The sequence below is a fragment of the Pelophylax lessonae genome (assembly GCF_965119305.1).
Source record: "Pelophylax lessonae genome assembly, chromosome: 7".
NCBI classification, from domain to species: domain Eukaryota; kingdom Metazoa; phylum Chordata; class Amphibia; order Anura; family Ranidae; genus Pelophylax; species Pelophylax lessonae.
The window spans coordinates 109,009,249-109,081,337 of NC_138774.1; the positions used below are offsets into that span (position 1 = coordinate 109,009,249).

At 45.1% G+C, this 72,089-nt stretch overlaps 1 protein-coding gene across 1 annotated transcript; it reads left to right on the top strand.

Moving 5' to 3' along the window:
* The first annotated feature begins 1,129 nt into the window (after nt 1–1,129).
* On the top strand, nt 1,130–33,092 carry LOC309560102 (transcription initiation factor TFIID subunit 9-like). The gene is made up of 7 exons (XM_082263633.1): nt 1,130–1,308; nt 12,479–12,560; nt 13,358–13,494; nt 16,077–16,211; nt 16,871–16,952; nt 22,440–22,553; nt 32,812–33,092. Exons 1-7 carry the CDS (start codon nt 1,258–1,260, stop codon nt 32,976–32,978), a joined length of 768 nt encoding a protein of 255 aa, XP_082119759.1. The 5' UTR covers nt 1,130–1,257; the 3' UTR covers nt 32,979–33,092.
* Nucleotides 33,093–72,089: the final 38,997 nt, after the last annotated feature.

Sequence of the window (72,089 nt, forward strand, 5' to 3'; positions counted from 1 at the left end):
CAGAGTGCCCCTTAACATAAAATATGCTCATCAGCATGTCCCTTAGCATAAAATAAGGGGCACGCTGATGGCCACATTTTATGTCAAGGGAGCACTCTGTTGGGCACATTTTTTTTCTTTTTTTTTTAAGGGGCACTTTATAGGGCACTCTAATGAGCATGGCAAGTGGCAACATATGGCAAAATATGCCAGTCTGCACACTAATGCTTGTGCAGCTACCGTATTCTCCCCCAAATGTGCTCCACATACCTGAACTGCAGCCAGGTTGGAGCCATAAGCCGCAAACAGGGGGGCGGGGTGTGCACATAGTGTCACGCTCGCTGGACCTAGTGTGGAGGAGCCGCAGTCAGGAGCAGGGGGCGGGACGTGCGCGTGACGTCACACCCCCTACTCGCGGCCGGACAGGACACCGGCGGCGTGTGAGCAGGGAGCCGCAATGAGGAAGGGGACTGAAGGACTCCTAGGTAGCGGGCTCGCGGTCCGGGCGGAAGCATCGCGCGGGCCGCCATTTAGTTACCGCTGCTGACATTGTTCGGCACAAATTTATTCGGCCTTTTTACTTATTCGGCCGAACACCGAAAGTGCTATTTTTTCTATTTTCGGCCGAATAATGTTCGGCCGCCGAACATTCGGTGCATCCCTAGTATCGGCAACAAAAAAACGATATTGATTGATCACTACAATGCGGGTGTTCTATCAGAATGCCGCCACCCATCAGATTGTGCAACGGAAGTGATCTTCAGACCAAAAAACACCATGTGTTCCATGGCCCTACGCATTCCAAACATTAAATGATCTCACGTGTAGCGGTAATGTGATAGAACACCCATGCTACGTCTTCAATTGCTGAGTATTTTCCCATGATTTTTCCCGGGACACGGACAGACCCTGTTCTATCAGATTACAGATGGATGTTCTATCAGATTAGCGCTACCCGTCATGGAACGCATAGCGCATGCGCAATAAGTGGGTTTTCGTTACAATCTGATGGGTAGCGGTGATCATCTGACAGAACAGCGGCATTCTTATAGAACACGGGGGGAGTCACTGAGAAGTCTCCCCGCTCTCCTGTACAGCGCCTATTTCTCGACCGCTTCTCGCAGATAACACGCTCGATCCAGCAGGTGGCGCTATGCGCAGGGACGAGGCGGGCACTCTGCCTCAACAAACATGGCTGCTCTAACCCAGCAGAGCTCGGGCGCTTCCGCCTGCTTTCAGTTTCAACCGGAAGTGGTTTAGTGTGGGTAGTAAGAGACTATGGAGCAAGCGAAGATGGCTTCTCCTAAAAGTGCGCCGAAGGATGCTCAGGTAATGGTTGTGTGTAGAGCGGGAGGTTGTATACGGGGGAAGCTGGGCTGAGTGAAAGTGAAACGAATCCGGTGTCCTTCATCATCATGGCTGTCCGCAGTGTTCCATTGAGTGAGGATGGTCATAGTGGAGCTGTGATGTTCAGGGTTACTTGTACATAATGGGAATTCTGCAAGGCTCCATTCACTACAATGGGCTGCCCTATGAGCAACAAAGTAGTTCATGGTGTGTTGTGTTCTGGTTTGCGTGTTTTGTGCAGTAAAATGAATATTTCCTAACCGCGTCCATCAACAAATAGGCCTCATGCACACTTGGCGTAAAAAATGCCACTTTTAGGTTTGACATTTGTTTCCGCCTCTAAATGCCCCTGTATGTTAGTCTATGTGGCCGCGTACACGCAGGTGATTATAGGCAGGAAAAACCCATCACCTGTGTTCAGGAGAGGAGCGTTCTGCCAGAACAAAAAGCCCAACGCACCTAAGTGGTACACGATCGAGCGTTTATTTCAAGGGCAAAAAATATATAAAAAAGAATGAACTCTCAAACATTTGATGCGCCTGAAAATAGCAGCTTTTCGCCTGCCAGTAGAAAAGGCAATTAGAAGAGCTGCGCTAATGCCGAGTGTGCATGAGGATTTACTGGGACCGCAAGTGCGATGTGTGTGCGTTTTCAGGAACCCCCAGATGTGAATGTGGGCTAACACCCAGTTGATCCATAAGGGATACGTTTTGACTTCAATGGGAACACCTAAAAACAAACATTTTTTTTTATGTGATTTCTTGCCTCTCCTCTTCCTGGTAACTGGCTTTCTATTAGGGTTAAAGCGGAGTTCCGGGCACAAAAAAGATTTTTTTTTTGTGCCCCTCCGCTAGGTATGCCTCACCTGAAAAGGAATTGGATAGTTATTTTATTTTTTTTTTTGTTTACTCACCTTTTTTATTGAAGATCGTAAATACTCACCTATGACAGCTTCCTCCTCCAGCTCCGAGGCTCACCCCGTCACTTCCTGCCTCGCGATGATTCCTGGGAGCTAAACGTCATCGCTCCCAGGAATCAATGCGCCGCACCGGCCCCGCTCGTCATTTCCGGGCGACGCCGCATTCCCCTGCTAAACAGCTTCTGGGCATGCCCAGAAGCTGTTTAGGAATGCGGCGCCACACCGGAAGTGACGAGAGGGGCCGGTGCAGTGCATTCTGGGACACGAAGACGCGGAAGAAGACAGAGAAGAGGACCGCGCCGGCTTCAGCTGCCCACAACCGAGATGGAAACGCTGTGGAAGAAAATTTCTAAGTAAGTATTTCTTCTAAAAGGTAAGTGCGAACCGGGACAGATCAGAGGCTAGCCATTGTGGAATGTGTTAGCCCTGACTGTCCCGGGGGTATGTTCAGAAAAAAATCGTTTCTCTGCCCGGAACTCCGCTTTAAAGAGAAAGTAAACCCTCCTCTGCAACTTGTACCTATAGGTAAGCCTTATCTTATTGTACTGTAAATATCTCCTAAACATGTACCGTTTAGGAGATATTTACCTTAAATGCAGCCATTGACATCACTGGCGCATGCGCTCTGAAGGACCGGCCGCTGGTGCCATTCCTTCAGAGCCCTGTGCCGTGACCGTCGGCGTAATCACGGTGTAACGTTAGAAAACCATACCTCGTGAAAATTCCATACCTCGTCACTTCCGGTGCACATACGTCATGGAACAGCTGAGCAGGTTACCATTGCTCATGCTCAGAGGTCCGGAGGGTAGGGAATTTTGACAGGGTAGTGTATTGTAACGTTACATCGCATCAGCTGTTGCCGCGGTAACATTAAAACATCTCGGCTGCAACATAAAATCATCTCCGCTTTTACCCGTCACTTCCCTGATCTTGGCTACTAAATGTAAAAGCGGCGGGTGTATGAAAATATAAATCACGGAGATCTCGGCTCCGTGATTTATATTTTCATAGAGCCGCCTCCGCTTTTATATTTAGTAGCCAAGATCAGGGAAGTGACAGGGGTAGGAGCGGAGATGATTTTATGTTGCAGCCGAGATGTTTACACACAACCCCGTCAAAATTCCCTACCCTCCGGACCTCTGAGCATGCGCAATGTTAACCTGCTCAGCTGTTCCATGACGTAGGTGCACCAGAAGTGACGAGGGTAGGGAATTTTCACGGGGATGATTTTTTCACGGAACAACGGGTCCAGCCAATCAGATGGCCGGATGCCGCGAACCCGGAAGAAGGGTGACAGAACAGAGCAGTCAGCGCTTCATTCTAAGGTAAGTATATCATAATGAGCTAGTATGCGATGCATACTAGCTCATTTTGTGTTTGTCTTTCAGGTGTACTTTTTAAAATAAAAAATAAAAAATTCTGAGGTTTACAACCTCTTTAACTAAAACACTCAACTCCTGAATACCGGGACCACCAACCTGCCACAGAAAGTGCTGCAAATTCACTTAAAGCGGAGTTCCACCCTATTTTTTCACTTTACACCGTCAGATTAAAAAAACCTGAAAAAGAATTGGATAATTATATTTTTTTTTATGTTTTCACTTACCTTATTTTTAATGAAAATGAACTTGCCTTCCTTCCTCTTCCTCCTTATGCGGCCGCGGCCCCCGACGTCACTTCCTCCATTGCATTGACTCTTGGGAGATGAGCGTCGTCAATCCTAGGAGTCAATGCACCTGCACCGGTGTCCCTCGTCACTTCCGGCATGTCATTCCCTGCTAAATGAATTAGAACAGCGTCTGGGCATGCGCAGAACCAGCTGCGGGATGACGCACCTGCACCGGAAGTGACAAGCATGGCATTCTGGGACTCCGACATCCAGGAAGAGGGACGCTACGGCTTCAGCTGCCCACACCGCAGATGGCAGCGCTGGAGAAGAAATTTTCAAGGTAAGTTTTTTTTCTTATTCCATGCTTAAATGCACTAGCCCTGATTGTCCTAGGGGTATTTTTATCCCCAAAAAAAATTTTGTCTGGAACTCCGCTTTAAGGACCAGTTCACAGCATAGAAATGCGTTTCTGCTTGCGTGTTTATGACTTGTTTTTGATGCTTTCCTGTGCCTTTTGATGCATTTCTTTGCATTTTTTTCCTCCTTTTTTCCATCACCTTAAAATAAGAACGTGTGCACCGGTGCGTTTTTGATGTGTTGTGTTTTACTGCATTCTGGTACAGTTCAGTTTTTTTTCTCTGGAACTGGGATGCACTGGAACTGACCGCACTGGTGTGGACAATGCCATTTTAAACCATATAACCTACTATTCATACCTTTTTAATGCATAAAAAAACACACTGGACTGCATGTGGTGTGAAGGGGCCCTGAAAATGCTCAGGGAGGCTTAAAGAAGAAACGGTATATACATTTCTGGTGACCCGAGGGTTTCTATGCCACTGCTTTCATTCTCCTCAGCCACAGCAAGTATTTGACTCTTTGGGTGTGCCATGCAGAGTACCCCCCCCCCCCCGGGCACACACTGTAGTTTCTCCCACCGCCTTCTATGTCCTGTAGTGACAAGCAGGTTGATGTGGTGGAATTGCACCAAACACTGAGAGCTGGAGCCAGCAAGCAGCTGGATGGATCCCGCCAAAATAGTTAGGATCCTTCCAGAGTCTATAGTGGCTCGGTGTCATCAGCTGATAGCACACAGTCACAGAAGAGCACTCCTGTGACTCAGAAGAGAAGTGGCCATTGGTATATATCAGGATAAAATAAAAAAAGAACATCTCTGCAACACATCCACATTTCCCCATGTTTTGTCCTTTTAAAGAGGAAGTAAACCCTCCTCTGCAGCTTGTACCTATAGGTAAGCCTATGATAAGACTTACCTATAGGTACTGTAAATATCTCCTAAACTTGCACCATTTAGGAGATATTTACTTTGCATGCAGCCAGTGACATCACTGGCGCATACGCTCTGAAGGAACGGCCGCTCGTGCCGTTCCTTCAGAGGCCCGTGCCGTGAGTGTCGGCTCCCGTGCGCATGCGCAGGAGTGACGTCATCGCGGCTCCAGCCAATCAGATGGCCGGATGCTGCCAACCCGGAAAAAGGGCGACAGAACATGTCACCCATGAGAGAGGTAAGCAGTTGGCACTATGGGGCTTCGTTCTAAGGTAAGTATTTCATAATGAGCTAGTGTGCAATGCATACTAGCTCATTATGTGTTTGTCTTTCAGGTGTTCGTTTAAAAAAAAAAAAAAATCTGAGGTTTACAACCTCTTTAAAGACCTCTCCAAGGCTGTTTTGTGGGCTGATAACAAACAACATATTGTGGTCTAACATGATGGAATGGTGTCAGCCCTGCCCAGTTTTCTTCTAACAAACAAAACAAAATGCTTTTTGTTCTCATCTCCACAGCATAGAGCGTAATTGTTCTGTAGTCCAAGATAAACTAAACAACACTTTCAATTGTATCCAATTAGGCAGGCCTTTGTACTACATAGTTGAAGGTAAATCTGAAGAAAATTGTACAGAAAGTCAGTTTCTCTTACGTCCTCCGACAGTCACCGCCCACTCACAAGTCTTCACCAATGGGTATTGACCTTTGCTCCGCGGGAGTAGCTTGGCACAAGATTTGTTAATAACAAAAGCTTTTAGCATAGACACACCCCTAGGGGCTGTCCCCTTAGTCAATACCTCCCTGCACCAGCATTCCCAACTCAGTTTGATCTTGCCTAGCTTAGGAGTAGCAGGCTTTCCTGTGCTGGGGCTTCAGTCTCAGCCTTCTACCCTTTCTTTGATTTTATTTCAAGTATTTTTCTTTTCTTTACTAGCTGTTATTTTGTCAGCTTTAGTTTAGGGATCTTCGGATGAAGATGATGATGCGGAGCTGGGTCTCGGACTGGCCGCCCTGGATCCTAGGGCTGAGGGCCAGATGGATCCCCAGCCTGCCATCGAGCGTTCAGCTACGGTTCGCCCTGGCGCCATGAACGACCCATCCCTGTTCGCTGCAGGGATGCTGCCTGTGAGGTGGCTACATCACTGGACGCCATTCTGCGGTCTCGTGCTGCAGTCCACAGCGTCCTGGCTGCGGCACTCCCTGTCACCCTGATAGCGGTTTGTCGCTGGAGACGGCTCCCCACGCCATCCGGTACGGTAAGCACCTTCTGTGTGGGGGCCATCTGTGTGGGTTTCAGTCTGTGCCTGTGTGTACCCCCCATGTCTGGGTAAATTGCAGGCTCCCTGTCAGTCTCCCTGTATGAGTTTGCATGCCTTGTGGGCTGCGAGGGGGGGGGCCTCCCGCTCTGCTGTGTGTTCTATCTGGGGCAGATTGGGTGCAGACATGCTTGTGCGGCGGCCGCTGTTGCGGTCCGCCATTTTTTTGCAGAAATGCTCTGGACGGCCCTGTCTCTGTACAGCGCTGTGTTTTGGCACCAGTCATCGCCATTTTGGCGGGCCGCGCTCGATCGAGCACATGTCGGCGCCATTTTCTTGTAGCCTCTATCCCTCAGCCGAGCGGCCATTTTTGCGGAGCCTTCATAGGCTATATAAGTCAGCCGGTTATTGCATCACTTCCTCTTTCTCTGGAACAGCGATCGGTGGCAGCAGCCTGTTTGTGCTCTCTCCAGGTTTTTCCTTCATTGTCCTGTCATTCCTTGCTCAGTGTCCTCTATCCCTGTGGGATCGGTGCATACAGTAGTGTGCGGTGGGCTGCGCTCGCCGCGGTTTTAAAGGGCCAGTACCTTTTTTCCTCTCATTGCTGTGGGCATGGATTCTCAGGATAGCAAGTTTCCCCCCGCCCTGGTGGGGGACCAGGGGGCTGCTGCCCCCCCCCCCCCCGAGGGGGCTGATCTGGCCACGGTAGTGGCGTCATTGGTTTCTCAGGTGCATATGCTGATGGCTGAACGATCCGCAAAAAGGGCCAGGTTATCCATTTCCTCTGATTCAGATTGCGATGTGGCTGCTGTGGCTGGCATGCCCTTCAAAGGGTCTCGCTCATCTTTGGACCTTATGGGGTCTGAGGGGGAGGCGGAGGTGGAAGGGGTTGATGTTTCTCCCCCTGGCTCGCCTGAAGAGCTTGCACTCATGGATGAGCTGATTGCCTCCATTAAAGATACGTTGCACCTGGAGGATGAGCCAACTCCTCCTGCTAGGGTGTCCTCTTTTGGGACGCAAAGGACCCGCAAATCAGCGCAGGTTTTTCCCTGCCCTGCAGAATTTCATCATACTGTTAATGAGCAGTGGCGCAATTTAAAGAAGCCCTTTACTGTGCCGAATAAGTTTAAACTGCTTTATCCTTTTGCGCCTTCCACCGACGAGCGTTGGTGCGTGGCACCTCAGGTGGATCACGCGGTAGCCGTTTTAAACAAAGCTACTGCGGTTCCTTCTGAGGATACCCCGGTTTTCCGGGACCCCACGGACAGGAGGCTGGAGTCTCTTGCCCGTCATGCCTATATGGTTGCTGGTTCTATGCTAAAACCTATTTTTGCTTCGGTTATGGCGGCCCAAGCGGTTGCCGATTGGACGAAGGTGCTCAGGCGCACCCTGGTGGCTGATTCGGCTCCGCCTACCACATTGGCTATGGTGGATCAAATCCATCAAGGAGTCATGTACTTGTGTGATGCGGACTTGAATTTAGCTCCTTTGGCTGCACGCCTGTCCAGCGTGGCGGTGCTGAACCGTCGTCTGATATGGCTGAAAAGTTGGTCGGTCGACCAATCTTCTCGCAAGACGTTGGCAGATTTTCCCTATGTGGGATCTCGCCTTTTTGGCGAGGCTTTGGATACTCTGATTAAAGGAGTTACGGGGGGCAAGAGTACTCTCTTACCACAGAATCCCAAACACAAATCTTTCCGTGGCAAACGGAACTCCTCGTTCAGGCCCTCTCAGGGGTCCTTTCGTGCCTTTCGGTCGCAATCCAAGGGAAAACCCTTCAAAGGCCAAGGCTCCCAGAAGAAGCCATGGGCGGGTAAGCCGAAATCCGGCCAGTCCGGTTCGGCAACCCACGCCAATTCCGCCTGAAGGGGCGCCCTCACCCGTTTCTTTGGTGGAGGGGCGTCTGCACGGTTTCCTCCAACCTTGGCTGCTCCACATTCTGGACAGGTGGGTTCAGGAAATCGTTCGATCTGGTTACAAGATCGAATTTATCTCTCGGCCGGCGGGCAGATTTTTTCCCTCAAATCTACAGCTGTCTCCGGGGCGCTTGCAGGATCTGCACCTGGCGGTGCGGGCCCAAGGAGTGGTGGTTCCAGTGCCTCATCGGGACAGATATCGGGGGTTTTACTCCAATCTGTTCACTGTGCCCAGAAAGGAGGGCAAGGTGCGTCCGATTCTGGACTTGAAAGCTCTGAACCGCTTTGTGCGGGTTCGCAAGTTCCGCATGGAATCCCTGCGCTCAGTGGTGGCTGCCCTGAGTCCGGGGGAGTTCATGGCCTCCATCGATCTGAAGGATGCGTACCTACACATCCCCATCTTCGAGGGTCATCAGAGATACCTTCGATTCGCCATTGCTGAGGATCACTACCAATTCGTGGCGTTGCCTTTCGGTCTCGCTTCGGCTCCGCGGGTTTTTACCAAGGTGCTGGCGCCGGTCCTGGCCCTGTTACGGGCACAGGGCATTGCCGTCTTGGGGTATCTAGACGATCTCCTGATAATGTCAAATGCCAGCCAGAGCCTGGTGACCAACCTGTCCACCACGGTGCAGACGCTGCAAGAGTTTGGTTGGACCATAAACTTTCCGAAGTCGACTCTGTGTCCTTCGGTTCGCCTTCCCTATCTGGGGATGATTCTGGACTCTGTTCAGGCGAGGGTTTTCCTACCGGAGGACAAGCTCTGGACGCTTCAGGACGAGGTCAGGTCCCTCGGGGACAGCCAAAGCTCGTCCCTCCGGACATGCATGAGATGTCTGGGGTTGATGGTCTCAGCCTTCGAGGCGATTCCCTTTGCCCAGTTTCACACGCGTGGTCTCCAGGCGGAGATTCTTGCCAAGTGGGACGGGCGTCCACAGTCCTTGGATCTGCGGATCTCGTTGAGTCACCGCACCAAAAGGAGTCTTCTGTGGTGGCTCCAGTCCCCGACAGTGTCGGGGGGCAAGTCTTTCCGTCCATTGTTGTGGACGGTGATCACCACGGATGCCAGCCTGTCGGGCTGGGGTGGTGTTCTGGGCGTTCTGTCCGCCCAGGGAACTTGGTCGGAGGAGGAGTCGTCCCTTCCGATCAACATTCTGGAATTGCGAGCGATAAAGCTTTGCCTTCTGCAATGGTCGGAAGGGCTTCAGGGCCATCCGGTTCGGGTTCAGACGGACAATGCCACCGCGGTGGCCTACATCAACCATCAAGGGGGCACCAGGAGTGCCCGAGCAGCTCGGGAAGTGGCCGACATTCTGTCTTGGGCCGAGACGCACGTCCCGGCGATAACGGCAGTTCACATTCCGGGGGTGGAGAACTGGCAGGCGGATTATCTGAGTCGCCAGACCCTGGACCAGGGAGAATGGTCCCTTCACCCGGATGTCTTCCAGATGTTGTGCGCGAAGTGGGGTTCCCCAGATGTGGACCTGTTCGCGTCTCGTCTAAACAACAAGGTGGAAAGGTTCGTGGCAAGGACGCGCGATCCTCGGGCGGACGCGTTGGTGGCGCCCTGGCATCAGTATCGTCTGATGTATGCCTTTCCACCGATTCAGCTGCTGTCCACGCTCCTTCGCAGGTTCGCCTCGGAACCGCATACGGTGATTCTGGTGGCACCGGACTGGCCTCGCCGGTCTTGGTACGCAGACCTCGTCAATCTGGCAGTCGACGCTCTGTTGCGCCTGCCGCTTCGGAAAGACCTTCTGTCTCAAGGGCCGATATTCCATCCTGCTTTACAGTCGCTGGCTTTAACGGCCTGGCTGTTGAAAGCCGGGTCCTGAAGGATAGGGGTCTCTCCCCTGAGGTCATTCCCACTTTGATCAAGGCTAGAAAAGCCTCTTCAGGAAAAATGTAATACCGTACTTGGAAAGCATACTTTGCCTGGTGTGAGTCCAGGGGGTATTCCCCTCGCTCGTACTCGGTGTCGAGAGTGTTGGCTTTCCTCCAAACTGGAGTGGACCAGCGTTTGGCGCAGGCCACGAATAAGGGCCAGATTTCTGCGCTGGCCTTTCTTTTTCAGCGCCCTGTGGCGTCAAATTCATTGGTCCGCACCTTTGTTCAGGGGGTGCGACATGTGGCCCCTCCTAGGAGGGAGCCTTTGCCTCCATGGGACTTGAACCTAGTTCTGTCCGTGTTGCAACATTCTCCCTTTGAAAACATCAGGGAGATCTCGTTGCCTCTGTTGTCCAAAAAAGTGGCTTTTTTGGTGGCGATCACTTCGGCTCGCAGGGTGTCGGAGCTGGCGGCTTTGTCCTGCAGCTCTCCCTACTTGGTGATTCACAAGGATAAGGTGGTCTTGCGACCTAACCCGTCCTTTCTGCCGAAAGTGATCTCGGATTTTCACCTTAATGAAGAAATTGTCCTGCCTTCGCTCTGCGCGAAGCCGAAACATCCTAAGGAGGTTGCCTTACATTCCTTGGATGTTTTCCGGGCGATCAGGGTTTACCTGTCGTCCACTAAGCCTTTTCGCAAGTCGGATTCCCTCTTTGTCCTTCCTGAGGGACCTCGGAAGGGCATGGCGGCGTCGGCTGCGGCTATCGCCAAATGGATTAGACAAACCATTTTGCAGGCCTATGCCTTGAAGGGGAGGGTTCCTCCCTTCCCTGTAAAAGCACACTCTACCAGGTCTTTGAGTACATCTTGGGCTTTCCGGCATCAGGCTTTTGTGGCCCAGGTGTGTAAGGCGGCCACTTGGTCGTCCGTTCACACCTTCTCGAAGTTTTATAAGGTGGATGTTCAGGCATCGGCCGATGCCTCCTTTGGCCGTAAAGTTCTCAGTGCGGCGGTGCCTTAGGGACCCTTGTTTTTTGGGTCCTTGGCTGTTGGGGTGTTTTACCCCTGGGTTACTTGTTTTTCCTGGGTTGTTGCTCCTGTTGAGCACGTTTTTCCTGTTGCCCAGTTGGTTCTCTTACTGTGTGTAAGGTTCCTTTCTCTGATGTGGGTACTGCGTTGCTGGATATGCGGCTGCGTCTCCCACCCCTCAGGTCTACACTGCTTTGGGACATCCCATTGGTGAAGACTTGAGTGGGCGGCGACTGTCGGAGGACGTAAGAGAAAACTGAATTTTTGTAAAATCTTACCGTAAAATTCCTTTCTCTGAGTCCTCCGACAGTCGCCGCCCAAAAGTCTTCACCAATGGGTATTGACCTTTGCTCCGCAGGAGTAGCTAGGCACAAGATTTGTTAATAACAAAAGCTTTTAGCATAGACACACCCCTAGGGGCTGTCCCCTTAGTCAATACCTCCCTGCACCAGCATTCCCAACTCAGTTTGGTAGCATAGCAGTAAGAGTACACAAAAACCCCAAAAGAGGGGCGGGGGGGCGGCGACTGTCGGAGGACTCAGAGAAAGGAATTTTACGGTAAGATTTTACAAAAATTCAGTTTTCTCTTACGTCCTCCGACAGTCGCCGCCCACTCACAAGTCTTCACCAATGGGATGTCCCAAAGCAGTGTAGACCTGAGGGGTGGGAGACGCAGCCGCATACTTAGGACCGTATGTGTGAAAGGGGCCTAAGTAATATCCTCTAATTTGGGTTATTTTTTACCAAAGATATGTAGCAGTATAAATTTATAAACAAAAATTACTTTTTTTTTTTTTTTTTTAAGATGTTTGCTGTTTTTTCACTTATATATCGCAAAAAAATAAAAAACCCGGTGGTGATGAAATACCACCAAAAGAAAAAAAAATACCAAAAGAAAGCTCTATTTTAAAAAAATTATAAAAATGTTGTTTGGGTACAGTGTTGCATGACTGAGTAATTGTCATTCAATGTGTAAGAGCACTGAAAGCTGAAAATTGGTTTGGGCAGGAAGGGGGTTAAAGTGCCCTGTATTGAAGTGGTTAGAAAGATTTCAGTTTGTTTTTCAATTGAGTTGTACAGTTCATAGGTCTCATTAAAGGTGGAAAAAGTTCTGAAATTATTTATCTTTGTCTCATTTTCTTTACATCACAGAAGCCTGACATTTTAACAGGGGTGTGTAGACTTTTTAAATCTACTGTATGCTTTTGTCTCTGAGCGACGTTGGATGAATTGATGGAAGTCAGACCCCTATGATGTGTTAACATATATTGAACAGATTGTAATAGTCTAATATTAAATCATTCTTTTTACAGGTCATGGCCCAGATATTAAAGGATATGGGGATTACGGAATATGAGCCCAGAGTTATCAACCAGATGTTGGAATTCACATACAGTAAGTAAAAATGGCTGAATGAATGTGAATTCCAGAACTTATTGGAAGGTTTTTGGCCTCTCCTAAACTGCTTCTAGTGTGTATTAGTGTGTAATGCAGAAATAAGTGAGCAAAGCTCCATTTGCACAGGTGTTCAGCCGCACTGCAAATCCCAACGCCAAGATTTGAATGATTCCTGTGGTTGCGATTGACAGCTGTGTGTGGATAGCAGCGGCCACTGAGTCAGTGGCCACAGATATTCATGACTGTTTACAGCAGACAGCAATTACCTGCAGTGATCGCATCAGGACAGACTTTGTGCTATCTGCACACAGCTGTCAATCCCAGCAACAGGAATGAACAGATTATTGCTACATGAATTTGTATCGTGAATAAATGCAGCTTAAGAAGTCAAATTTTTTTGTATTGAGGTTGTATTATGGAGGATAGGTCAATTTGTTGAAGAGTGAGCAGAATAGCATTGACTTGGCATACATAAGGTGTTCGGCTCCATCCCACTTCCTATAACTTAACTTAACTGAACATGTAGAAGGCATAAGAAGTTGGTGATTTTTATTTTTTTATTTTTAAGTAATATATAGGAAAAGGATTCCTAGCACCTATAGAATTCTGTTATTAATAATGTAACCTATCCCTGTATGCGCCTTGAAAGTTACTGATTAATCTTATAGGGATCTGTTCAGCCCTCATGCCCTGTTGCTGCTGAGAGGTCCATATTAATACCTGTGATTCTTGGCAATCCCATAAAAATACCGCTTTGTTTGAATCTAATGAAAAAATATCACTTTTCCTTCAAGGATATGTAACCACAATACTGGAAGATGCAAAAATTTACTCAAGTCATGCTAAGAAGAACAATATTGATGCAGATGATGTCAGACTGGCCATTCAGTGTCGGACAGACCAATCTTTTACCTCCCCACCTCCAAGAGATGTAAGTACAACATATAAAAGCTTCTCTCTGTACAGTCAAGTATGTGTCTTACAATCCCTCTCATACAGTTTACAGTACACTCAATAGCGCATGAGGCCATCATTTCTCTCCTTTCAGAAGTGCATCACACATGCCCCCTTCTCATATTCTACATTGCATTATAACTTTCTTCCTCACACTATACAATGCATATGATAGCTCTTCTCATACTGTACAGTGTACAGCCCCGCTCCTCACACTAGAAAGTACATGTCCTAGATCAAGGATTCCCAAACTACGGCCCTCCAGTTGTTCAGGAACTTCAATTCCCATCATGCCTAGTCATGTATGTGAATGTCAATGCCTCATGGGATGTGTAGTTCTGCAACAGCTGGAGGCCGTAGTTTGGGAATCCCTGTCCTAGATCGTCTCCTCACACACTTCATAGCCCTATTTCTCCTCCCTATACTCTGTAGCGCAGAGGTAGGCAACCTTTGAAAGTTTGAGATCTACCTGAACGAGCTTAAAGATCACTGGGGTTCGGCGCCTCTTTTTTTTTTTTTTTTTTCTTTTTTAATTTAACCTGCATGGCCTAACTATATAGTAAGGGAATTGTAGAAAAATACAGGATGATGTCACTGTAAAAATATAAACGTAGCATATCTTAAAAGTGGAAAGTGTCCATAACTAGAATAGTGGACAGTGTCTGTAGGGTAGTGGATGGTGTGTGGACTGTGTCAGTAGGGCAGTGGACAGTGTTAGTAGTTTTTTATTGTTTGTATTATTTTTTATTTGTATATCATTTATTTATTTTTTTACAGCCCTATTGGGGGGCTTTGGTGAAATATCAGGCTTCTCAACAGACCCTGATGTCTCACTTTTGAGATGGAGAAAGGAGATTGGGGACACAGTCCTCAACCTCCATCTCTGCAGCTTTAGCTTCACAGAATGAACAGGAAGAGCTCTGCACAGTCTTCCTGTTCATTCACAAACTGAAGCATAGTACTAAGTTTACTATTGGCGCTTTTCCACTGCATGGAACTGAACGGTTCGGCTCGCTTTTGAGCTTCTCCACTGCATGGTACCGCATGGTACGGTGTTGGACCGGTTCGGTACAATACGGCGGCGCTTTTCCACTACATGGAACCGAACGGTATGGCTCACTTAAACAGTACCACCTCAGTTGTGGTTCCAAGAGGGCCGTACCGGTACCATATCCCACAATCCTTTGCATGCAGCCTTGACTGTTTTTCACTACTAGCCACTGATTGGTCAGAGAATTGTTGTTATCCCACCCACTTTACTTTAGTGGAAAAGCAAACCGTATCGAACCGTTCCAACACCGTACCATGCGGTACCATGCAGTGGAAAACCAAACGGGGCCAAGCAGGGCTGAGTGGAGCCGAGCCGGTACTTGCAGTGGAAAAGTGCCAAAAATTCAGTTATGAACACAGTGAGTAATTGGTAACGATAACTCCATATGTTCATTTAGAAAAGGAAGGGGGTCTGTAAATTACATTTACCAACCCCTTTCTACGCTCTTCATCCTCAAGATTCCTTGCAGCTGCTGGTGGAAGAGGAGAGAAGGGGATGCCGGCAGTGCTGCTTTAGGAGTTTGGGGGGTAGGGAGTGTACAGGGGGCCCAGGCAGCAGAAAGAGGGGGAACCTGGACAGGAGAAGCAAAGGCAGAGGTGTCATTTACTGAAACCAATCCCCTTTCTTCTGGCAACAGCAGGAGGAAAGGGGATTGGTTTCTGTAAATAGCCCTGCTGCTCCTGTCCACGTTGCGGGGGACAGCAATTAATGACGCAATCTATCTGTTGCCTACCCGCGATCAACAGGTTGCTGACCCCGCTGTAGTGCATGTCATTACCCATCCTGCTGTGCCTTAAACTCAACATTATATGCCAAAACTCCCCTGCACCTCCTCCCTATACGATGTAATTGCACATCTGCATTGTTGATCTCCTGCAGCTTCTTTGCAGTCACTTACTGTCTACATGCACCTGAGCACCTGCTTCACATAACTTCTCACAGCAGGTTTTCTAATAAGTGGAACATGCCTGTGCACTTCTACTCTCTGGAACAGGGGTCTCCAAACTATGGCCCTCCCAGTTGTTCAGGAACTACAATTCCAATCATGCCTAGTCATGTCTGTGAATGTCAGTTTTACAATGCCTCATGGGACGTGTAGTTCCGCAACAGCTGGAGGGCCGTAGTTTGGAGATCCCTGCTCTAGAAGGTGAACATGTTAAGGGTGGCAAAGCAGGTGAATGCTTAGGAGACAGGTACAGAGCGTTGTCACCCTTATAATAGGAAGTACCTGTGCAAGGACCTTCATGGCAGAATCAGCAGCTTAATGAAAGCTCTAGATTTAAAAAATCTTGATCATGGCTTTTTAAAATCTCTTTAACATGTTAACTTATGAGATTTTAATGCCTGGGTTTGCATATACTTTTAAGCTCTTTGGTGAAAATATTTATTTAGTTTAAATAGTGCAATCAATTATACTGCCAATTTTATTTTCTATTGCATTTTTTGATCTATAATTTGTGTGCTAATTTATACTTTTATGTACATTTTACCTACTTTTTATTTCATAGTTTTTACTAGATATTGCAAGACAGAAGAACCAGACACCACTTCCCTTAATAAAACCTTACGCAGGGCCCAGACTGCCTCCGGACAGATACTGTCTGACAGCACCAAACTATCGACTTAAAACAATACACAAAAAGGTATGTCACTTGTGCAGTTTTTAGGAAAGCTGTGTAAAAGCAGCTGGCAGTGCTGATTATTATCATTTTGCATAGTGTTGATTTGTGAGTGGAAATATTTTTTTTCCAACAACTTGTACATAGGGCTTGGTTTATACTGGGGCAGCTAAGTCGCCTGACAAGTCGCAATCCATTCAGTGCAATGGAACCGTTCTAATCAGAGTGACTCAAGTCACTCCGACTTAGAAAAAGGTTCCTGCACTACTGGGGGGCGACTTCGGAGCAGCTTGCATTGACTTCTGTTAAAGAAGTCGTTTGCAAGCTGCGCTGAAATCACGCAGTATGGGGCGGCTTCAGAGTCATGCGACTTTGAGGCCACCCAAGTGTGAACCGAGCCTGAATGTTTCCTGGGGCCCTCTGGCTAAACTTGGCAAAGGAATTGTTATTGCTTGATTAAGCATTAAGTATCTGTAATGGAAAATTGAGCAGTTGGTGGACAGAATAGCAAACCCCTGTGTTTGTGTACAAAATTTTGAACAGTATGGTACAAATAGCATGGTTGGAAAAAAAACGTTTTAATGTAACTGTATTTTTTTTGTCACATATTTTTTATGTATCCAGGATATTGTGAGTTTCTTGCTCACCTGTAATTGTAACATTATCATGTTTTCCTCTCCTAGCTCCCAACTTCGGGAGGTAGAATAACAGTGCCAAGACTTAGTGTCGGAGCTGTGACAAGCAGGCCAAGCACTCCAACGTTAGGTAAGCCTCTCATGGCCTAATTAAAGAACTCTCTACATTATTTGCTTTGAAACTAGTGGGAAAACTCCATTGCTTTTTCAGAAAAACAACCTTTTATGGCAAAAAACACTACTTTCACTTGGTTAGATTTTTGACTGGTGATTGTTTCATTGAGATCATTGGAAACACTTAAAAATGCATGGCATTGTCCTTTGTAAAGTGTGTCAGGGCACATCTTGACACATGAGCTAATTTGTATCGATGTTAATGTACAATCTAAAGTACAACAGTTTGTTGGCACAGGTTGCCATGCTTAGATGCATTTCCATTGATTTCAATGGGAAACGCATTAGCTAAAAACACAAAATTAAAAAATATGATATATATATGATATAAAATATAAGAGGCCAGTACTAATAATGATATTGCTGCCTTTGAGAGGTAAACTTTAGGAAAAGTTTAATGTACAGAGTGGCAGAATTATTTTTCTGTATATAATTTGGCCTTATCTTGTTTGAAATCTATGCTTTTATTTCAGACCTGTTTTTGATACCAAATGTATGTGTACTGCTGTTGAACACCAGTGAGCTTTACATTTGGTACAGAGGAGATAGGAGATATGTTTTTATCATATTTGCAGTAATTGAAGCAATGGGTTTGATTTACTAAAACTGGACAGTGTAAAACCTGGTGCAGCTCTGCAAACCAATCGGCTTCCAGGATTTTTTTGTCAAAGCTTAATTGAATAAGCTGAAGTTAGAAGCTGATTGTCTACCATGCACAGCTGCACCAGATTTTGCATACACCAATTTTAGTAAATCAACCCCAATGCATTTCTGCTACCTGGCTTATAGCTCCTGTTAGAATTTTGGTGGATGTGTTGAGCTGAAGATGGAGTCAGCAAAAGGATTTCTGTTGTCCTTATAGACCACGTCTCTTGCCATCTTTGAGACAGAACATGCATTCTGTTCTAGCAAGAGCTGCAAATACTGGAGGTAAACCACAATATATATATATATATATATATATATATATATATATATATATATATATATATATATATATATATATATATATATATATATATATAATCTACTTCTCTGCGCTTATAATTGTGAAATATATTCAAAGTAAAATAAAATATGAAACAATCTCCCCTAAAAAAACACACTGCTACTTTAACCCCTCTTTAATCAAATATCATAAAAGAATCGAACAATCTAGTGCTCAAATTATTAGTAGCACTGTGAAAAACAAATAACAAATATATGTGAAAAAAAAAAATTTAAAATCCACTTTGCTCAAAGTGAAAAAAATGTTTAACAAAACAAAAACATGAGTCAAGTGCATTCAGTCCCAAGAAAGTTCTTTTATATTCACAAAGTCCCCGCCTGTGTCTTCTTTCCACATAAAACATAAATCACCAAAGGTACCTTCAGTGACTACCACCCGTCATCCCAATCCAATTTAACTCACCAGATCATATTGCCTCTCATATTTCAAACAGGCAAAAGCGCTTTTGGAACAGCATTCAGGCCAATTTCTTGCTTCTCAACAAATTCCCTTCTGAACTCAGCTCTTTGTGATAAAAGGCTCATGACACGTAAGAAGAAGAAAAAAAAAATTCTTCCAAAATTCTATATTTTATTCCATATAAAATGAGGCTCACCAGACAATTTCTTGAAACTTGGCATATGACATAATTCACATGACCTCTGTATGTACATTGAATCAGTATACTCGGCACCATACTCGACCACCAGCCTGACATCCCTTCTTGTCACATCAATTCAGCTGCATCTCTTGCTGTTTCCGCCCATCCACGTTCCAACAAGTTTTGTCTTTACCGACGTCTTCCACGAGAACACCGATAAGAGAGCAATATGATCTAGGGAGTTACACTGGATTATGGTGATTGGCGGTAGTCACTGAAGGCACCACTGGCAATATGTTTAAAGTAGAAAGAAGACACGTATTTATAAAATGAATTCAAAGTTTCTTGGGACTGAATGCACTGGATGCTTTGTTTAACCACATCTGGACCACGTATTTACGTTGGTACTTTGACGTTAAATACCAGTGCTTTGGCAGCTGAAATTTCTATACGTGCCCGGTAGGCCTCTTTCACATAAGTGGTCCCAGTGGCGGATTCGCTGCGGGATTACTTTTATGGGTGGCGGGAGAGGTGCCCACCCCCCTTCCGCCGCTTCAGTGTTTTTTTTTTTTTAAAGACATGAAGGTGCTTCTTCACTTTTCATAGTGTGGGGATTTTTAACTTTTGCAGAGGGTGATATTGCAGATATACAAGTTGGAATTTCGATCCATTTTGGCTTCTCGTTTTCCCATATTTAGCCTTTCTGGTTCGCTGCACAGATTAGCACACCTCCATCGAGTCGTGGAACAAAGTGTCATTACATCAGTTCCTCTCTGAGAACAGTTTTGGGGCGTAAATCCAAAGTGGACATCTGTGCCCCATGTTTGATCTCAAAGTTCTGAATGTGTTCTTTTGAGACCAGAACTTCAGCATAGAGTCCAGGTCTGTCATTGCCTTTCTTCACCAGTGAGACTTTCTGGCTTCTGTAGACATCAGAGATGTGCACCTGCATGTCCTTTTAATCTTTCCAGTGTATCTGCATGCCCTTATCTTTTCAGTGTATCAGCATTTCCTTTATTTTTGCTGTAGGGCCTCTACCTGTTTGTAGCCCTGCTCTTCAGCCTTTCACCTGTACCTCAGAGGTTTACCAAGGTGCTGACCCAATTATTACCCCCTGTTACACTGTTAGGCTAGAGTCTCTCTTTTACATAAAAAAGTGATTCTCCACTCTTGGATTCAAACTTTTCAGTCCACGATTCGCTGACTGTCTGCTTTTGCATAAAAGTTTAGGCCATGCCCAATTTCACTCCCGACCTCTACTTCGCAAGGTTCTGTTATCATGAGACAAATCAATTTTAAATTTTAACTTTACCTTTTTCCAGTTTCCAGACGATTCCCTCCTTCTTACAACAGGGCCTGGACCAGCATTTGACTCTCAGCAGCATGGCCCAGGTTTCTGCCCCTTGCATTCTGTTTCCAAGAACCATTGGCCTCTCATTCCTAATTAATTACATGCAATCTTATCCTTCGCTCCCTCCTGATAATTGCCTTGGTATTCCATGGGATCTGATTCTCTTTGTAGTTCAGGAACCTCTGTTCAAACCTTTTTGAGACCTTTCTCTCTCTACTCACCCATTAGGTGGATTTCTCTGTATCCATCACTTCTGTGAGGCGAGGGTCTGAACTGGCAGCCTTATCCTGCAAAAAACCTTTTCTGGTTTTGCATAGGGACAAAGTGCTGTTTAGGCCCAGGACTTCCTTGCCTAAAGTAGCTGCCTTTCACCCCAACCAGTAAATCGCTTTTGATTTTTCTGGCTCCAGTTAACCAAAAAGTTTGCCCGTGTCCAATCCCATTGTAAGAAGCAGTACAAACCAAAGGTTAAGGCTACCTCTGTCCCTCAATACACTTCAAGAAAAAGTTTTTTCAGTTAATTGTGCTGCCTGCTGGCCACACAGGTGATCAAAGTGTAGATACGCTTTGATTGCCTCTTTAGCCTTGGAGGACCGAAGTTTCCGGTCCAGGGGGTAAGTAAACAATCTTTTGCTTCAAAAAAAAAAAAATCTTTTGCTTTTAAAAGTAAAGAATAGATTTGGGGTCTTTTTGACCCCAGATCTCTTCATAAAGGGGACCTGTCATCCTTCTTTCCATTACAAAGTATGTCTACATTCCTTTGTAATAGGAATAAAAGTGATTAAAAAAAAAAATAAAGGGGCAGTGTAAAAGTAAAAAAAAAAAAGTAAAAGCGCCCCCATCCCTCTGTGCGCATAAGCAAGTCGCACACGCATATGTAAACGTTCGCACCTGAGGTATTACTGCAAACGTTAGATTGAGAGCAATAATTCTAGTGCTAGACCACCTCTGTAACTCTAAACCGGTAGCCTGTAAAATATTATCTATACAGATTAAGTACCGCAGTTTGTTGCTATTCCATTAGCGTATGCAATTTTAAAGCGTGACATGTTGGGTATCTATTTACTCATTGCAACATCTTTTATTTTCTACAAAAAAAAATGTGGGTATATTAGGAGTGAGTGTCATTTGCTTCTAGTTTATATTTAACAATGCAAGCTTCTTAAAGCATTTACAGTAAAATGGGCCTGGCAAAAAGCTGTAGCTCCAAGCGCCATCTGCTGCTTGCAAGTAATGAATATTAAATACTTGTGCTTAAAAGTGTGTTTTACTTACAATTTAAAAAAAGATATATACAGTGAATACAGAAAGTATTCAGTGCTTCACTTTTTCCACATTTTGTTACAGCCTTATTCCAAAATGGATTACATTCATTATTTTTCTTAACCTTCTTCAAATTTATTAAAAATAAAAAACAAAAAAATCACATGTACATAAGTATTCACAGCATTTGCCATGACACTCAAAATTGAGCTCAGGTGCACTCTGATTCCACTGATCATCTTGAAATGTTTCTACAACTTGATTGGAGTCCCCCTGTGGTAATCTCAGTTGATTGGACATGAATTGGAAAGGCACACACCTGTCCATATAAGGTCCCATAGTTAATGGTACATGTCAGAGCACAAACCAAGCCATGAAGTCCAAGGAATGGTCTCAAAGACAGGATTGTATGGCGGCACAGATCTAGGGAAGGGTACAGAAACATTTCTGCAGCATTGAAGGTCCCAATGAGCACAGTGACCTCCATCACCCCTAAATGGGAGAAGTTTGGAACCACCAGGACTCTTGCTAGAGGTGGCCGCCCTGCCAAACTGAGCAATCGGGAGAGAAGGGCCTTAGTCAGGGAGGTGACAAAGAACCCACTCTGACAGAGCTTTTCTCTAAGGAGAGAGGAGAACCTTCCAGAAGAACAACCTGTAAATGTCCCTGAATGTTCCTGCCAGAGCCCACACTTGAACCCGACTAAATATCTCTGGAGAGATCTGGAAATGGCTGTGCACCGATGTTCCCTATCCAATCTGATGGAGCTTGAGAGGTCCTGCAAAGAAGAATGGGAGAAACTGCCCAAAAATAGATGTGTGAAGCTTGTAGCATCATACTCAAAAAGACTTGAGGCTGTATTTGGTGCCAAAGGTGTTTTAACAAAGTATTGGGCAAAGGCTGTGAATAATTATGTACATGGGATTTTAATTTTTAATTTTTTAATAAATTTGCAAAGATTTTAAACAAACTTCTTTCACATTGTCATTATGGGGTATTGTTTGTAGAACTTTGAGGAAAATAATTTAATCTATTTTGGAATAAAGCTGTAACATAACAAAATGTGGAAAAAGTGAAGCGCTGTGAATACTTTCTGGATTGACTGAATATGTGAGTAAAGAAAAAATATATAAAAACACTATACGTTCCATTTTGTGCATTGCCAGTTTAATTAACCCTCAAAATATGATTTCTCAATGAGCATTTTCTGTTTAATATTTTACATTGAATTTTGTTTCAGGGACCCCTACAGCCCAAACTGTGTCTGTTTCCAAGGTTGGGGGGACACCAGTGTCTTTGGCAGGTCAGCGGTTTACAGTTCAGATCCCCACTTCACAGACAACCGTGAAAACAGGTTAGTAAATCTCTCCCACTTCTTTTCATAGTGATCGTTAATCTATTCATGTGAAAGTGAAATTCCTGCTTTGCTTATAAAAAGGCTTTTCTCTTCCATTCATTGACGGACACAGCTCCTGATATTCATAACCGTTGGGTTATACTCCCCCCCCCCCCCCCCCCCTACAGGAGTAGGACACTAGGCAGAAAATAATTCTGGCTACACCCATGGGCAGTCCCAAGGGGTATACTACCTTTCTCTGCTATAGCCACTCAGTTTTCTGCCTAGTCAGGAGTAAGGACCTATTTGCTTGCTGGGATTTTTTGGTCTTGGCAAAATGTTTTAGATAGAAATTTTTTTTTCTTCCTGGATTTTTTCCTGTGAGATCTACAATCTAGATCCAGTGGTCACCCCATTCTGGCCAGCGAGTGTGCGCAGACCTCAGCTCCGCGTTTAGGTCATCTGCGACATAGCCCCACTGGATGTGGGCTGGAAGTTAAATTCCTCTCGAGGTCGCATACGACTGGGTCCCGGCCCGAGTTGCAGCGTTCCTCCTGGCCGATAGCCCCCCATTTAGATGGAGAGGGGTTCTGTCTGGAGCGGTGCCCACCTGGTTCCTGCTATGGTGAGTAGCCAGACTTCAAAAAAAGGCCTTGACTGATTTTCCTTTTCAAGATCGCCTGTTTTTGAAGCTACCCTGGATGACATTAAGTCTCATGGGGGGAGGAGTACTTTTCTTCTGTAGGCTACTATGGGCAAGGAACCTCGTCGTAGACGTGGGCCTTCCTTCTCAGCTCATAAAAAGTTTATTTGTCCCTCAGGGTCGACTGACAAGGGCTCAAAGCCTTTCAGGGCCTCTTCTGGAGGATCCAAGCAAACCTGGTCTACCAAGCCGAGATCCGGTTTCTCCAAACCCGTGGACAAGGCTCCCTTGCCCGTATCGGGGTTGGGGGGCACTTCTTTGCTGGTTTCCGGACCCATGGACTTCCCGGGTGCAGGACCAGTGGGTCCACAAAGTCATTCAGTTTGGCTACAAGATCGAGTTTCGCTCTCGTACCCCGGCAACGTTTATTCCTTCCAACTTGCTCCTGTCCCCAGAACGCTTACAGGGCCTGTTTGGGGTGGTACAAAACCTGTTCCTTCAAGGGGTGATTGTTCCAGTAACGAACTCGGAACGTTTTCAGGGTTTTTATTCAAACCTGTTCACAGTTCCCAGGAAGGAAGGCAAAGTGCGCCCAATCCTGGATCTCAAGGCGCTAAACTGCTTTGTGCGGGTTCAGAATGGAGTCCATTTGAGCGATGGTGGCATCCCCAGCGTCGGGGATTTACTCTCCTCTATCGATATCCAGGATGCTTTCTAATTCCAATATGTGGCAGTCACCAGTGTTGCTGCGGGAGAGGAGCATTATCGGTTTGTGGCAGCACCCTTTAATCTCGCATTTGCTCCTTGGGTCTTCACAAAAGTGTTTAGCCCCAGGGCTAGCTTTGGTACGCCAATGGGGGATCACAGTACTGGGCTACTTGGACGATTTCTTCTGCGTGCAGTCTCCCTCTGCTCCTTCCTCTGGACAAATTCCAGAAATTGCAGGCTGCAATTCGCCTCCTGCTGTCCACCAAATGTTCATCCCTCCAGACTTGCATGCGGATGCTGGGCTTGATGGTGTCTATCTTCGAGGCGGTTCTGTTTGCACAACTCCATATGAGGTCCCTGCATAGGGAAATTCTGACCAAATTGGACAAGACTCCGCAGTCTCTGGCCAATCTGATCGGGCTGAGTCAGGGCACGAAGCAGTCTCTAATATGGTGCCTTCATTCCCTGACGCTTCAGCTGGGATAATCCTTCCTCCCCTTGTATTGGACGCTGGTCACCACGGATGCCAGCCTGTCCAGTTAGGAGGCATCCTTGGCAAGCATTCGGCTCAGGGGATCTGGACTCTGGAAAATTCCAGACTCCAGATCAATGTCTTAGAACTTCGAGGGATCAGACTGTCTGGATCATTGGACGGATCGTCTTCAGGGTTGTCCAGTGCATATTTTATCGGACAATGCCACGGCCATGGCTTATGTCAATCACCAAGGGGGCACAAGAAGTGTCCTGGCGGCTCTGGAGGTAGCCGGCATTCTAAGGTGGGCAGAACGGTTCGTTCCAGCCCTCTCCGCCGTACACTTTCCCCGGGTGGAAAATTAGCATGCGGATTACCTCTGTCGGCAGACGTCGGACCACGGGGAGTGGTCCCTTCACCCGGAGGGGTTTCATCAGCTGTCTCTCTGGTGGGGCACACCTGAGGTGGATCTGTTGGCGTCTTGGGTCAACAGAAAGGTGCAGAGTGTGACGGTGGCAGGTATCAGACCCCTGGCCTTCTCATTCAACTCGTGACCAAAGACCAGGCAATCTCACACCCTCCGGTACTTGCGTAACAATGTCACTCTCAGCTGCACCCAGCACACAGATTGTCCAGCTTGCGGGACCACAATCTAGATGCCAGCAGGCTGAGAGCGATTGTCACCAGGCTAATTTAACCATTAACCCTTTCTCTGCCACCACCTCTACGTTATAAGCCCAGAGGACGCTCGTAATTTTAGAAATGCCAATTATGACTTTAGAATAATCATCTGTAACACGCGCTGTCACCACAGACAGGAGTGTCCAGAAGATTTATTCTATACAGCAGCGCTCTTCAGGAGACCGGTTCGTTGTTATCTTGCGTTTTAGAGCTTAGAGACAAAATGAACACTTTTTCAAAATAAGGTTTAATTATAAAAAGGTTTAAATTGGTGCAAATAAAAATATTTTCAGAAAAATGGGTTACAAAGAAATAGGGACACAATTCAGCAATTTAGAAGAATTAAGATAAGGAATTAGAAATAAGAATACTTGCAGTCCATGTCTTGTATTATCAGAGTTCCAGAAGGTGAGCATGTGTGATCGGTTCTTCCCTTGAGCGATGTTACTGCTTGATGTTAAAAATGAGAACTGAGAAACTCAACAGCTTCTCTCTTTTTCTCTGACCCGCAGGGGGTGTCACCAGAGGTCCTTGACCAATAAACACAGTGGCCATGGGCGGCCCTACAGTTTAGACAATATCAAGGAACCTCCCGTGAAGACAGATTTATAATTCATAATTCATATCTTGGATCGTTGGATGTGGTTCGGGCGATCAGGGTTTGCCTGTCGACCACGAAATCCTTTTGGAAGTCTATTTCCCTGTTTGTCCTTCCTGAGGGACCTCTGAAGGGTTCGCCTGAGGGACCTCTGAAGGGTTCGCCTGAGGGACCTCTGAAGGGTTCGGCTGTGTCCGCTGCAGCCATTTCAAAATGGATCAGACTATTGTTCAGGCCTATTCACTCAAGGGTCAGGTGCCTCCTTTCCCTGTGAGGGCATATTCTACTAGAGCCGTGAGTACCTCTTGGGCTTTTTGCCATCGGGCTTCTGTGGCTCAGGTATGTAAAGCAGCGACCTGGTCATCTGTGCACACTTTTACCATATTCTACAAGATTGACGTGATGCCATGTATGAATGTTTCCTTTTGGCCGCAAAGTTTTGAGCGATGTGATTTGTTGACGACGCATGTTTTCTCTTCTTGGGGTGAATTTGTTGTTCTGGGGTTAGCTCCTGTTGGTTGAGCTTTTTGTTGCCCTGTTGGCCACATTTTGTTCTGGCTTTGTTGGCACGTTACCGTTCTGTTGATTGCGTCTTTTCCCACCCCTCACACCTGCACTGCTTTGGGACATCCCAATAGTGATGAAACTTGGAAGAGGCTGCGTCTGTCAGAGGACGTGAGAGAAAATCAGAATTCTTGTAAGAACTTTACCGTAAAATTATTTTCGGAGTCCTCTGACAGACGCAGCCCCCTGCCCCTCTATTTTGGGGTTGTTTGTCTTCCTGTACTTCTTGCTACGAAACTGATTAGTAAGCTCTAAGTGTCTGAGGGTAATGTTGAGAGGGACAGCCTCCAGTTAAAGCTTTTTAATGAAGTTTCACTACCTAGCCTGCTCCTGCAGAGGGCGCCATTACCCAATAGTGATGAAACTTGGAAGAGGCTGCGTCTGTCAGAGGACTCAGAAAATAATTTTACGGTAAGTTCTTACAAAAATTCTATTTTTTTTACCTATTGTAAAACCCATTTCTCTGTTCATTGATGGACACAGCACCTCTCTCACCTCTCTATGGAGTTATAATTGTGATACTGCTTGTAACAAAACTGAGTGACTATAGCGAAGAGAGGGAGTATACCCCCTGGAACTGCCCATGGGTGTAGCCAGAAGTTTTTTCTGCCTAGTGTTCTACTCCTGTAGGGGGCAGTATAACCCAGTGGTTATGAATATCAGGAGCTGTGGCCGTCAATGAACATCAGAGAAATGGATTTTACGGTAAGTCAAAAGAAACCTTTTTTTTTTTTTTAACCTTGAAGCCATTTTTATTTGCTTTAAATAAAAAATGCATGACTGTTGTAGCCACAATCACTGTGGCTTATTTAAAGTACATAGAAAACGGAGCAAAAGCAAATATAAAGTTAAATTAAATTCAGACAGCGCTTGCTGTGAAGATGGGGTAGAACCAAACTACATTACAAGATTATCCTAAAGAATTTAATAGACTCACAAACCAGAGTCCGAAGGCTTAGACTTCCAAGCAGCTAGATTTAATAATGACTCTGTGGGAAATTACTGAACGCCGAATTAACTTGACATAGACGCCAAAAAGAATTAGGCATGTTCAATAAGGGGTCTATTTCTGTATGTTTTCACACAAGATTCAAACTACTTTCATCAAAGGTTTGCACATTTTTCTAATTAGATTTATTTAGAAAAATGTGTGAATCCTGAGTAAAATTTGTATGAATCTTGTGTGAAAACACACACCCCAATCAGCCATAACATTATGACCACTTCTGACTGTGGAGTGGGATACAGTGCTTTGCGAAAGTATTCGGCCCCCTTGAACTTTTCGACCTTTTGCCACATTTCAGGCTTCAAACATAAAGATATAAAACTGTAATTTTTTTGAAGAATCAACAAGTGGGACACAATCATGAAGTGGAACGAAATTTATTGGATATTTCAAACTTTTTTAACAAATAAAAAACTGTAAAATTGGGCGTGCAAAATTATTCAGCCCCCTTAAGTTAATACTTTGTAGCGCCACCTTTTGCTGCGATTACAGCTGTAAGTCGCTTGGGGTATGTCTCGATCAGTTTTGCACATCGAGAGACTGAAATTTTTGCCAATTCCTCCTTGCAAAACCGCTTGAGCTCAGTGAGGTTGGATGGAGAGCGTTTGTGAACAGCAGTTTTCAGTTCTTTCCACAGATTCTCAATTGGATTCAGGTCTGGACTTTGACTTGGCCATTCTAACACCTGGATATGTTTATTTGTGAACCATTCCATTGTAGATTTTGCTTTATGTTTTGGATCATTGTCTTGTTGGAAGACAAATCTCCGTCCCAGTCTCAGGTCTTTTGCAGACTCCATCAGGTTTTCTTCCAGAATGGTCCTGTATTTGGCTCCATCCATCTTCCCATCAATTTTAACCATCTTCCCTGTCCCTGCTGAAGAAAAGCAGGCCCAAACCATGATGCTGCCACCACCGTGTTTGACAGTGGGGATGGTGTGTTCAGGGTGATGAGCTGTGTTGCTTTTATGCCAAACATAACGTTTTGCATTGTTGCCAAAAAGTTCGATTTTGGTTTTATCTGACCAGAGCACCTTCTTCCACATGTTTGGTGTGTCTCCCAGGTGGCTTGTGGCAAACTAAACTACACTTTTTATGGATATCTTTAAGAAATGGCTTTCTTCTTGCCACTCTTCCATAAAGGCCAGATTTGTGCAGTATACAACTGATTGTTGTCCTATGGACAGAGTCTCCCACCTCAGCTGTAGATCTCTGCAGTTCATCCAGAGTGATCATGGGCCTCTTGGCTGCATCTCTGATCAGTCTTCTCCTTGTATGAGCTGAAAGTTTAGAGGGAAGGCCAGGTCTTCGTAGATTTGCAGTGGTCTGATACTCCCGGTTCAATATTATCGCTTGCACAGTGCTCCTTGGGATGTTTAAAGCTTGGGAAATCTTTTTGTATCCAAATCGGGCTTTAAACTTCTCCACAACAGTATCTCGGACCTGCCTGGTGTGTTCCTTATTCTTCATGATGCTCTCTGCGCTTTAAACGGACCTCTGAGACTATCACAGTGCAGGTGCATTTATACGGAGACTTGATTACACACAGGTGGATTCTATTTATCATCATTAGTCATGTAGGTCAACATTGGATCATTCAGAGATCCTCACTGAACTACTGGAGAGAGTTTGCTGCACTGAAAGTAAAGGTGCTGAATAATTTTGCACGCCCAATTTTTCAGTTTTTTATTTGTTAACAAAGTTTGAAATATCCAATAAATTTCGTTCCACTTAATGATTGTGTCCCACTTGTTGATTCTTCACAAAAAATTACAGTTTTATATGTTTATATTTGAAGCCTGAAATGTGCCAAAAGGTCGCAAAGTTCAAGGGGGCCAAATACTTTTGCAAGGCACTGTATATTAGAAAGCAAGTGAACATGTTGTCCCTGAAGTTGAGGTGTTCAAAGCAGAAAAAAACGGGCGAGTACAAGGATTTGAGAGATTTTGACAAGGGCAAAAAACAAGGGCAAAATTGTTTTTCATAGATGACTAGATCAGAGGAACTCCTACTTTCGCAATGCACTGTGTGTGTGTGTGTGTGTGTGTGTGTGTGTGTGTGTGTGTGTGTGTGTGTATATATATATATATATATATATATATTTTTTTTTTTCTCACTATTTTAATCAGAGTATAGCGTTAAGTAAACTCCTGGGATATTGATCTTGTCCGTTAAGTAGCAGAAGGGGTTAATCAGTTTCAGCTGCTTTGGTGTTAAAGAAATTAACCGGTGGACTAGATGGGCAACAATGAGGCAACTTCCAAAACGGGCATGATTTTACAGCTAAAGGCCACTGACATTTTTTTTCCCCTATGCCTCTTTTCTGACTGTTTTTCACTAGTTTTGCATTTGGCTAGGGTCAGTGTCGCTACTGGTAGCATGAGGCGATACCTGGACTCTATAGAGGTTGCACAGGCAGTCAAACTCCCCCAGGATGGCACATCAATACGTGCCATTGCCAGAAGGTTTGATGTTTCTCCCAGCATAGTCTCAAGAGCATGGAGGGACAGGCAGTTACTCTAGGAGAGCTGGACAGGGTTGTAGAAGGTCCTTAAGACATCAGCAGGACCGGTATCTGCTCCTTTGTGCAAGGAGGAACCGGATGAGCACTGCCAGACCCCTACAAAATTTACCTCCAGCAGGCTACTGATGTGAATGTTTCTGAGCAAACAATCAGATACAGACTTCATGAGGGTGGCCTGAGGACCCAACATCCTCTAGTGGGCCCTGTGCTCACTGCCTGGCACTGTGGAGCTTCATTGGCATTTGCCATTGAACTTCAGAATTGGCAGGTCCGCCACTGGCGTGGTGTGATTTCCACAGATGAGAGCAGATTCACCCTCAGCACATGTGACAGACCTAAAAGGGTGTTGAGAGCTTTATGCTGCCTGTAACCTCATTCAGCGTGACCGGTTTGGTGATGGTCTGGGGAGGCATATCCATGGAGGGACGCATAGACCTCTACAGGATAGACAAAGGCACCCTGACTGCCATTCGGTATCGGAATGAAATTCTTGGACCCATTGTCAGACCTTACGCTTGTTCAGTGGGTCCTGGGTTCCTCCTGGTGCATGACCATGCCCAGCCTCATCTGGCGAGAGCATGCAGCCAGTTCCTGGAGGATGAAGGAATTAATACCATTGAATGGGCCCCATGCTTGCCTGACCTAAATCCAATAAAACACCTCTGGGACAATATGTTTTGGGCCATCGGACGCCACCAGGTTGCACCTCGGTTTGTTCAGGAGCTCAGTGATGCCCTGGTCCAGATCTTGAGGAAATACCCCAGGACGATGACGTTGTCAGACATGCATACAAGTATGTAGGGGCCATACAAACTACGGAGTACCATTTTGAGTTGCTGCAATTAAATTTCCACAAAATGGACTAGCCTTCTACATGATTTTTTCGCTTTGACTTTCAGTGTGTCTTGCATTCAGACGTCTATATGTTGATCATTTTCATTTCCATCAAACGATGTGTCCTCCTTTCGTTCTTAACACATTATCCAGTTCATATCAGTATACATATCCAGCATGATATTTTTCTCCATTGAGAGCTGTGTTTTCAAGTTTAATTTTTTTTAAAAAGTGTGTGTAGATAGAATATGCACGTCAGGGAGGAATATACGGAGCGCGAATGGCGGCGAGCCACTCACTCCGGATATTCATTGACTCGTACTAATCATTGGGAGGTGGCTCTCAAAATCCACCACCGTAGCTATTTGACCCCGGTGCGCCTGAGCAGGATGTTTGGGGATGCAACCCCTACCTGTTGGAGGGGGTGTGGAGGTCAGGGATCGCTGTTTCATCTTCCTTGGCAATGTCGGAGCCTCACGGGCTATTGGGCGGCGGTGTTTGCTCTGCTTAGGTCAGTGACCGGAGAGCTGATGCCTATGTCCCCGGCTTTGGCTATTTTGAACCTAGGCATCCATAAGATTCCTTCCCACCACCGCACTATAGTTACCCATATTCTCACTGCAGCCAGGTTGACTATTACTGCGGCTTGGAGGTCGGATGCTAAGCCTATGTCACTGGAGGTGATTAATCGAGTTCGCTCCCATTACTCATATGAAAAATTCTTTGCTAATGTTAATGGACGGAGTCTACAATTTGAACAGGTGTGGTGTTGTTGGTCACTGAAATACCCGGGATAGGGGCAGCCTTGTCTCTGGGTATTCTGTTATTGTATAATGCTTATACTTTTGAATGATGACATTTACTTGAATGAGAGGCTAATATTTCAGACTGTCCAGTTGATAGTCTTTTGTATTTAAGGATCTATGTTTCTCAACTGTACAAGGGTTGAAATGCTATCAGCTATAGCTGTGGCTACCACATTCAATGCCCATTCGCTAAGCGGGGCAGTGGGTGGGAGCCCCGGGGGTTGGCGCCAGGCCTCCGTGGGGGGCTGGGGGGGGCCCGCACTGGACCACAGTGTTGTTCCCGTTAGGGGTGGTCTGGGGTGGGCTCCTCCTTGGCTCTGCGCGGAAACTTTTGGCTGGGGGGCTGGCCTGTGGGAAGCTCTATCCTAGGTAACATGGTGGCGCTGTCTGATGGCTGAGCCGGGTATACATTGTTCAATGTGATTGTTTTGGATTTCAACTGGTGTACCTGTATATTATGATTATTTGTTCCTATCTTGAAAATTTTATAAAAACCATTGAAAAGAAAGAAAAAGGCCTCAACACCTTGACAGTGTCCTATTTAGTTGAGTCACTCCGCTGCTCCCGTCTTGTAAAAAATGCACTTGAGTGGCAATATATCTGTAAATTCTACTGCAGATAACTGACTATATAAATTATACAGAACATACTATGCAGGCTAGGTGGGGCTGCAAACTATTTCTGCTGAATGACAGGATCCTAATTGCAGAATCCAAGTGGTTGTAGTACCACTTATTCAAAATGAAAATTTCCATTTGTTACTTTCACTTTCTATACTTGCTGACCGCACAGGTCACTTGGACAAGTATAAGAAACATTTTATTTCTACAGGAAGAAATATTTCTATACAAAGAAATATATATTATATATTCTAAATAATAATTTTGCACACAGAATTTCATGGGAGACAAAAATTCCTGGTATTTGTCTTTTAACACTAGCCTGTGCTTTGCCCATTCATTCCCCCATACCCTCCTGGCATATACTTGGCTTACCTGTGTCTAGAATTTTTGGGCTGCCCTAGGGAGTAATTAAGTAAGAAATCTGCATTTAAGTTTTTTGCATGTATGTTTCTGCATTTTTTTGTTTTGCTTCAAAAATAATCGTTTTTTTTTCCACGAGTGCACTGCAGTAATTCCTGCTGGCAGAAATTGGCATTTATTCCATTTTAAGTGTGCTATTGGTTCCTAATTAAGTTAAAGTAGACACCCAGAAATGTCATTATGGTAAGGTATTTATTGCAAATTGCTGATGTAATTTTTGGGTGTCACTTATGTTTATGGTGATACTGTCAAAAGTCCTATATAGTAATGCATAGAAATGTAATACAGAATACATTGCAGCTTGTTAAGACTGTATAGTCATCCCTGCCAAATGTTCAGGGTTTCTGGGGTATTTGTAAAGCGGTATTAATTTTTCTTTATTTTTCTTTATTTTGTAGCCACTCCTACAACGCCAACAGTTCAGAATGTCTTGATTAACCCTTCCTTGATCGGATCAAAAAACATCCTCATAACTACAAATATGGTGCCATCACAGAATGCAACAAGTGAATCGAATCCGTTAAAGCGCAAACATGAAGATGATGAGGACTATGATGTAATATAAACTCTATTTGGCACAAAGAGAATGTACATAACAAGGAGGATTATTCATTTTTGGCATATTTTGTGGACTGAAATTCAAAAGGTATAAGCATTGCAAAAAAAAAGACTCAAATTTTTTTTTTGGAAAAAAAAAAAATAAACAGAATATGATTAATTTTCAAGACTTCATTCCTTTGCTCAATGTATTTAGGTTTTCTTTTAGATAAGTTACGGTTTCAGCTGTGTTTTTTATCCTTTGCCTGTCATTTATATCAGGGTTCTCTAAATACAGCCTGTGGGCCAAGTCTAGCGCGCTGCAAGATTTTACCCAGCGCTCTGATGCAAGAGGGGACTTTTGATTGGGGACTCTGATGGGCTTACATCAACGTCAAGTTTATTTGGAATTTCTTTGCTTTGTTTTACTGCACTTTTTATGTTCTAAATCTTATCAAGCTCTGATAGCATCAAAAAAGCTCCAGGTAATTACCTTAAGTTTGGTTTGATCGTTTATAAACGGATTTTCTCTTTCGTTCATTGAAGGACACAGCGCCTGATCTTCTTAACATTGGGTTATACTGCCCCCTACAGGAGTAGGACACTAGGCAGAAAAAAAAGTCTGGCTACACTTAAGGGCAGTCCCAGGTGGTATACTTCCTCTTTGCTATAGGTACTCAGTTTTTTTCTGCCTAGTCAGGAGTAAGGACCTAGTTCCTTGCTAGGTTCTCTGGTCCTTGCAATTTTTTCTTTTTAGATAGAATTTTTTTCTCCTGTTTTTTTTTTTTCTGTGAGATCTACAATCAACTGCCGGACTGGGCGACGGGCTGAATAATCTATATCCAGTGGTCACCCCATTCTTGCCAGCGCATGCGTGCAGACCTCAGCTTGGGGGCTTGTCTGCGAGTTAAACGACTCGCGAGGTCGCGTATGACCAGGTCTCGGCCCCTCCTGGCTGACAGCCCCCCATTTTGGTGGGCAGGGGTTCTGTCTGGAGCAGTACCCGCCTGGTTCCTAGTATGGGGAGTAGCTCTTCCCCTGGAGGGTTTGGGGTGGACGTGTGCCCCTCCTTGTGACTGTCGGACCCCTGGATTCCCCTCACTGTCATTCTACCCCCCCCCACTCCACTTATGCTGGGGTTGTGTGGGTGGTCTGGTCCACCTCCTGGGGTGGGGGCAGGGCGCTATGCTGGCGATTGGAGGGAGGGGGGAGTGCGCTGCCAGTGACCAGACGATTGGCTGTGCGTGGGGGGGTTGTTCCTGGTGGGGGCTCCTGCCAGGGCCCCCCATCCTGCCTGGGCCTGTCCTTGTGGCCTAGGGATCCCTTCTGGGTCCCTGGGAGCCTTGTGGTGCCACCATTTTCTTGTAGCTTGTGTGCTCAATGCAAGGCGGTCAGGTTTGTGTAGTCCAGAGGCCATTTTGCGGTGGTTTGCCATTGAAAATGGTGATGCCCTTGACAGTGGAGCCCTCTGGGCGGCGGTTTTGGCAGTGGGAGCCCCTCTCATGGGATGCGGATTCCTGGATCCTTTCATTTCCTGATGGCCACTCATGCAGCGCAGATTCTCCTGGTGGCTGCACTGTGCCTGGTTTCTGTGGGGTGGTGTCTGGTGGGGTCCTCTCCCTCTCTGCTGAGGATCTATGGGGTGGGGGTTGTCCCATAGCAGTTTTTTACACTTTTTTGTGGGGTCCCCCTGGTGACTGATGGCGTCTTTGGAGCACATCTCCTCACCTGATCCCCTATCTGGGGCTGTGGGGCCCTCCGAGTCCCATCATTCCATTGATGCACTGACAGCGGTCCTGGAGTCCCTTGTGTCCTGGGTGGAGGTGACTTTTGGGTGATGGGCTGGCATTAAGCGCCCCCTACCTTCCCCTGTCTCATCTGTCTCCTCAGATCCTAAATCTGATTTGGCTGCCGCGGACATGGACCACCCTGCTGGGTCTGCGACCACGTGCTCAGAATCCTCAGATAGTGAGGATGATTCCCCTACTTCTGCAACCGCGCACGAAAAGGCACTGGCGGACACACTGTTTGTTATCTGTGCTTGAGACTTACAGTTGAAAGACACAGCTGCGACAGAGGCGCAGGTTCCCTTTGGCACCCAAAAGCCATCCAGAGCGGCAAAGGAGTTCCCTTTACCCTCCTAATTTGACAGAATTGTTAATAAAGAATGGGGACGATCGAAGCGTCCCCTTGGGGTCCCTTAGCGAGTTGCAAAGCAATACCCCTATGGGGAGTCCCTTCTAAAGAAGTGGACTGTTCCACCGGTGGTGGACCCTCTAGTTTCCAGATTAAACAAGGCCCCGGCCTGACAGTAAGGCAGAGGCTGTGGCCTGCAATTTGTACACCCTGGCTGGTTCGGAACTGAGACCGATTTTCACCATTGCCCTGGTGTCGCAGACTGACCGAGTGGGCCAAGCTTTTACACCGTGACCTGGAGGGGGAGTAGCTCCCCCCTGCCTTTGCTGAGCTGGCAGACCAGCTGGTCCAGGGGCTGCAGTTTATCTGTGATGCCTCTTTGGATGCGGCTCAGCTCTGTTTTGGCAGTGGTCCTTCTGCGTTCTTTTGGCTCAAATGCTGGTCTGTGGACCAGACTTCTAAAAATACCTTGACTAATCTTTCCTTTTAAGGAGATCGCCTGTTTGGTGCTACCCTGGATGACATCATTAAAGGTCTCCCAGGGGGAAAAGAGTACCTTTCTTGCGCAGGCTACTAAGGGCAAGGACCCTCGTCATAGACGTGGGCCCTCCTCCTCAGCTCAAAGGAAGTAATTTCTTTCCTCAGGGTGCTCTAACAAGGGATCAGAGCGCTTTGGGGCCTCCTCTGGAGGATCCAAGCGAACTTGGTCTGGAAGGCAAGTGCAGGCTTCTCCAGACCTGCGGACAAGGCCCCTTCAGCTTGAAGGTGTGCCCTCATCCGTATCTGGGGTGGAGGGGACGTCTTCGCTGGCTCCCCTGGTATGAGAACAAGTGTTCACAAGGTCATTCGGTCCGGCTACAAGTTCGAGTTTCGTTCTTAACCACCGATGAGGTTCTTCCCTCCAATGTACGACTGTCCCTGGTCCGCTTACAGGCTGTTTTTGGGGCGGTGCAAGACCTGTTACTTTATGGATGATGGTCCTGGTTCCAACTTTGGAATGTTTTCAGGGGTTTTACTCAAACCTGTTTACAGTCCCCAGGAAGGAATGCAAGATGCGTCCAATTCTGGACCTCAAGGTGCTGAACTGCTTTGTGCGGGTGCAGAAGTTCAGATTAGAGTCTGTTCGCATGGCGGTGGCTTCCCTGCATCAGGGGGATTTTCTTGCCTCCATCGACATCAAGGACGCTTACCTTCACATTACAATATGTGCTGGTCGCCAGCGCTTCCTCCGTCAGTGGAGCATTATCAGTTCGTGGCATTACCCTTTGCTCTCGCCTCTGCTCCTCGGGTCTTCATGAAAGTTTGGCCCCAGTGCCAGAATTATGCCAATGGGGGATCGCTATACTGGGCTACTTGGACGTTCTTTTGCGAGCAGAGTCTCCTACTGCTCTTGTGTAAAACCTGTAAATCGCCATACGAGCTTGAGGGAGTTTGGCTGCATTCTGAATTTTCAGAAGTCTGCTCTGGTTCCGTTCACAAAGCTGAACTATATTGGTCTGACTCTGGACCCGGCCTCAGCCAGAGTGCTCCTTCCTCTGGACAAACCCAGTAAAGCCAGTAATGCAAGTGCAGAATGTGTATGGCCTTAGCTTCAATTTATTTATAATGTAATTTGTTTGGAATGTACTTTCTTAATTTATGCAAACAGTTGGGTTGATGTTTGTCTTGCCCATTATTCATTTGTGTGTATACTTGCTACCATGTCTATTTATGCTCAGTATTGCGTACTAGCCCTGTTTGTTGTGATATAGACTCAAAGGCAGCCCATAGACTGTCCAACCCGTGGTTGCAGGAAAAAAAAACTTGCGTGATTCTCCCATCAACACACAGTACTGACGGGAATCCCTCCTGCCGAGCTATTTTCTTCTCCCAGTAGGGGTGGGGGAAGCCGTCCCCGCCGGGAGAAGACAGTGATAATTGCTAGCAGCTATAGCAGCCACTTGCGATAATCGGAAGCGAATCCAGTAGGCTGGTTGTACACAAGCTGATCGATCAATCAACTTGGTACATTGAGCCTGCCCATTAATGGTTTGAATCTCGGCCGGTTCCTGCTGAACTGGCTGAGATTCGAATTGTGGATAGCCGGCCTTAGTGGGCAGGCTACTCTGTAATCTGATTTCTGCTTTGTTTTTCATAGATCTCATTTATTTAAGTTGACCACTTCCGGGCCACCCACCGCAGTTTTACATCAGTAGTTTGATATTAAATACAGGTACCCCAGTATTTTCTTACAGGGCAGGTGGTCCTTTCACATAAAAGTAGTCCCAGATTCGCTGCGGGATCACTTTTATGGGCGGCAGACCTATCTTAACCTAGGGGCTATGAGCTGGGTTGGTTCTTTTGCTGTTATTTTTTATTTATTTCTCTATCATTCCTTGACAGACGCAGCTCCTTATCTTCATGACTCATAGGGTTATGCTCCTAGTTCTAACATGAAACTCATTTTTATATGTATGCTATATATTTTTTTCAGATTTAAGACCTCTGTTGGGTTAATATAGGTTTGGTGCTTCTTATGTCATACTGTGCATTTTCATTCTGGTGTCACTGCTGACAACCTTTGGATCATTTCTTTTATATATGCTGATTGCTTTTCTGGACACTTGTTCGTTGCAATATAGAGCACAATGGTGATGTGTAATTAATAATTTCATTGGATATATGAAATCGTGTATTATGTTATTATTGGCCAATTTACCTTTATTACAGAAATTCCACCAATGGACCGCTGAGGAAGATCTACAGCTGAACCGAGTTGAATTCCAAATGTAATTTATCAAAATGTGATTGTAAGGGTAACAACCATATGACGTGTGCGGTGTTTGGTGGGCTTAACAACAGATATGAATGTGTCCACTAATAATTTTTAATCTTGGTGTTTTTTTTAAATTTGTAATAAAGATCACATTTTATATATTTTTGTAATAATGTTTTTGATGCCTTTAAAATCCTGCATGGTGTGTTTTTTTCAACTTTTTGTTTTATTACAAAGCCAGCTCTGCCTTAAGCCGAGCTACACCCAAAAGGGGAAGCTCCACTTGTTTGCTTCCTCCCCTCCTCTGCTGCCACCTTTTTGCCAGGTACTTGTCCCTACTTCCAGGAGACCTCGCCGTGGAGAGGTCCCTCAGAAGTTCGTCCCACCTCCTCCTTTCCCTGCCGCCCGGGCCATTCACAAATAGTGTCGGCAGCACCTGAGAGCCGAATTGAAAATCGGCTGGGGTGCCGACATCGCTGGATCCCTGGACAGATAAGTGTTAAAAGTCAGCAGCTACAGTATTTGTAGCTGCTGACTTTCCATTTTTTTTGGGGGGGGGGGGGGAACTTCTCTTTAAAGCACTTTTCCGTTTTGTTGCTTTTTGGCAGTTGAATCACCTGTTGATTTTTGTTAGTCCTGGCGATCTAAGAAGGAATGCCTGCCCTGCAGTAGTTTGTGCGAGTTTCCCACCCACAAAGGTATGGGGAAAATACCCCTTTTTTATGGGTAATTTAACCCCTAAATGCTCAAACTCTTATGTGACTTGTGAAAGTGTGATCATATATAGTACAACAAGATCAGCAGTAATGACTTCTATTGAAAAAGCGTAGGGCTACATTAAAAAAAGAGAGCTCCCTTTAGGGTCCATTCATGTAGGCTATTGGCAACGCCCTGCAATTTCCAGCAGAAAACATCTGTAAATTCCTAAGCCAGGAATGATAGGTGTGTGTGTGAAGAAATGTGTTCCCTCAGCCCATGCAATGAAATGATAGCTGCAGCTGCCGTAAGCCTATTTGTCATTATTTACAATTATCTGAAGTGGTTGTTGCTGGATGGCTAGAATGACTCTTAATATGGCCTGTACAAAATTAATGCCTCCAATGTGCAGAAAAGAAGTGCGTGTTCAAAAAAAATTAGTGCTCAAAGTGTAAGTTCAACTCTACAGAAAATCTGTAAGGTGACCTTGCATTACACTGGACACCCCTTATAACCCTCCCCCGGTCCTGATGTACTAGAGTTCTGCAGTCCCCCACTGTCAGACACTGGGTTGCCGCTTTACTGGTCAAGGGGTTTGAAACCCCTGTGGCTTAATCTCCTGTCTGTACCTCTCAGCATGTACTGACAAGAGGCATTCTAATTGGTCAGCACCATCACATGGACCGCGCTGACCAATCAGAATCCATCTAACCGGTCCTGTCAGCGCTGAGAGGAGAGCAAGTATCAGGGGTTTTAAATCCCTGAACTGTCTGACACTGGGGGATTGTGGGATTCTGGTACAGCAGGAATGGGGAAGGGATCAAGTGTAAGGTTACCTTACAGATTTTCTGTAAAGGTGAACCTACACTTTAAAGTGGATGTAAACCCTCTCCTCTACCCAGTGAAGTGAACAGCCTCAGATGATACACAGAAATGAAACCAATCTCGCTACATAAGTTTTCTTTGTATATCTGCTGTCTTAAGCTTTCTACACTGTTTTGAAAGTGAACATCATGTTAGAATTATTTTCCTCCTGTTCCAGGACTGGGTGTGGAGTCTTGGCATACACTGTGTGACAGCTGATTGGAGGAGGAAAGGCATACACCCCCCCCCCCCACATAGGCAGAGGAAGGAAGAAACATGCAGAGCTGTGCTGTGAATAGACCAGCTCTCTGCTAATCTACCTCTATGCACTCACCCGACAAATTTCAAGCTGCTTTTATCTCCTGTGTTGCAAAACTTGTCAGAAGATATTATGCTGAAAACAGGAACGGAGCAACAGAGACACTGGACTTAGGGCTTTGGAGAGAGATAAGTGAACACTACAGATGTATGTGCCCAGATCAAATTTCATGAATGGGGTTTACACTCCAAGGTACGTAAGGTTTTTGGCCTGATTGGGAAACAGTTTGCCTTTGGGGAGGAGTAGATATTTTTAGAGATCCCTAGCTGGCAGATCTGTTTTCCCCTTTATGAATGTTCTCCCGCTTTGGAACATGCTCTGCTGATTTGAGTGTGCCTGAAATGCAACCAGATAATATACAAGCTTCAGAGATGTTAAGGTGAAATTCCAGGATATACCTAACTAATCTTAAAAATGCTCCCTCCCCTTCTCCTAACACCTATGCTGACTAACCTGTTTAAGAATGATGAACAGTATGTACTTGCCTAATTTCTGGCCATGTTATCCAGCTCCTGTGTGTCAGAAGAGAGCATCAACAGCGGATGGGCTAGGAGCCTTTCGGGTGAGGTGACTGCTCCCAGGCATTACTAGCCATTGTCGAGTGATCTCTCCTCTTCCCTGCAGCTGTTTTTTAACACAATAAAGGGTTGCATCTGGAGTGCGGCCATACAGGACTTTTTTGTTTTACTTGCCAAAAAAGGCAGAGCCAGCACCCAGACTTGCAGGGCGGAGGTGTATATTGGAGAGAGGACACCTGAAGCGATATCTATTCAATTGTTTGCTCTCCTCTTCCCTGCAGCTGTTGTTAGCTGACACAGGGGAGATCCTGTTACTGGACTGGAGTGGCCTGAAAGTAGATAAGAATATACATCCTTCTTACACAAGTTAGTTGGCATAGGTGGGGGAGGGAATTTTTAAGATTAGTTAGGTAAAACTTGGAATTCCACTTTAAATCTTGTCTGTATCCTGACGGCCTCAAAGTCTATGATCTTTCTCAGTTTTTATGATCCACAGATTAGGAAGTGGTGCATGTTTCTGAAATATCATGCCAAAACAAATCCGCTATACAGAATGACAACATTCCAGAGTTCTTATTTTGTTCTCACTAGAAATGAGGGCAAACTTCCCTGTTCACCTTGTACCAGCACTTGGCAAGAGTCCATTCAATTACATTGTTAGCAGAAAAGCACAATGCAGTTTTTATTGTAAAGCCATAATGATAACGTTGGCTACATGATAAATCAAATTACCCGACAATTTCTGTGTCCTAGAAGACTTTTCTTACATGATAAAATGGATGTAGCGTAACAAGACAGCAACCTCCAGCTAACATTAGCAATAAAACCAATGTATTACAAATAGAAAGGATGCTGTTTTTACTGCCAAGCAACATTGTACGCTGTGCACAAAAGCTTTCAGTGATTGGCTCCCAACAAATATGTATTATGTAATAATACTTTGTATCCAATGCTGTCCATACAGTCGGATAATATTATATGTGATTTGTTAGATCAACCTTTATCATTTTAGTGTTAGGGATTGACCTGTTTGGATTGAAAATAAATCTAAAGCCCAAACTTTATTTTTGTGTATGGTAGGGAATGGTTAAACACTTGTCAAGTTTTGTTTGCTGTCAATGTCACATTGGAGAGCTTTTCCTCCATGTCTTGTCTGTTCCAGTGACAACTCAGATTTTCCCTCAGTTTCAGGCCGGGTGACTGTGATCACAAGGACAAATAAAGGAAGGGTGAATACCCCCCCCCCCCCCAATGTGGATGATAAGGGCTCTAACCATTTTTTGGGCTCTATCCCCTGATTCAAGTAGCATCCTCAGCTCATTACTGTCAGTAACATACATCAGATAACTAGTACCCTTAGAAGGGGGTCAGCAGTGGCAACCTCCAAACGTATTCTATGTCTGATGTGCTTGCTGGGCAACTGTTACCCTATTTGCCTTATGCCCACCAGCACCCCAACATATTTGTCTATATCCTTGGTATAGCTTTCATTTGACCACATAGCAAAAAAACTTCCCTTTTTTGTCTTGGTCATCACTATAGACCTCCTAGTTTGTGTTGGCTTTATTGACAGAAATGCTATAGCTGATACAGCTTTCCGAGTGAACTGATCACATCATAGGGATGCTCCTTTCTGTCAGGGTCCTCACCAGAAACTTCTCTTACCTTATTAGATTATCATAGACTGAGTTGGCCCTGTGATAGATAGCTATTCGTTAGCCCATACTGCTATCTGAGTCAACTGAATACTCCGTTGACTCCGTAAACCTTTGTCATTGAGATGACTTGACTCTTTTGGGACAATTTCCCCTCACGTCTTGTGTGGTTTGCAGGTTAGGAAAGAGGAGAGATAGCCTTAGTAGAGAGACAGAAATACAAATCTAAGTGATTGTATTCATTCTATCCACCCATTCAAACATTCGTGGTGCAGTGTGTTGTGGTTTTAAGGCAGCCTATTCAAATTAATGAACTGCCAACAAACTATGCAATGTCCCACAAACGGACATGTACATTTGTTGGCAATGTAGTGCACTAAAGAGCATGGTATTACATTGCAAAGTATGCAAAACCGCAACCACTATTGCATATAATTTGATTTAACAGAGTCTACCACAATGCACAGGCCTGCAAAGTTGTATATGGGCCATAACCACCCTACAGAGAAGATTGATGGTGATCATAAAGAACATACACTCACTGGCCACTTTATCAGATACACCTCGCTCCTAGTGAGATTGGGCTGACTTTTGCCTTCAGAACTGCCTTAATTCTTCGTGGCATATTTTCTACAAGGCATTGCAAACCTTCCTCTTTTTTTTTTTTTTCATTCATATTGACACGATAGCATCATGCAGTTGCTGCAAATTTTTCAGTTGCACATCCATGATGGGAACCTCCTGTTCCACCACATCCCAAAGGTGTTCTATTGGATTGAGATCTGGTGACTGTGGAGGCCATTGGAGTACAGTGAACTCTGTGTCATGTTCAAAAAACCAGTGGTGAGATGATTTGAGCTTTGTGACATGGTGCATTATCCTGCTGGAAGTATCCATCAGAAGTAGTCATAAGGGGATGGACATGGTCAGCAAAAATACTCAGGTAGACCGTGGCATTTAAACAAAGCTCAATTGGTGCTAAGGGGTCCAAAGTGAGGCAAGAAAATATCCCCCACACCATTACACCACCAGCCTGAATGGTTGATACAAAGCAGGATGGAGCCATGTTTTCATGTTGTGTAGGCCAAATTCTGAGCCTACCATCTAAATGTCGCAGCTGAAATCGAGACTTATGAGACCAGGCAATGTTTTTCCAATCTTCTATTGTCCAATTTTGGTGAGCCTGTGCGAATTGTAGCCTCAGTTTCCTGTTCTTAGCTGACAGGAGTGGCACCTGATGTGGTCTTCTGCTGCTGTAGCCCATCTGCTTCAAGGTTCAATGCATTCAGAGATGGTATCCTGCATACCTTGGTTGTAACAAGTGGTTATTTGAGTTACTGTTACCTTTCTATCATCTCAAACCAGTCTGCCTATTCTCCTCTGACATCAACAAGGCATTTTCGTCCACACAACTGCTGCTCACTTGATATTTTCTCTTTTTCTGACCATTCTCTGTAAACCCTAGAGATGGTTCTGTGCCAAAAATCCCAGTAGATCAGCAGTTTTTAGAATGCTCAGATCAGCCCATCTGGCACCAACTACGATGATTATACGTTTGAACTCACTTAATCACTTGCCAACTGGGCTAAAGCCAAATGGCGGCTACAGCGCTGTTGGCTTATTCTGGGTGGGCATACAATGACGTCCTCCCAGAATCTCGGTTCCTGCGCACCCCCTGGGGCGTGCACATGGAAGTGTCCCTGCTTGCAGGGTTCAACGGACCCAGCACAGCATGGATTGTGGTAAAGGGCCAATGACAGCGGCCCTTTACCGCGTGATCGGTCTGTCCAATGATGGAGCGATCATTTGTCAACAGACCGGCGCATGTCTGGTTCAGCTCTCTCCTGTCCTGGCACGCTGTATGTACACACCGATCAGTACAGTGTGCGAGGAGGAAAGAAAGACTGCCACAGTGCTCATTTGTGCTTCATTAATGCTTATCTGTGCCTTATCCGTGCCTCAGTCATGCCCATCTGTGCCTCATCCATGCCAAATCCATGCATATCTGTACCTCATCCATGCCCATCTGTGCCTTATCTGTGTCTCATTTATGCCCATCTGTGCCTTATCCATGCCTCATTCATGCCCATCTGTGCCACATCAGTGCTCATCAATGCCACATCATTGCTCATCTATGTCACATCAGTGCTCATCAGTGCCACATCCATGCCACATCAGTGCTCATCTGTGCCTAATCCATACCATATCAGTGCACATCCATGCCATATGCTTGCTTCAGTAGTGCTCATCTGTGCCACATCAGTGCTCATCTGTGCCTCATCAGTTCTTATCAATGCAACATCAGTGCTCATCTGGGCCATAGCCATGCCACATCAGTGCTCATCTGTGCCACATTCATACCACATCAGTGCTCATCTGTGCCTCATCAGTTCTTATCAATGCCACATCAGTGCTCATCTGTGCCATAGCCATGCCACATCAGTGCTCATCTGTGCCACATCCATACCACATCAGTGCTCATCTGTGCCACATCCATGCCACATCAGTGCTCATCTGTGCCACATCCATGCCACATCAGTGCTCATCTGTGCTACATCCATGCCACATCAGTGCTCATCAGTGCCGCATCTATGCCACATCAGTGCTCATCTGTGCCACAACTTTGTGTAAAAAAAAAATGCGTTTTCATTTTGTTTTCACTTTTTTCCAAAAACTTGTGGAATAAATAGCATGTTCAAAAGAATCACAATGCCTCCTAGATTATATGTTGGGGTGTTTGCTTTCCAATATGGGGTCATTTTGTGAGCATTTCTATTGTCCTGGTGCTCCAGGGCTTTCAAAAGTGTGATAGGTTGTCAGGAAATTTGATGTGTAATTTATGCCCCTAAATCGATTGGAGGTGCTCCCTGCATGTTCGGCCTCTCTATGTGGCCTGGCTGTGTAAAAGTCTCACACATTGGGTATTGCTATACTCAGGAGTAGCAGAATGTATTTTGGGGTGTAGTTGCAAATATGCATATACAGTGTGTGAGAAACTACTTGGTAATATGACATTTTGTGAAAAAAAAAAAAAAATCTTAATTTTGCAAAAATTGTGGGAAAAAAATGCAACTTAAAAAACTTACCATGCCTCTTACTAAATACCTTGGACTATCTACTTTCCAAAAAGGGGTCATTTGGGGGATATTTGTACTTTCCTGTGGCTTTTTAGTGTCTCAAGAAATGATAGGTCGGCTGTACATCAGGACCGATCAATTTTCATTGATTGGCACCATAGCTTGTAGACTCTATAACCTTCACAAAGACCATATAATATATATTTACCAAACATATGTAGCAGTGTAACTTGGTCAAAATTTATGAAGACAAATTACTAATTTGCAAAATTTTATAACCAAAACAAAGAAAAATGCATTTTTTTACAAAATTTTCAGTCTCTTTTTATTTATAGAGCAAAAAAACAAAAACCCCAGCGATGATTAAATACCACCAAAAGAAAGCTCTATTTTTGTGAAAAAAGGATACAATTTCATATGGGTACAGTGTTGCATGGCTGAGTAATTGTCATTCAAAATGTGAGAGCACTGAAAGCTGAAAATTGGCCTGGTTAGGAAGGTGGTATGTGTCCAGTGGGTAAAGCCCCGTACACACGTACCGATTGTCGGCCGTAAATATTCGGCCGACGACCGATCGGCCGATTGTAGGCTTGTTAGTATGATGCTTCTGACAGCCGACAGCGCATTTTCGGCCGAACAGAATCTGTCGTGCAGGCATTAAAATTTTTGTTGGCCAACACCAGAACGGCCGATTGTTCGCCAGTCAGTACAGATTTCGGCCGACAGACAGCAGATTAGCAAGACTGGGCATGCTCAGAAAAGAAAAAAGACAAGGAAAGTTAACCATCACATGACATCACTTCTGCAGTCGGCTGTTGTTGGCCGACAAAATTCGTGTGCAGTCTTTAGCAGTTTTCAACAGACACGACAGCCCTGGACAAAAGACGGCCGACCGTTCGGGCCGACGATCGGTACGTGTGTACGGGGCTTTAGTGGTTAAATCCCCTTTCCTCCCCGTGCTGATGCTCAGTTTGAACTTCAGCAAATTGTCTTCACCACATCTAGATGCCTAAATACATTGAGTTGCTGTCATGTGATTGGCTGATTAGGAATTTGTTTTACCAAGCAATTGAACAGGTGTACCTAATAAAGTGGCCGGTGAGTGTATGTTCTTGTGCAGTCTCAAGGTTCTATATAGACAGCATTTGACTTCTGAAGAGAACATGAAATGCCTGTTCTATTTATCTGGCGATTCGCCTGTCAGGACACTACAGAGGAGCAATATAACCTATACCATATCCCAACTTTTTGAGATGGGAAAGAGGAACACCTGTTAGCAAAAGTATGTAGGCATAGGACACACCCCCTGCCACGCCCCTTAAAGAAGAATTATACAAAAAAGAAAAAAGATTAGTCAAACCCACAAGTTTTTTCTTTTTTGTTTTTTTTTTTTTACCACTACTATTCCTTTATACAGACTTATGTAATTTACAAATTCAAAATAATACAACAAAACTTATGCGCTAAAATGAGGTAATCGACACCCTCAATAACAATGAAATCAACTATTTGAAGACAATAGTGGGACACCACAGAGAAAGCAGCCGATTTGACAGTGTCACCACATATCCAAATAATATTCAGAAACAAAAAAATCAGCGCTCTCCTCTTAAGATGAACCACTCTAATTCTTTCAATACAATAAAAACAATGGTTGAATCTGCAATCTGTATTTCTTAAAGGTCAGTTCACAATTGGAGATAGTATAAATCAGGATAAAATAAATCAAGTAATTCTTCCAATCTACATAAAAAACCTCAATAACAATTCAAAGGACGTAAAAGTATAGTGGATGAAAATGGATAAAGAATAAAATAAAAATAAAAATAAAACTGTATTTCAAATCGATGTGGAAAATTGTGAATAAAAAATGCATAAATGTTGATATCCAAATAAATACAAAAACGTGCTGATGTTCAATATAAATTAGTAAAGTGATCTGTGTCAGTGTAAGACATATGTAAATGTGCAGTTTGAAAACAATATTCAATGATAACAGACAACAATCGATGTTGAAATAAATCTAGAAGACAATAAATAGTAGTATTATTGATCAATGTGATAAAAATAAAATGAATCAATAACAAAGTGCAATGGTGCTACATAAAGTGCATAATGTCCATCATTCCTTTAAATAAAAAACTTGTGTATACAAGGTGACTAAAGTGCAGGGTGCTCAGGAAATTCCCAAAACGGAAGAAATCCGAGTGAGTAGACAGGGTGCATCCAAACTTCCACTTAAAGCCAAACAAATGTGCACAGGTGAGCACACCATCCAAAACCGAGTGCAGTGGCCGCTCACCTCCACAACACTCAGAATGAGCGTTTGTATGCAATGTATATTCACTCCTCTCCAATCTCTCAATCCTCAGCAAAGAATACGGTCTCCAATGCTTTAAACCCAGTATTGTAAACAGACATCAGGTAATCCCGGCTTAAATACAAATCTCTCTCCGTGCATCTGAAGAGCGGCTGCAATCGCTCAATTTATTTTCCCTGGAGAAAAGACGTCTGAGAGGGGACATGATAGCAATTTATAAATATCTTAATGGGGATCTCAGCTTAGAAGAAAAGCTGTTCATTCGAAGGAATTGCATGAGGACTCGAGGACATACAATGCGATTAGAGGAGAAGCGTTTTAACCTCAGGCAACGTGGGGGGTTCTTTACTGTTAGGGCTACAAGATTGTGGAATTGTCTACCACAAGAGGTGGTTTCTGCGGGTAGTATGGTGACTTTCAAAAGACTCTTAGACTTACATCTCAAGGATCAGGAGATTGAGGGCTATGTTAGATGATTACAGTCACACACACCTACACAGGTTGAACTGGATGGACTATTGTCTTTATTCAACCTCGCCTACTATGTAACTATGTAATCTATCAGGTGCTCAAGGAATAGAAACTCTCATAGTGTAGCATATCAGGGTATACGTTTATTGTACAAATGATACTAAACACTTACTAGACAATGGTGGTATGTCAGCAGAAAAGTAATACAGCAGCCGCCGATGCGGCGAGTTCCGATACTTCCGGTCTCGGCCGAGGACCGGAAGTGACGTCGACACGGCTCGTCTCTGACGCGTTGCGCTACAACAGCCCGTAGCATTTTACAAAAAAATCGGGGTATACAGGTATATTGTGTGTTGATTTTTTTTTTACACATTAAAATGTATTTTATCCCAAAATATTGCATTAGAAAACCTGCTGCACAAATACCGTGTAACATAACAAATTGCAACAATTGCCATTTTATTCCCTAGGGTCTCTGCTAAAAAAATAAATAAATAAATATATATATATATATATATATATATATATATAGATAGATATACATTTTCTAGCAAAAAATACTGATTTAAACTTGTAAACAAAAAGTGCCAGAAAAAGCCTGGTTTTTAAGTGGTTAAATCTGTAGCTTTAAGAAGTTGGTTGCAGATTTTTTTTTCCAATTTGCAGATTGGGATTTACATGTTTTAGTATTTTCTTTTTTTTTTTTATCTTTTTATTAAGTTTTTTACAATACAAATCAAAAATCACAACCAAAAAGAAGAGGAAAGAGAAAAAATAAAGTATTTTCTTATACATAAATACCAGCACCAAACTGTTCCTAATTTGCAGAAATATTTGATTTTTCAGCCCCAAAATGGGAAGAGATGCACAAAAAGGAATACATTTTTTAGGTATACACATGTTTTTGGATGCCACCCTAACCATAGGAACTTTAAGTGGGGGAATCTAGGTTTCTCTTTCTTTGATTGGCAAAACAAACACTTTGACATATAACCTGTGCAGTTGTACCCCTTATTTATACATCTTTATCGCAATGTGTTTTTTTTTTTTTTTAAATGTAGAGTATATTGTTTTATAATTCTAATTTTATTTTTCCTGGATATATTCCCTACTTTAATATTTACTGCATTATGCAAAAGTAATCACTAGATGGCAGCATTATAAAAGGAAAACTAAAGCTGTGTCCTTGCAGATCAGAATTTACAAGCTCACCTGAAACAAAACATTCTGATAAAACTGTTATATTGTACAAATGACAGAATTAATTCTGACGCACCTGATAAACACTCCTTTAGAGTGTAAATACAGTAATTCTTAAGGTGTGTTTATTTTTCTAATTATCCATTGCAACATTTCAATTTAGATTCTGAGTAACTAAGTTTAAAAAAATTACAGAATTCTTATCAACCTGGTACAGGCTTTTCTTCCCCTTGCAGATGTAATGAATATTCAACTGATATTGTGTTCAAAATTTAGATTTGGCTGCCTGCTGTAGCATATTACTGGGTAAACAGGCAAAAACAATGTTCCAAAAATAATACTGCTTAAAGTATAACTCCACCTTTTTGCAAGCGAGGCCTTATTCTATTATGCTCTTAAAGCGGAGTTTCGCCTCCCCCTCCAAAAATTAAAAGTCAGCAGCTACACATACTGTAGCTGCTGACTTTTAATATTAGGACACTTACCTGTCCTGGAGTCCAGCGATGTCGGCACCGCAGCCGATGTTTTCATCGGCTGTCGGGTGCTGCCGCCGCCATTGCCGGTAAGGGAACCCGGCAGTGAAGCCTTGCGGCTTCATGGGCGGGTCCCTACTGCGCATGCGCGAAGCGCGCTGCACATTCCTACTGACTTGGCGGCGGAGGAGAGAGGAGGGGGCCGAGCTTCCGAGGGACGGTGCCGCAGCACCGTATCCAGGAAGTGGGAAAGGGTACCTGTCAAAAACAGGTACCCGTCCCCCCCTCCCCCCTGAAATGTGCCAAATGAGGCACCGGAGGGGGGGGACTAAAGAGCGGAAGTTTGTAAACCCTATAAAAAAAAAATAAAAAAAAAAAAACCTGCAAGACAAAGGCATAATGAGCTAGTATGCATCGCATACTAGCCCATTATGTTTAACTTACCTTAAAACGAAGCCCCGACACGGACCCCCGGACATCGATGCGGGCGCTGCCATGATCCCTCGTCGTCTCTTCCGGGTTCGGCGGCTCCGGCGCGCTGATTGGCCGGAAGAGACGGCTCCAGCGCGCTGATTGGCCGGAGCCACGATGATGTCACTCCCGCGCATGCGCGCGGGAGTGATTTTTTCCGGCAAGCTCCCGGCAAGTTAATTGAAGGTCCCCCCGGATCTTCAGAGCGCTCGCGCGAGCGGCTGCATGCACTGTAAATATCTCCTAAACCGTGCCGGTTTAGGAGATATTATTTGTACCTACAGGTAAGCCTTATTATAGGCTTACCTGTAGGTAAAAGTGTCAAAAAGCGGGATACAACCGCTTTAAAGAATCGACTGCTCTGAGAACTAAGAAGTGTTTCATTGTTTCTAAGAGCTGGTTCACACCACATGCAGTCTGGTGTTTTTTTTTTTCTGTTTCAGAAATGCATGGATAGTAGATTATATGGTTTCCAGTTGCATAGTTCACACCAGTACGGCCAGTTCCAGAAACAAAAAGTAGAACATGCTGCATTTTTTCTGCACTGAAATGTACATGAACGTAGTAAAACGCATTAAAAAACGCACTGGAATGCACCTAAATGCACCAAAAATGCACATGTCCCCATTTAGGATGAAGAAAAAAAGAGGGGAAAAATGCACTGGAAAGCATCAAAAAACACGTCAAAAACGAGCATGCATAAATGCACCTGGAACGCATTCGGACTGCGTTTCTATGGTGTGAACTGGCCCTAACTGCTTTTTGCAGACACAGCTGCCTTTGGTTACGTATTCTCTGTATAGCCTATAATATCAGAGTGTTATACCATCAAATGTTTGCCAAGACAACCCCGGATTGTGTGTTAGATTTGTACACACCAAAATCTATTTATGTATTCCAGTATTAGCTTATACAGGCCTTTCTCAACCAAAGATCCATGGAACTATGAGATTTGCTTTGGCGTAGCTATGAGCTCATTGGGCAGTGAGCTATGGCAGACTAATGTCCCAAGTGGCAGGGCCTGCATAGTTTCAGCACTGATGTCACTAAACAGAACCAGCAAAGGGAAGCCTTTTCTTTTCTCTCTTAAGTACCCACTGACACCATCTTTTTTGTTCTTTTCAGATATTTATATTAAAGCATTCTTCCCACTGATCCCCATGATAGTAGGGAGTTTTTCACACTGATCCCTATTGTAAAGGGGCATTCTTCCCGCTGAAAACCAATGTAAGGGGGGATTTTTTATTTTGACTACCAAAGTAACATGGCACTGCACTGACTACCAGTTTAAGGGTCATTTTTACCACTGACCTCCAATGTAATGAAGCATTTTTTTCACTGACCTCCAATATAATAGGGCACACAGTATTTGTAGCTGCTGACTTTTAAGTTTTATTTTTTTTCCCCACACTGCTCTTAAAGTATAAAGAGAAAAACTGATAGGCACCATTCAGCTTTTATAATAAAAAATACAACAGACATTCTTAACTGATTGTGTCTGCTTGTACCCCAGGGGACATTTCTGCCAGGTTCAGGTGGTAGTTTTGCTTGTTCAAATACATTAAAGTGTATCTGTGTTGCTGCTAAAGAGATTTTCCCTCACTTCCTGTCCTGGGGACACATTTTTACCAGACAGTAAGTAAAATAATCTTTCCAACTGAATCTTTAACTGCAATAAAACCTAACAGGTGTTTTAATCCACTCTAAATTTTTTTTATGTTTTGCATTAAGTGGGAATGAATTAAAACTCCTGTTAGGTTTTTCTGCAGTTGGAGGCTCCATAAGAGAGATTCCTTCACCTACTGTCTAGTAAATGTTTGTCCCCAGGACAGTAGGTGAGGGGAAATCTCTTTAGCAGCAACACAGACAGAAATAAAAATGTTTTTTAGGCCTCGTTCACAGGGGCATACTTAAGAATATGCCCATACGAGGGCCGTATCTGGTCACACAGAGATGCACAGGTGTTCATTCCAGCCCTATGAAGGCAGTCACATTTACGTAAATTGTGACACATCGGCTGCTCCTAATTTGACAGCCATGTGAGTGCTAGTTCATGCAGGTGTGGCCCCTCAAATGCAGACCAGCATGGGACCAGCATGCCCCTGCACCCACATGACTGTCAAATTGTGTCCAAATTTACATGAATGGAACTTCTTCCACATGGGATTCACAGAACATCTGTGTGGGCAAACTGTTTCCCCATTGCCAATTTTCCTTAAAGAATTTGCTTACCTTTTTAAAAGGTGAACTCCAGTGGCGGCTGGTGAAGTTTTAAGATGGGGGCGCGCAAGACCCCGCCCTTCCATTTTGACCCCTCCCATTTCTCAGAAGCCACACCCCTTATAGACTCCACCCATTTTGTCCCCTGTATTTTGCTTGCGTGAACCAATTCTCCCAATATATCACATATTAAGGGGTCTCTCAGTACTAGTATATCCCATAATAGGGAACAGGGGCCCTATTATGGGATATACTGTGAGAGACACCCTATTATGGGATACATGGACTGAGAGTGGCACAAACCCCACAGTACAGACCCCTCCAGCACAAACCCGCACAAACAACTCAAGCACAAACCTCACAGTACATGCCCTCTAGCATAAACCCCACAGTAGAGGCCCCTAGTACAAACCCCACAGTACAGACCCCTAGCACAAACCCCACAGTACAGGCCCCCTTCAATATAGTGACCACCAGTATAAATGCCTCCTTTCAATGTAGTGACCACCATACATGTCCCCAATGCAGTGACCAGTATACATGTCCCCAATGCAGAGCTATGCATGCGTGCCTCCAGTGCAGCCAATAAACATGTCCCCAATGCAGAGCTATGCGTGCGTGCCTCCAGTGCAGCCAGTAAACATGTCCCCAATGCAGAGCTATGCATGCGTGCCTCCAGTGCAGCCAGTAAACATGTCCCCAATGCAGAGCTATGCATGCGTGCCTCCAGTGCAGCCAGTAAACATGTCCCCAATGCAGAGCTAGTCATGCGTGCCTCCAGTGCAGCCAGTAAACATGTCCCCAATGCAGAGCTATGCATGCAATGCGTGCCTCCAGTGCAGCCAGTAAACATGTCCCCAATGCAGAGCTATGCATGCAATGCGTGCCTCCAGTGCAGCCAGTATACATGTCCCCAATGCAGAGCTATGCATGCTTGCCTCCAGTGCAGCCAGTAAACATGTCCCCAATGCAGAGCTATGCATGCAATGCGTGCCTCCAGTGCAGCCAGTAAACATGTCCCCTATGCAGAGCTATGCATGCGATGCGTGCCTCCAGCGCAGCCAGTATACATGTTCGGATGTTCCCCAATGCAGAGCTATGCTTGCGTGCCTCCAGTGCAGCCAGTAAACATGTCCCCAATGTAGAGCTATGCGTGCGTGCCTCCAGTGCAGTCAGTATACATGTTCCCCAATGCAGAGCTATGCGTGCGTGCCTCCAGTGCAGCCAGTAAACATGTCCCCAATGCAGAGCTATGCATTCTTGCCTCCAGTGCAGCCAGTAAACATGTCCCCAATGCAGAGCTATGCATGCTTGCCTCCAGTGCAGCCAGTAAACATGTCTCCAATGCAGAGCTATGCATGCGTGCCTCCAGTGCAGCCAGTAAACATGTCCCCAATGCAGAGCTATGCATGCGTGCCTCCAGTGCAGCCAGTAAACATGTCCCCAATGCAGAGCTATGCATGCGTGCCTCCAGTGCAGCCAGTAAACATGTCCCCAATGCAGAGCTATGCATGCAATGCGTGCCTCCAGTGCAGCCAGTAAACATGTCCCCAATGCAGAGCTATGCATGCGATGCGTGCCTCCAGTGCAGCCAGTATACATGTTCGGATGTTCCCCAATGCAGAGCTATGCGTGCGTGCCCGACTGAGAGTGCACTTACCTGTGAGTCACGGCGGCTTCTCCCTCTCCTCTTCTTCGTTCGGCGGCGGGAAGGTGAGCGGCGCTTCTCCCTCTTCTGCGGCGGGTGACCGGCGCGGGCTTCTTCTCCGGACTGGACTCCAGGTCTTCGGCGGCGGGAAGCTGACCGGGCGGTGACGGTGAGTGACTGATGCACGCACCGGCACCGCCCCCATTGCGACGTCAGCGGTGTCGCAATCGGATGTCCTGGATGATGATTGGTCCAGGCTGGAGACTGGACCAATCACAGCCAGGAATCCACGGAGTGGGGGTGTGCAAGCGCTGTGCCCCGCGCCCAGGTTACGCCCCCCAGAAGGCAGCCAATCGGCACCTCTTGTGGGTCGTAACCCCACCCCCCCACCCCCAGCCTCCACATAGGCCGGCGGCGGCAAAGTTTGCGAACGCAATTTTTTTTTTTGAAAACTTTATTGCTCATTTTGTCTTTTTTTTTTTTTTTTTAAGGGGGGCGGCGCCCTGGCGCCCCCTATGCACGGGCCGCCACTGGTGAACTCACTCATAACACTTTACCTAGCCTTTCAGTCCCCACTGAATGCACCTTATGGGATTTACGTCTTCGCTGCCCTCTCCAGCTGGTATAATGGTCCTACATTTTAAAACATCAATACACAGCACCAGAGACTGTGTAACAGCATAACGCAAGTAATGGTCAGTACTGGCCACGGGACCGCACTGCCAATGCACAGTATGTGTGTGCAAATTGGCCTTGCTCATGTATTTTTCTTTATTACATTCGACATGTCAGTCCCAATCCGAGCAACTGGTGATGGTTAAAGGAGTTGTAAAGTCAGAAGGTTCTTTATCTTAATGCATTCTATGCATTAATATAAAAAGCCTTCTGTGTGTAGCAGCCTCCCGAGCACCCCCTAATACTTACCTGTGCCCCACCTCTATACAGCGATGTCCACGAGTCCCTCTCCCTCCTGATTGGAGGGACAGCAGCGGTGCCATTGGCTCCTGCGGCTGTCAATCAAAGTCAGTCAGCCAATCAGGAGAGAGAGTGGTGGGGCAGAGCGGCAGCTCTGTGTCTGTGACAGATGGAGCTGCAGCTCGGCTCGGGTGCCTCCATAACAAGCTGCTCGTTGTGGGGGCACTCAACTGAAGGGAAGGGCCAGGAGCTGCAAAGAGGGACCCGAGATGAGGAGGATCTGGGCTGCTCTGTGCAAATCCACTGAATCAGAGCAGATAAGTATAACATGTTTGTGATTAAAAAAAAAAAAAAAAAATGAGACTTTGCAATCACTTTAAGGAAAGACCTGTTGACCTACAGTGCCTTTTTTTGCTCCATGCTAAGGGGGAAATAGCCTCATTCCCAGATGTGATGCTCCAAGAGGATGTGGGGTTTGTGGAAGGGAACTTATCAGAATCTGGAAATCCCCTCTGGCAGTGCCCAGCTGCTCATGCATGGTTTTCACAGTAGTGTTGGTGTCTTTTAAGCCAGTTAAAATGGTATTTAAAAAAATGTCCCCAATGTAAGTGCTTGCCTACTTATGCTCAGGGTTAGTGAACCCCCTTTTTTTTTTTTCTATCCCATTTTGTTTATGCTAGCGTACACAGGTCCCCATATATTAAAATCCCTTATATCCCTGAGTATGTGTGTAGGTTAAAAACATAATGTTTTTGTTAAACTTTTTAACCTCCCTGGCGGTCTGATTATGTCAGAATTTCTGTGCTAAAAGCGATACATTGTTTTGCATGGAAATATGTTATTTTATATTTTAGGCATGTAATTCTTAGGAATAACCCACTTAAATCTGTCCAAACAAGAGTCTAGTAGACATCCCGGATATGATAAAGTTTGAAACACGAAATCATAAATTATAACCTCCCTAGCGGTATTCCTGAGTGTGGCTCGGAGTTAATATAGAGTACCAAAAGCGGTAACCCCCAGCCACACTCAGGATTACCCCACAATAAAACTCACCTTCCCCTGCGATCCCCCGCCATCCTCCAGCCATCCTCCCGCTGTGTGCTCGGCCGATGCTGGCACCTGTCTTACGGTTCCCTTCCCCATGAGCGTTGAGATGCAGGGGGGTGGAACCGGTGGCAATTTCAAAATGTAAATAAATCAAATGACATGATACAAAGTTGTTATTCCAACGGATTACACTGTATCATGCCATTTCACCACAGGATTTCACCTGGTGGCTTTTCCAGTGCCCTCCCCGTGCTTTTCCAGTTCTTTGTGCCTGGAAAATTGAGAACGACCATGGCATCCAAAAAGCGTTTTTTCTGCTCAAAAGCACTTTTAGATGAACTGGAAAACAGCGACAGCGAATTGGATTTACTTGAAGAACTTAGCAATAGCGATTTGTGGGAAAATTCGTCATCAGGTACGGAAAGTGACAACAGCGATGATTCTGATGTCTCTTTCTGGCATATAGCTCTGTTGGAAATTCTGAAGAATCATTTGATATACTTCCCAAATTTTTTTTAATTTTGGTGCAGAATGAGTAGTTTTATCAAATTCGTCATTATTTTCAAACTACTCATTCCAGGCATTGGGCCTGATGTGGGTCTGCCATCGTTACCGTTACCACCAACAGCACATTTAAGCCTGTTGCCCAAGTGTGAGATCTGAGACAATGAACAGTCCGGCATCTTTGGTTTTTAGTTTTATTGTAGGAACTTGGATGGGAGAAGGGAATGAGTGGGATAATCCTCGGGCTCAACTAGTTACAGAATTGGGACACTTGAGAAAAAAATGCCGCCTAGCGGGGTCTTGGCGCCAGCTAGAGCTTACTGGCGCCAAAGCTTACTGGCGCTTGTAAACCTGACTTGCTGTCTGTGAACTGAAACGTGACTTCTGATGCTTCCTCACAACTCAAACATCCTGTGCACTGCTCCCTGTAGTCTTCTCTGACTGAGGTAGCCACTAGCAATGATGCTGCAACATTTAACACTTTACACTTCAGGGCCCAACCACTGGCATCCCCTTTACTGTTCAGGGTAATCTCTGGCACCCCCTTTACTATATTCCTGTACTGACTAGCTAGCTCCTGGATCCCTCTGACCTTCTCCGGAGTTTTCCCCTTTGCTAGGCAGACCCCCAGGGGCAGTTTGCAGTACTCACGACTCAGAATGCTTTCCTGAAACTCGACCCCAATGCTCAGCTGGTCCTCAGCACACGTGGATCCTTCTCTGCAGCTCAGTTTAACCCCTGTACCCACTCAGGCAAGCCGCCTGGGACACCCGATTTTTCCTGACAGGAGGAGAGACAGCCGTTACCTCCCTCCTGGGACTCTGCTGCCCGCCAAAGACGATCTGTCATGTGCTCCCCACAGACTTATACCCTCTCCCAGAATGCTATGTGGCAGAATCTGCCCTTCCAGGATGGATACAAGCCCTGGTGTGCTATTGGTCAGGTTTCCTCCACTGCCCAATGAGGGCCCTCATTGGGATACAGTGGGAAGACTCCCCAACACAACGGCATTTACCTCTGAAGAAATCAGTTGTGATGAAACTAGTCAGGACTTAGTCTTATGCAGCCAGGATTATGTCACAGATTGCCTGATCTGTATACCTGCATTCACTGCTTTTTTGATCCCGGATGTTTGTAAGTGTACTTTTATTAATTTATTAAAATGTTTAAAGTGGAATTACACTATGTTTGTTTTGTCTGGGATTGTGATTTTTATATGATCTGGAGAGAAAGAGGAGACTCGTCTCAACTTGACCCCTTGATTACAAACGTGAATATCCGGTGTTACAGCTTGAAGAATTGCAGGATATACATGAGCCTTCCTGACCCTTTTATCATATGATAAGTTGGGTCCACATGTTCCGGTGAGCGCTTAACCATTACCTCTCCTGTTGGTGTTTGGATCAGATGTCCTTCTTGGATCACTCTTTTCACCTTAGATGATTTGCGTTATTTCACTTGGGACTTTATTGCTTTTTCACAAATATATATATGCTATCATATAGTATATTTTTTAGCGCTGCACAGTACTTTTTTCCATTTTGCTCCCCAACACAACAGGCACACCTGGGAAGACATGCCAGCCTAGCTGAAAACATGGCCTTGCTAATAAGCAGACAAAGCCCACTATATTTTACCTAGCACCTACCTTGGAGGGTGCTACATATATATACCTGTAAGCATGTCTGATATTTCAGCCATGATTAAGCACCAGTTGAGGTGCAAAACATATTAGCTGTACCTTGTTGTTTTACCACCATTCGCTGTATGAGTCATCGTTTTATCACTTTGAATAAAGGTGTTTGATTCGGAGTGCTGCCATCCAGTTCCGTTTCTTCTATGTGTTCCTGTTGCAACCAAGACCGGCACCTGATCCATTCTCAGCCTATTTAACAAATTAAGTGATTCTATCCTGGAGCAGTACTGTATTCTTGAACCTCCCTCAGGGTTCCCTGGAGGAGACTAGCTGAGACTACTGAGACTATCACAATAACATCTGCCCTGAGGCACCCCCTTATACCTGGCTATTGGTAAGCTCTATTTGAGAGCTCCGTAGCGGGGGATTTCACTGGCTGGGGTGGCTATTGAATATGATGAGGGGATGCTTTAGGCCTTGGGTAGTACATCCTGGCTATAGAGAAAATATTTGGGCTATTTATTCGATGTCCATTCGCACTAACGTGCCGAGATTCCCTAAACTCAGTATATCTTATACAGCTATTACATCTGTGATTAACCAGACACACCTCACCAGTCTCCAGGGCCTAATATAAACAATCAATTGATCAGTTATTCATCTCCTATACAGTGCATTGATATAACATCTTAGCTCATTAGTCTGGTCTTGTCTAGTCAAATGTCGGGAGAAGTGGACACCTGGGCCACCTTTTGGTGTCCTCCCATTCCTCTCTGAAGGGGCCCCTTTGTCCGCCCCTATGATTTGCTCTCACCCAGATCCGTATCTTCAAGGTTTATCAGCACCCATCCAATCAGTCCTAAGGAGGAAAGGGTATCTTGCGAAATCCGTTGACTTATATGCATGAAGGAACTGTGGACCTTTCTACTGATGTCCACGTCAATACTAGCCTTACTTTTTATTGATGTACTTTCACACTTGGGATTGGGTAACTGTTGGCCTACTGACTAGTAGAGGGTGTTGCTATGATTTTATGATGTTTTAAGACATTTTATAATAAAGATTGTTATATTTTTTAACCACTTAAGCCCCGGAAGATTTTACCCTCTTCCTGATCAGGCCCTATTTTGCGATTCTGCACTGCGTGACTTTAACGGACAATTGCACGCTGTACCTAAACGAATTTGATGACCTTTATTTCCCACAAACAGAGCTTTCTTTTGGTGGCATTTGATCATGCGCTTTAAACAAAAAAAGAGCGACAATTTTGCAAAAATAACAATATTTTTCAAATTTTTTTATATGAAATTCCCCCCAAAAAATATGTAAAAATCTAATTTTTTAACATTTTTGGCCAATTTGTTTTCTGCTACATATGTTTGGTAAAAAAAATCGCAGTAAGCGTATTTTGATTTGTTTGCGCAAAAGTTATTACGTTTACTAACTAAGGGAAAGATTTTTGTCATTTTTGTTGTTTTTTTTTTTTAACGAGTAATGGCGGCGACCTGCGATTTTTTTTGCGGGACTGCGACATTGCGTTAGACAGATCGGACCCTTGACTGACATTTTTGACACTTTTGGGGGTACCAGTGACATTACTACAGTAATCAGTGCTATACATATGCTATACATATGCACTGTTACTGTAAAAATGACACTGGCAGGGAAGGGGTTAACTTTATTGGAGAAGGAGGGGTTAAGTGTGTCCCTAGGGGCATGCTTCTAACTGTGAAGGGATGTGGCTAGTGGTGTAACTACAGAGATATACGATCCTGCATAGCAGGACCGTATGATCTCTGCACTTACACAGGGGAGAATGACAGACGGCTTTGTTTACATTAGCCGCCTGCCTGTCTCCCTCTGTAACGGACGATCGCGAGTGACCGGCGGACATCGGGTCCACCGGGCACACGCGTGGGGGTGTCCGTGAACAAGCGGGGGCGTTAGCGCCCCCTATTGGCTCACAGGCGAGTGACGTACCCATACGTCACTTTGCCTGCACGGGGCTGACCGCCGCAGTATATGTACTTGCGGCAGTCGGCAAGCGGTTAAATATTACCTGCCTCATGTTGTGCCTACAAAGTCTGCTTTTTTTGAGTAAGTAGGGTACTACTTTTCTCTGCCTTTTTCCATCCATTGAATAGAATTTTGCCAAATTCACTGAACCCTATGCATTCCTGCATAAACAAAGCATGTTTACTGTAAGTGTTAAGGTCTGAACTGTAAATTTAATTGTAGGTTTACCTTTGAGAAACAATGCTTTAAAGCATCCAGCCTGGGGAATATTGGTTCTTGATGGACAAGTTGCTTTGGGTTACCATTCTGTATCCATTGTTATTCCCATGGGTTATCAGAATACAAGGTTGGCTCTGCAAAAACACTTTTCATCTCTTTGCAGCAGTAAACAGTGATGTTTTTTGATTCATTTCATTAATAAGGACTATTTTTAAACTACGTGTCAGTTCTGCGGTAGTCTGATGAATCTGGCATTTAAATCTATGTGCTTAAAACACTTCAATTAACATATGCTAGGAGAAATCACTAATGAACTGGATGAATAAATGAACGAATAAATGAACGAATAAGCAAACAAAAAAAAAAAAAAATATATGAATGACACACAAGCAACAGTGCTTATCCTGTTCAATAGGCTTGACAAAATGTGCGTAACAAATTTGAAATGAATGGTTCAGTAATTCCAAATTAAATGAAATATTGTGGAACAAATATACTATAAAATATTAAGTATTTTTATTCTTGAACTATTTCTCATTTTCCAATTTAAATAGCAATGACATGTCACAGACAGTAAAGCAATGTTGCATGTACTACAGATCAAAAAACTGTGCAAAATAGAAAGAAATATGTGGCCATAAAATTACTGCACATTGAAGCCCATGCTTTGATTATTACAGTTTTTAGCTGGATGAAATAAAGACGAGAAAAATAATCGTAGGACCTAACCTCCAACATCCTTGCTTCTGTCTGAGGCTTCGTAAAGATTTTTTTATCAATTGCATTTTGTTTCTTTTTAAAGTTTAATGGCCTTTCACACTATTGTGATGTTAATAAAATGCATGATAAAATGGGCTATACAGTATGTGGTGGAGTGGTGTGGTGTTGGTGTAATGCGGTACCATTCATTCTGAATGGTCCCCCAACATACCTTGCCAAAGTCTATACATTGCAGTACACCATAGTAGTAATGCGTTGTAGTGTGCTTCATTACAAAAAAATTCCTACATAAGCCTTCTTTGGTACATTTTAGTGTTGGGCAGCCCAATCATATAAATAGGCTGCGTTAACACAATGCCCCACCAACATCAGTGAACATATTTTCCCCTTTTTATCTCTCTCTTGTTGCAACATACAAGCTGGTTCATATTCCTGGTTCAGATCTAATTAGTTCTGTCATCCAGAAGAGTAAGAAAATACATATTCCTGCAAGCCGATATCATGAAAATGAATCCTCAACAAATGAATTTTTTTCCCCTGCTGTAGCAAATTGGATCATGCTTTGTTGGGGTTTTTTCGCCTTCCTCTGGATCAACTGCGGGTATAGAATTGTGTATATGGGATTGTATGGTTGGGTTTTTCTTTTTTTGTTTTTATTGGTTGAGCCAGATGGACTTGTGTCTTTTTTCAACCTGACTAACTATGTAACTATTGTCATGTTTTCAAGTCATAATGGTTTTTATACAGCATGTGGCTATTTAGAGGTATGTAAGGTTTTGAGTACTTCATTTAAAGAATAACCCAATCACTAAAATCTCATAAAAGATTGATCATGTTAATGTTGTTCCTTAAGTTGTGTTCAATATTCCCAAAAATGCAGCTTTTATTAAAAAAGATGCCTTTTTAAGGCATTTTTTTCTCTGTCGCTCTTTGACAGACGCAGACTTCTTGATTAATATCAGTAGGGATATACTGCCCCCTACAGGAGTAGGACACTAGGCAGGAAAAAAGTTCTGGCCACACCTTATGGGCAGTCCCAGGGGGTATATCCTCTATCTCCCTGCTACAGGATGTCAGTTTTTTTCTGCCTAGTCAGGAGTAAGGACCTAAGTTCCTTGCTGGGATCTCTGGTTCTGGCAAGCTTTTTTTAGATAAATCTTTTTTAGTTAGCTTTTTTTCTCCAGTTTGTTCCTGTGAGATCTTCAAGCAATTATGCTGGATCTGGGCGACGGGCTGGATGTTGAGATCCGGTGGTCACCCCAGCCGGCCTACGAGCACGTGCAGGCACTAGCTCCGCGCTGGGTCGGCCGCGACATAGTCCCACTGGACGGGGACTGGCCCCGCGAGTTAAACGTCTCCCCAGGTCGCCTACGACCAGTCGGAATCTGAGTCGCGGCGTCCGTATTGGCCGACAGCCCCCCACCTCGGTGGAGAGGGGTTCTGTTAGGAGTTGTGCCAGCCTGTTCCGGTATGGTGAGTAGAATGTTCCCCCTCTCCCCCTGACGGGTTTTGGGGTGGACGCCGGCCCCTCCCCGGGATGGTCGGACCCTCATGATTCCGGGTTCCCCTCTGTCCTATTACGCACCCCCACCTATCTGCCACCCTCACTAGTGGGTACAGGCCACATATGGAGGCTGTGGGGGGGCGCCGCCGGTGTTACCCTAAAAACGATCAGGGGGGGGGGTTAATCCCTGTGCTTTCAGGCTCATCTATGATCGATCCGTAGGGTAGGCTCACGCTGCGGACCGCACGAGGCCGCCATTTTGTTGTAGCCTGCATGTCCTCGGCATGGTGGCGGCCATCTTGGTACACCCAGCTCGTCCTGCTTGAGAGCTGAGCAGCTGTAGTAATCACCAAGGGCGTGGCCCCATCTAGACCCGGGAAAATCACTCCACAAAAGACTTCCTGTCAGATAGACAGCGCTGAGAGCAGTCCTGGTTTGAACTCTGGTGCATCAAGTGGTGAGCCTTTTGGGGGTCTCTCTTCTCTCTCTCTGCAGGGGTCTCAAGCACGTGACCACTGGGGGTGCATTAGCGCTGGGGGATTCTTTTTTTTTTTCTTTTCATTTTGTCATTTTTTGCTGATAGGTTTCCCTGGCATTGCCATGGACCCTGCTGCACATGAGTCCCCATCTGATCCCCTCGAGGTGGCCGCAGGGCCCTCCGATTCTCCACTCACCATTGATTCGCTTTCAGCGGTCCTGGAGTCATTTGTGTCCCGGGTGGAGGTGGCCTGTCAGGGACGGGGGGCTAAAAAACGACCCCCGCCCACCCCTGTCTCGTCCGAAACCTCAGACTCTAAACCTGAGCCAGACGCTGCTGCCGCGGGTTCCTCCTTTAGGGTTGATGTCCTGCGTCCCTCTGACAGTGAGGATGATCTTCCTGCCTCTGCCATAGCGCAGGACAAAGCACTGGTAGACGCACTGATTATGTCAGTCTGGGAGACCCTAAAACTGGAGGTTGCGCCAGTGGAGGCAGTTCAGACTGAAGTTGCCTTTGGCACTCGCAAGCACCTCTAAGGTGGGCTCATCCAAAACGACCCCCTGGGATGCCTAAACGGATTGCTAGGCGCTACCCGTTTGAAGAGTCCCTCCTTAAAAAATGGACGCTGCCACCTGTGGTGGATCCACTGGTTTCCAGACTGAATAAAGCCACAGTTATCCCGGTGGAGGATTCCCCGTCCTTTCAGGATCCAGTTGACCGTAGGGCGGAATCTGTGTCCTGTTCCATATTCTCCCTGGCAGGATCGGCCCTAAGGCCAGTGTTTACCATTGCTCTGGTTTCACAGACATTGACGGAATGGGCCAAGCTATTACGCCATGACCTGGAGGGGAGAAGTCTCCCTCCTGCCGTGCCGGAGTTGCTGGAGCAAATAGTGCAGGGGCTACAGGTTGTTTGTGACGCCGCACTGGACGCTGCCCCATTGCTGGGGCGTGTGTCGATCTCGGCGGTGGTCCTCCGGCGCATGCTATGGTTAAAGTGCTGGTCGGCGGATCAGGCTTCCAAAAAGCATTGACTGATCTCCCCTTTCAGGGGGATCGCCTGTTTGGTGCTACCTTGGACGAGATTATTAAGGATCTCACTGGGGGCAAGAGCACCTTTCTACCACAGGCTAATAAAGGTAAGGAACCTCGTCGCAGACAGGGACCTTCCTTTACAGCTCACAAAAAATTTGTTCGCTCCTCCGGGGCGGGCGATAAGGCAAAGTCCTCCAAAGCCCCCCCGGGGGGTTTCAAGAGACCCTGGTCTGGTAAGCAAAAATCCGGTCCTTCCAGTCCTGAGGATAAGACCGCTTCAGCCTGAAGGTGCACCCCCACCCAGATCAATGGGTTCACGAGGTCATACGGTCGGAACACAAGATCGAGTTGCGATCGCTTCTACCGGTGCGGTTCTTCCCTTCCAATATGCGACTGTCTCCGAATCGCCTAATGACTCTGTTGGGGGCAGTGCAGCACTGGATGCAAAGGGCGCGCGCCCATAGAGGGTGCCTATCTTCACGTTCCCATTTACGCAGGACACCAGCGGTATCTGCGATTTGCGGTGGGAGCGGACCATTATCAGTTTGTGGTGTTACCCTTTGGTCTTGCCTCTGCTTTCCGGGTCTTCACAAAAGTTTGGGCCCCAGTCCTGGCGTTGTTGCGGCAGCGGGGCATATCGGTCCTGGGCTACCTGGACGACCTCCTCTTCTGTGCGGAGTCTCCGCAGGCTCAGTGTCATACGCGGACTCTCCAAAAGGAGATTCTTCTCAAATGGAACTGGAATTCGGATTCCCTGGACAATCGGATCCGGCTGAGCTAGCGGACCAGGTAGTTTCTGGTTTGGGGGCCTCGGTCTCCGATGCTCAGTCAGGGGAAGCCCTTTTTTCCGAAAGTATCCAGGTTATCGATAAATGTGTTGGAACTGAAAGCGATCAGGTTTTGCCTGGTTCACCGGACCGAGCATCTTCAGGGCTGCTCGGTTCGGATTCAGTCGGACAATGCCACGGCCGTGGCCTATGTCAATCATCAAGGGGACACCAAGAGTGTTCTGGCGGCCGTGGAAGTGGCCGGCAGGTTTTGGGCGGAACAGTTTGTTCCGGCTCTTTCTGCAGTTTACGTTCTGGGTGTGGAAAATTGACAGGCGGACTTTCTCAGCCGTCAGACCCTGGATCAAGGGGAATGGCCTCTTCAGACAGAGGTGTTTCACCAGTTGTGCCTTCATTGGGGCACCCCGGACGTGGATCTGTTGGCATCTCGGTGCAACAGAAAGGTGCAGAGGGTTGTAGCCCACGCCCGCGATCCTCTGGCGGACGCCGCAGACGCACTGAATACTCTGTGGGGGCAGTACCAGCTGCTGTATGCCTTTACTCCTCTCAAGTTGTCACCGAAACTTCTTCACAGGATAGAGGCGGAGGGAATTCCAGTCATCCTTGTGACTCCGGATTGGCCTCATCGGGCCTGATGTGCCGTCGTGGTCAGGCTGGTCGCAGACGCTCCTTGGCGACTTCCTCTCAGGGAGGATCTGCCGTCTCAGGGACCGATCGTCCATCCTGCTTTACGATCGCTGGCTTTGACGGCTTGGCTGTTGAGAGCCAGGTGCTGAAGGACAGGGGTTTGTCTGTTTCAGTTATCCCTACTCTGATTAAAGCGAGGAAAGCGACTTCCAGAGAGGTCTATCATCGCACATGGAAGTCTTATATTGCGTGGTGTGAATCCCTTGGGTTTCCTCCACGTTCTTACTCGGTGGCTCGGATATTGGCTTTTCTGCAATGGGGGGTTGAGCAGAAACTGGCCTTGAGCACTATCAAGGGTCAGGTCTCAGCATTAGCAATCTTCTTCCAGAGGCCACTGGCTACTCATTCCTTGGTGCGGAGTTTCATCCAGGGGGTGCGGCACCTGGCTCCTCCGGTGCGCGTGCCCTTGCCGCCCTGGGATCTTAATTTGGTGTTGTCGGTTCTCCAGAAAGCTCCCTTTGAAAATATTAGGGAGATTCCCTTGCTTACCTTATCCCAGAAGGGGATTACCTGCGTCTGCCGTGACTATCTCTAGATGGATCAGACAGACGGTGGTGCAGGCTTATTCTATTAAGGGTCGGGTTCCTCCATTCCCTGTTAAGGCGCATTCCACTCGGGCTCTTAGTGCTTCCTGGGCCTTTCGCTATCAGGCGTCGCTGCTTCAGGTTTGCAAGGCGGCTACCTGGTCGTCGGTTCATACCTTTACAAAATATAAAGTTGATGTGCTGGCATCGGCGGATGCCTCTTTTGGCCGCAAGGTTCTGCAGGCCGCTGTTTGAGGGGACCGTTGGTCTACCTCGGGGTTTTTTTGTTTTTTTCAGTTGGGTCTCATCCTTTTGTTCGATGAGTCCTTGATGCTTCTGGTTGGCTCTGGTTGGGCCTTCTGGATTGGATTTTTATTTCTGTTATCCCACCCCTCGTTTGCGGCACTGCTTTGGGACGTCCCTACTGATATTAATCAAGAAGTCTGCGTCTGTCAATGAGCGACAGAGAAAATTGGATTTTTGACTTACCGTAAAATCCTTTTCTCTTAAGCTCATTGACAGACGCAGGACCCGCCCCTCTATTTTTGAGTTGGTTTGGGTTGAATTCTCTGACACTGCTTTGTTACATAACTGACATCCTGTAGCAGGGAGAGAGAGGATATACCCCCTGGGACTGCCCATAAGGTGTGGCCAGAACTTTTTTCCTGCCTAGTGTCCTACTCCTGTAGGGGGCAGTATATCCCTACTGATATTAATCAAGAAGTCTGCGTCTGTCAATGAGCTTAAGAGAAAAGTATTTTACGGTAAGTCAAAAATCCAATTTTTCTAATGCAGGGTGACAACTGTCTCCCAATTGTGCTTTTGCAATTGTCACCCTGTCACAGGTTCTCTTGATGCAAGCTATAATTAGCTGTGCCCACATACATTAGCTAGCCTGCCGACTATTCTGATAAGAATGATGGAACCAAATGATCATCTGTAGTCTTTAGTTTTGAATTAAATCATTAAATCATAATGAACTGCATGGCCCTTGACCTATGGCCAGCAGGCTTAGACAGGGCCAATAGGGGGCTTTTATCTAGAACAGCTCCCTCTATATAGCTGACAACATGCATATAAAGAAATTAGGGTCAGTTAGGAAACTATACTTTTCTGATTGCTAAGTATTTGTGCAAACTATCAATGTGCTGTCTTTTGCCTTGTTATTATTGATGGCTTTTTTTCTTTCATTTCATTTTGTCTTGTGGTTGATTTTAAGTTATCAGTTGATGTCCCACCTATAGAAAACTTTTTTGCTACAAGGCAACAATTGGGCTGCTGGGGTTTTCATGTATTTGAGGTATATTGTTTTAAATTTTAAGTTGATAGGGCCTTAATTTTAAAGTGATAATAAAGTCTATTTTTTTTGTGTTTAAAAATAATAAAAATGTCATACTTACCTGCTCTATGCAGTAGTTATGCACAGAGAAGCCCAGATCCTCCTCTTCTCGGGTCCCTCTTTGGTGCTTCTGACCTCTCCCTCCTGCCGAGTGCCCCCACAGCAAGCAGCTTGTTATGTGGGCACCCAAGCCAAGCAGCAGCTCCATGTGTCCATTCAGATACAGAGCTGCGTCTATGCCCTGCGTCCCTCTCTCATCATTGGCTCAATGATCTTAATTGACAGCAGCCAGAGCCAATGGTGCTCCACTGCTGTCACAGCCAATAAGGAGGGGGAGCCCTGGGAAGTCGAGTCTTTCCTGCAACATTGCTGGATAGAGATGGGCTTACGTAAGTATTAGGGGGGGGGGGCTGCTGCACACGGAAGGCTTTTTATCTTAATTCATAGAATCCAATAAGATAAAAAGCCTTCTGACTTTACAATCACTTTAAGTTAAACTGCTTTTTGCAGCAGAGCTGCTTTTTTTTTTTTTTAAAGTGGGCTTTTGTTTTAGGGGTGGTGATGTGATGTTTTATTTGTGGGTTATTTATTTTATTCTTTTAAGTTTGGGGTGCTTAAAGCAGAGCATTTACTTGTTTATAATCATCACTTTCTCAATTCTTGTAGTAAAACCTCAGACTCTTTTCAACTAGTAAATTTGGTGCTAGCCTTACTCATTAAGGACTTGTTCACAACATGGTGAAGAGATGCCAGTTGTTCTGCAAGGGCACAACAAAATTATTTAATCTCTATGTGCCCTGTTCACACCACAACACTACTATCAAGTGCAGGTTTTTTCTGAGCATGAATCTGCAATGTGTATAAACTCATTGAAGCGCACATGAAAACTGATGCAAACTGATGCCTCTGTAAGTTAAATCTGTGTGTCAGTTTCCATCAGTTTTTCTGCACGGATGGTGTAAAATGAGGCCTAAAATGTTTCTGCTGTTGTCTAATTTTACAATACTGTATCATCTGTGGTCTCTTAAAGTGAAAATTAAGCCTAACAGTTGTTATTTTTAAAAATGTTCCCTCACCCTTCCTACTAATCCTGTCTATCCTCTGTAAAAAGGTCTGTACACTTACTTTTAGTCCACTCCAGTCTGGTCACCCCTGTGTAAGGGAGAGCTCAAAAACAGCTGGGCATTGCAGAAGCCGTGACGTCACCTATATGCTCCCATGGCGTAGCTGTTGTCGGCGCTCCCTCCTCTCCCCTGCAGCCATCACTCACTGACACATGGGAGCCGGAGCTGCTTGATCAAATGACTAGACTGGAGTGAAGCCCCAGACTGTGCTCTTTGTCTCCAATACATTTTGGCCTAGTCTTACTCATTAAAAATCTCCTGCTGCTAAGCAATTTTACATTACCGTATCTTCCGTTGTCTCCTAATTCTTGTAGCAAAACACTTGCTTGTACTCATCTCTAGTACATTCAGCCATATTATCTCTGACTAAAGATTTCTTGTTGATGGACAATATGACATTGCTGTATCCTCTACAGTATATTAATTCTTGTAGTAAAGCCCAAGCCTGTGCTCTTTATTTCTATTAAATTTGGGCCCAGTCTTGCTATTTAAAATTGTCCTGCTGCCAGCCAATTTTACACTGCTGTGCCATCAGCGAATTCCTAAATCTTGTTGTAATACCTGCCCATACTCTTTTTCTCTAGTATATTTTGAACAATTTGCCCTCAATGATAAAAATGGCTTGCTGATGCCCAATTTACTCTGCTGTATCCTCTGTGGTGTCTAAATTCTACTGAGAGATTGATAGAAAACTGGCAAGTAGCAGGACAAGTTTGCATCAGCAAGAATAAGGACAGCCACAGTGAACTGCTGGCCAATTCCAATCTGCCGGTCAAAGAAGGTCTTCTTGATGAAAAAGCATGCACTACTGCTAAAGCTACATGAAAAAAAAAATATTCTTTTTCAAACTTGAATCTGATTAGGGTGCTGCTGCTGTAACTAAGCCAAGCTAATTATAAAAGAAAAAAAGCGATTCCACGGCCAAATATGTGCTGCCAGTGTACACTATTGCTGAGATTGTCTGGGAAAATTATATTGTTCCATAACATCAAGTACTTCTTGGAGTCATTCACCAAGCATGTTATTTAAAGGATTTGTGTATTTTAAATATTGCCCTTAAAGCCACAAGAAAGACCCACTGTCATCTCTACAAAAAATGGTTTTGCATTATTATGCGTCTCCCATGGCGCTCAGCTTTCTGTGCTTTTTGTTTACAGTAGTGCCTTTTAGCACTAAAAGTGGCCAGAATTTAACAAGATTTGAACCCCATAGACTTCATCTCAAACTACAGTTTCGCTGAGTTTCAAACAAGACTCACAAAACATTGGGAAACTGAACCTGGGCAGATTCACCCATCACTACTGGTTTGCTATGATTTCCCATGCAGGTAACAATGCCAATGTGGTCATTTACATTCTAAGCATGCCTGGCAGTTTTTCTAAAGTGCAAACTAAGAAAAGTGATGAACGGCTTTTAGAGAAATCAAGAAAAACATGATTAGATGTTACAGAGGGACAATACCACAGCCTTTTAACCACTTGCCAACCGCCCCACGCAGATTTACTGTGGCAGGGCAGCTTGGCTGTGCATAATCACGTAGATCTACGTAATTATGTGCACACGGTTTTGGTGGTGCGCACGCGCCTTCGGAGTCGTGCTCCCACTGTGTTTAGACACAGAGGGAGGCAGACCACAGGAGGAGTGGGCTCGATTGCCGCTGGCCTCCCACGATCTTCGGCAAAACTGACAGGAGAGCCCTCCGGTATGTAAACAATGCAAAATGGCTCTCCTGTCAGAGAGGCAGGGAAAGATGAATCACCTATCTCTTTCTGCCTCTGTTCAATCCATCCCCTACACAGTTAATTAGCACATCTAGGGAACACATTTAACCCCTTGATCACCCCCAGTGTTAACCCCTTCCCTGCCAGTGTCATTTTTTTTTAAAATAGAAAATAAGTTTATTTGTGCTGTTTAAATACAATACAAAATACAAAAACTCATTAACACGTGAATTTCACACTTGTGAAACACCTAAAGTGAATTTAGTGAAACAAGATATACCTTCACCATACAAAAGAAGAGGTACAATGATACCATGTTATAAATATCTCACTCAGCAGCACCCCGCCCTGGTAATATATCGATTACACCCTATCTATGAGCATTAATCAAACAGTCATATCCATACCCCGGCCCCACCGCCTCCCCCCATCCCCCAAGGACTTCAGAAAAAATAAAATCACAAAAAATCTGTGTCATTTATACAGTAACAGTGCATATTATTTAGCACTAATCACTGTATTAATGCCATTGGTCCCCAAAAAGTCTCACTTAGTGTCAGATTTGTCCGCCGCAATGTCACAGTCCCGATAAAAATCGCTGATCGCCGCCATTACTAAATATTTTTTTTTTTTAAATAGTCCATAAATCTATCCTGTAGTTTTTAAACGCTGTATCTTTTGCGCAAACCAATTATTACATGCTTTTTGTGGATTTTTTTTTGCCAAAAATATGTAGCAGAATACAAATTGACCTAAACTGATAAAAAAAATTCGATTTTTGAATTTTTTTTATTGGGAATGTTTAAGTAGAAAATGTTGGTGTTTTTTCAAACTTGAAGCTCTTTTTTTGTTTATAGCGCAAAAACAAAAACCGCACATGTGATCAAATGCCACTAAAAGAAAGCTCTATTTGTGGGAAAAGAGGGACATTAATTGTATTCTGGTACGGCATTGCACGACCGCGCAATTGTCCATTAAAGCAACGCAGTGCCAAATCGCAAAAAATGGCCTGGTCATTAAGGGGTAAAACCTTCCAGGGCTGAAGTGGTTAATTGTCTGTGAAAAGCTAAATGCAGAATCACCACACAGCCTGTCTGCTTTAATGGCAGTTACTTGGTGATTTACATGAGCCCTGTAGATAAATTATTTGTCCTGCCTGCTGAATGAAATAGAGCAGCTTATCCATGTGTCTCAAGTTCCTTATTAAAGGATAGCTTCACGGTAATCCCACACATCAAATTTACCCCAGATCTCAGTCTCTGCAGCAAAAGATTTGTGTAATGGTTTCCTTCCAGTGTAAAGTGATACCTGCCTGCCTTGCATAGGATCCGCTCAGTGTTCTTCATCTCCGGCCCTGTCCACCTGCCCATGTCTTAATGATGAAGATGTTGACCTGCCAGCTCAATTTGCTTAGTTATAAGGATCATTATCTGCCAAAACCTTTTCTTTTTCAGCAATGAGAAATGACTGAGTATATCAATAGCTGTGGGCAATAACACATACAATATAGCTTGGTGAAAGGAGTCAAATATCGAATCCATTCATATCTTCATCTTACGTTGAGCACATGTGCTAGGCACATTCCAATATTTAAATATCCAGACCCTGTCCTGAGCTTGCCATATATAGTTTCCTATGTAGTGCTCGTCCCTGAATGAGTGGCTGAGAAGATGCCCAGGTCTCCCTTGCTAATGCAGAGGCTGTCTACCACAGACATAGTTACAGCCACACTAACAACACAAGCTCAGTCTAGGAGATGTTATTTTTTGTATTATATTCGCAGAACTTGAACAGTAGGGGAGTTAAGGGTTCAGGATACTCCAAAATGAGATCAGAAACAGGAACAGGAGGACAAACTTCTTTGAAATCTTATTGAAACAGCCTTGACTGGAGGTAATAGGGAATGCAGTTAATTCTAGTTCTCTGTATGAGTAGATCCAGTTCATAAAGTAACCTCTAGCACTCAATTCCCTCTAGCACATGCATACCTGAGAGTCCAAAACCAGGTCAAACTTACAATGTCCTAGAACAGCTACATCTGCCACCCAGCTTTCACA

Coding starts and splice junctions, on each gene's coding strand:
- LOC309560102 (XM_082263633.1), top strand. CDS start 1,258: ATGGAGCAAGCGAAGATGGCTTCTCCTAAAAGTGCGCCGAAGGATGCT. Junction 1,309..12,478: donor GTGCGCCGAAGGATGCTCAG/GTAATGGTTGTG, acceptor TTCTTTTTACAG/GTCATGGCCCAGATATTAAA. Junction 13,495..16,076: donor CCTCCCCACCTCCAAGAGAT/GTAAGTACAACA, acceptor TTTATTTCATAG/TTTTTACTAGATATTGCAAG.